Below are 64,669 nucleotides of genomic sequence, written 5' to 3' on the forward strand. Positions count from 1 at the left end.
ATATAATAATTCTTTACACCATATACACTTTAAAACATACAGAGGTTCACATTCACCCCTCGGATGTTCAAGACAATAACCACATACCAACATTTGTAATATACTGAATACAGAAATGTTCTCACATTTCCAGCATAAATGAGTATAACAATTATTAATAACCTTGTAATTATTAATTAAAAGGCCACTTTTCTCCACATTCCAACTTATAAAGCGGCCACCATTTTACAATATTTTATCAATGTTTTCCTATTCACATTTCCACCAGCGGATCCTCCAATATCCCTCCAGTGACTCAAAACACATCCTAACGGGCTTTTCTTTAAAATCCCACCACTCTGTTTTCTTCCCATTTTTCCAGCTTACACTCACAGAACACACTTATCACTTACAGAATTTCTACTTACAAAATGCAACACACAGGTATCTTTTTACAACAACACCAAGAGCTCACTATTATTATCAAAAATATAGCCAAAATCACAGTAACAATTATCAAAGTCAAATTCTACATTCCATAAATCCGGTAACCAAAATAAGCAACACTGCAGCAAATAAGCTTGAAACAATGAATATTCCATTAACGCCTATACATATTCATTACCTGAACCCGCCTACCCTCTCTTCGTATGCTAATTAGCTTATCAGTCTTTCACGCTTGTGCAGATTCTTCCAAAAATTGTGGGCCGGGGTCTTTAGAATATAACAATTATTAATAACCTTGTAATTATTAATTAAAAGGCCACTTTTCTCCACATTCCAGCTTACACTCACAGAACACACTTATCACTTACAGAATTACTACTTACAAAATGCAACACACAGGTATCTTTCTACAGCAACACCAAGAGCTCACTATTATTATAAAAAATATAGCCAAAATCACAGTAACAATTAGGGTACTGCTTCTCTAATCCCCTGAATTACTATAGTTCTCAGGTCCTGCATATGAGTTCTGTGCACCGGATCCTGATTATCCCAATTAGGTCTTTGGAGTGGCCATTTAATATCTGCTTGGGGTCCCTGGGTTTCCTCGGTAGTAAATAATTGACAAAGGATAGATTGCATCTTATCCCAAGTATAAAGGTTTGGTCCCAGAAATTGATCTAATCTTTCTGCCACTCCGAGTGGGTCCTCAATTAAGTTTCCCATCTCGGTCCTTTTAAAATCTCGTAGGTCAGCCGAATTTAGAGGCACAGAAATATATCCGATCACAGGTTGAGGTCCCCCCCCATGGGCTTTTCTCTTAGGGGGTATATTTGAGCTGCCCCTTTTTGACTTCTAGTTACGCGTCTAGGAAGAGGGGGAGAGACCCTTGTTCCGACTCTGGTGGGGGAATGGGCGCTCTGGGGACCTCTGCAGGAGCAGGAGGAGAAATGTAAGGAGGGGGGGGGGTTAGAAGGGTTTCGTCTAACTCTCCCTTCTTTTTCTTTTGTTTAGTTTTTTTTTTTTATTCAGCGGGTAGTCTAGCTCCCGGTTTTTTAGCCACACCTCCACATATTGACTCTCCTCCGGGTTAAGGGTTTTTTTTATTATTAACCCAGAGGTTTAATTGCTGTCTTACCCAATCTTCTTCTGACCCATAGACTGGCCAAAAGACATTTTTAGAAATCCTCTTCCCTCCCCATATCTTAGTACAATATTCTATCATTTTCTGCTTATCTTTCCCTAGGGTTCCAGGGAAATATCTCCAATTGTCCAAGATATATGCCAGAGGGGTATTCTTAGGTACAGTGGGTACCCTTCCCATGGGATTCGAAGGCTTGCTGCCCTTCGCCCCCATCTTCTGGAATATCCACAAACATACACTCACTCGCTCCCCTTGTTCCTGGCCCAGTCCCTCGCGGGAGATGGGAAACGCAGTACTTAAGAGTCCACACTCGCTTGGTTCAGTATATCGAACCTCTCATTCGTTATATTCCAGGAAACCCAATCCCGCCCGAACGGCAAACCTTGTGAACAAATTTGCAATATACTTACGCGTCTTGCGTCTTCGTCCGGACTCCCGTGCACAGAATTTTTATGGGATTTTACCGGTTTCTCCTTTGCTCATTATTCTAGAATTTAGGTTCGTCGGTAAGGTTGGAGTAAGCTGTTGGTCGCGGGGCCGCGAAATGTCGCGGGGCGCCTCCCCGGAGGACCAAAGCCCACTGTTCCTTATCCGAGTCACGGCACCAGAAATTGTTATAAATTGAGACCACAATGGATCATAATCCAATTAAAATTTTATTAATTATAGCAAGTAGAATATGAGCAAAGACAGCGCTGGACGGCAGGGGAGTCTGCGCTCCGCCAACTGCCGCCCTGAGCAGTTTAAACAGTCCTTTTTTATACTTTTTACTTTCGTGTTTATGAAGTAGTGGAGGTGTTAACCCCTTACTCCTATATCTTTATATGGGATTGTCTGTCTTGTTTCTGTCTGGCGGTTATCTTCTCTTTTACAAGCAGCATCCTGGATGTAGTGGAGGTGTTAACCCCTTACTCCTATATCTTTATATGGGGTCGTCTGTCTTGTTTCTGTCTGGCGGTTATCTTCTCTTTTACAAGCAGCATCCTGGACATCTGGCGGTTATCTTATTTTTCACAAGAGGCATCCTGGATATCTGGCGCCTAGTCTTTACATTATGCTTAACATAAATCTTAATAAACAATATCCTAGTCCATAGTTTCTTACATTTATGATCTATGTTTTTTAGCTAGTAGTTCCCAGATGGTCTTTATTAGATACTAATTTCCTAGAAACTATTAATGAGACACTGCTAAATCCCTTAGGTCATGCTGAAAATCTCATTGCAAATAACGGAAAAATCGTTTTGGTTTTATATGTATATATACTGGGAAGAAATAGATACACCTCTAGGGAACATACTACTTCCAATTATTTGAAATTAAATACATTCAAATTACTTTGAAAGTACTCAAAATGATGATTGAAGTTGCTCTTATCTGAAGTAATTTGTCTGCATTTATGGGTTGCTATACTTAATACTGATGACACATTCCAGTTCATTAATAACTTTTGAAAAACGTAGCATCAGATCCAAGCTTTCAATGATAGTGATGAAAGCTGTGGTTTGGAAATTTGGTATTTCTTTAGTTCATTAGAGATTCAGCAGTCTCAGTGCTTGTGAATCGGTAGATGCAGAAGTTTAATAGTTTTTGTTCATTTCTAATTTTTGTAAGATTGTAGAATTTCCAAGCCCATAGAGAGTGTGTACTGTGTAAATGCCATCTTGGCTTTCCTACTCTAGCAACAGCTCATAATCCACCATTTTTCTTCTGGCCCCTAAATGAATTTTTTCTTTAAATAACACAATCTTCAATTTTGCAGCTCTTTGCGAGGGGTTCATCAGGTCAGTGCTGCAAGGAAGGGATCAGTTTCATTCCCTCCCTCCTTTCTTGAGCACTGCCTCCTGGAGAGCTGCACCTGCCATCTGCAGGGGATGGGGTGCAGAGGATGGCTGCATGGTGGGGCAGAGCCACCCTGCCCTGGAGAGTCCTGAGCAGAGGCCTGTGAAGAAGGGGGGATGCAGCTCACACGGGATCCCCCTCCCCTTGGTTAAGCAGGGCCCTCCACAAGTGAAAGGTCCCTTCACTCTCTGAGGACCTCCCTTAGTTACTAAGACCTGAAGCGCTCAAACGAGAAACAAACCCACCAAACCTAAACCAAAAAAATGAAAAAACACTGGTACCAAAAGCCCATGCATTAGCTCTGTATTACTGGTAGTGATTGACAGATAAGTAGGCAACCTCCTTTAGTGTCTTCATTTTCTAACTAGTATAGCTATCAACAGATAAAAGCAGCCTCATTATTTATTTGCCCCTGTTTTGCTATAAAACATTTTTTTTATTATTATTATTTTGGTTGCAAATTTACACCAAACCCATGGCATTCCCCTGACTTCAATGCAGATGTGTACACTATGAGTAGGTGTAAATGATCCCACAAATCCAGAAAAGTGTGATTTTATCTACATGCTTCCATGGAAATGCTTTATGCCTCACCCCCCCACACCCACCCCACCCCCAAACCCCCATTACTCCCCAATAAACCTCACATTTAAATTTCACAAAGAACCCTTTTTACCTTCTTGCAGAACAAATGCAATCACTGTGTCATTCAATACAGCAACAATTGTCAGGAGCTAAGAGGTAATTAGAATTATTGTCTAACTAAATTGCTTACGATAGATCTAGCCCTACCATTTATTAAAATCTTGTTCATTATGCTGTTTTCTTTCTGCCAGGAGAAAATCAGAAAATGGAAAGTGCATTAGATGTGTTTTGCTGTTATTGTGCATAATGCTACCTTTAAATAACTGAAATAATAGTCTTGCTATCAATATCCTTACACTGGAACTGTGTTGGTCACAGCTGCCTGCCTAGTGAAAGTAGGTAAACCTAACTGCTCATTTGCGTATGCTACTGTTTTGGTAAACCACTTAGCTTTTGCTGCCAGCTGCCTCTTACAGCCGGACAAGGTGATTCATTTGGGATGTTTCTCAGCTCTGCCTTGATCTGTGAGCATGCAACTAATTGTTGTTCAAACCACTACCTTTTGATATGACTAAAATGCTTTAAAAAGCTTGGTTTGAAACAACTGAGTGCCAATAAAAGCATCCTCTTTTGTCACAGGAACTATAGGAAACTACACAGATGCCTCCATCCTGCTCACTACAGAAACACTGAAGTAACACAATGTGCCACCATGAGGTAGAAAACTCTTTAGTGTTCTGGGGAATTTCACAAGATGAGCAGATCTGGACTTGCTGTGGTTAAGATTAATTGGCATGCAAGGACTGCTTGCAACAAAAGAGTTGCATTAAAGCCCCTTTTGTGAAGCAGTCAATGAAGGTTGCAGCATTTTCCTGTTCTAGGGAGCCTGAAAGACATTTCTTTCCATGGCACTCTCCACCAGACACAGCCGTCACAAGGAGGACTAGCATCCCAGAAGAAGTATATACCTGTTAAATTCAAACTTTGACCTCACCCTTAAGGCCTTCCACAGCCACTCTCCATTCCCCTGATGCCTTTTCATTTTCATGCGCACAGAAATGCCAGGCACTGAGATGAAGACCTTTATATTTTGACTGTTCTCTAAAAACAGCCCCAGGGCGGAGTTATGTAGCTTTTATTTAACCTGTCTTCATCGCTGTTGGGAAGATGGGGATGTAATTCGACTGCCATTGTAACAGAAGAGGCAGCTGAGAATCAAAAACTTACAGCCTCAGAGAAAAGATGAATGGGGAAAAACATTTTCTGCTGGATTTCCCTAAGTTAACTTTTCTCCCTCTCAACATATGCACACGTGGAGAGCTATTGGGTGACAAGCATAGTAATGCTAGCCTAAATTGGAAATGAAAATTGTCTGAAATGGGAGGTCAAACTGAATGCAGTTAGAGCAGCCTGAACAGAGAGAAACTTACTTAACCTACACTGATTTGTTCCTATCAGGTCTCCCATTGATGGGTAAAATAACGAGTCTGATTGTTACTGTAACCTTGACAAGACTGCTATGCATCCTGTGTACCTCTGCATGGCCCTGCTGCCCTGCAGGGTTCATTTTTTCAAGTGCTTTGCTTCTTCCTGCATGGGAAGCCACGACCTGTAGCATCAGTCTAATTAGAGGAGCATGCAGCCTGCTGTCTTCAGTGGCAAACCATTAGTTTGAAATCGCTGGCTAGAATTCAATGAGAAGAAAAAAGGTGGCTTGGAACAAGGTGGGATATTCCAGGATTTTAACCTTCCACTTTGATAATCCTCTTTTTACACTGGGTCTCTGATGAAGTGCAAAACAAACAGTCTATGTTTGTCTTCCCCCTGCTGTCACTCAAGTTTTTAACTTACAGATTGAATTTTCAACAGTCTTTTGTATGTGGGAAGAGTCCAAAGATTCTACATATTCTCTTAAATTAACAAATCTGGGAGAAGTGTGACAGACCCTAACTCTTCAGAAAAAAAAAAAAAAGAAAAAAAAAAAAAGAAAAAAAAGAAAAAAAGAAAAAAAGAAAAAAAAAAAAAAAGAAAGAAAGAAAGATGATCGTCTCTGTCCTGTCTTGTGTCCTGTTGGAGGAAATCCAGCTTGAAACCTTTCAGCAGCACAGCCTTGTGGCTTGGATCAGTGTGTGTACTCTCAAACAGCTGGTGCATCCCCAGGAGCTACTGGCAAACTGGCAGTGCACCTGTAACGTAACACTGATACCAATATAACAACGCACTGAATGTTATTAGTACCCTAATATGCTTTTAGTTATTTTATAAATGGTTTATTGCATTTTACTGAGAAAGTGAAAAAGAAATTTGATTTTCCTTGGCACAATTTCTAGATTTGCAAAGCCCAACAGTTTCCCACAGGGTCTGGACAATTCTTTTTGCTTCAGGTCTCTTAAAGCCACTTGTACTTAAATGTCCTGCTCTCTTGAGCAGATACCACCTTCTCCACCCCGCTTTTTTTCCTCTTCCTTTCTAAGAACAAAAATAAGCACAAAGATCAAGGAATATAGTGTATTCTTTTTTTTCTCACTCCGGTTGCTTTGTGTAGCTTCACTGAGAAACAGCAACCTGGCCTGAAGAGGCAATACAGGTTGCATGGGGATGGGGGACACATGGAAATTGGTGAGGAAAATCTTTCTGGGATATCAAGGTAATATGAACAGCCTTTCCCTGTATGGATGCTTTTTGTGCTGCCTTTGTGCTCAGCGTTCAGGCTGGCCCACAACAGCAGCAGGAGGAAACCAGGGCCTGTTTAACACGACTCATCTGTATTGACCATGGACCTTGCTGAGGGCAGGTGATACACGGCTGAACGCCTTCTGTAGGAAGCTAAGGAGGAGCCTATGGAATATGTGTATGTGCAGATTCACTTCTCATATCCTGAGTAATTGCATAACGCTTGAAATATCACCAAGAAGCAATTAATCTTGACAAGCTTCTTACAGAATTTCTACTATCTTTCTTTTTTTTTCTTATTAATATTCTCCACCCCACCCCCCACCCCACCCCACCCTTTTAATCTTGGGATTTTCTGCCTTTCATTTCAGGTCATTCTAAATCAAAGCCAGAGCTTTCTTTAGGCACGCTACACTTATACCATGAACCATATTATTCCCTTTTTTGCTTGAACGAGACCGTGGGATGGTTTTACTGAGAGACACTTTATTCCAGAAAAGCAGAATTTTGCTGCTGCTGCTGTAATGGAGAAGATGCCAACATGACTGAACAAGGAGGAGGGTTCAGTGTGCTTTTCTGCAGTGTGATGGCACTGGAAGAATAGTTGTGTAAGACGTTGCTAAACTGGCAGAAGATTCTTGACGTGAATCTTCTGTTGCTTTTCACTCTAAGTGCACTTTTGCAGGGTAAGAAATTAGCCAATACAATGGCTATCAGTTGCTTTGCATACTGAAAGGCAATGGCTTTCAGCCTTGAACATTCATTAAAGACACTTTATGAAAAGCCTCTTTCTCCCAAAGCATTCCTTTTGGCAACACTTCTGTACTTCCCTGGTTTTCTTGATTTCTTTTCACAAACACAGAAGTGTTTCCCTGATTTTGCAAGACTTAGTCACTAAATTGGTATTACATATACTTTGCAGTTTTGCCTTCAAGAGCAACTTGATGTATCTCAGTGATAATATAGCCCTAAAAATTTCTAGTGTCCATTACATGTTCCTCTGGGACCTTGTCTTGACTGTGAAAAAAGCACCAATGCATGCAGAAAAACGGAGTCAACAAAGCAGTTTCAGTTCTGATAGACAGTTTTCCACTGTGAGAACTGCAGGTTTTCAGTCAAAAAGGCTTTTTTATGCTCTTTCAAAAAGAGCATTTTTCATGCTCTGTGGGTTTACTCTAAATCCTGATTCCCTATTTCCTTTGCTTCTTCCTCTAGTACAACATTAACAATTTAGAGTTATGAAGGGCAGCAAAGGTTTTGGTATAGATCCTAATGCTTTTCATATAATCATGATAATGCAATTCCTGTGACTTGCAGTGCAACATTTTTGAATATATGAATTGTTCAGCAGTTGGGCAGTTGTTGGTGTTTATACTTGTATCAAGTATTCTCCAAGATAAGTAAATAGCAAGAATAATCTCAAATTGTTCTACCTTGTGTTGCTGAACTCTTTGAATATCTCAGGACCCATTTCCCTTTATTACTAGCATTGCCTGCTTGATATACGCTGTTCAAGAACACTGTACTGACTATAAAAATGAGAATATATCTCGGGAGACTGTTTGGCTCTGTAATTTCTGCTTCTAGAGAAAATTGAGTGAATGAAGTACCATGACCACAATGTCCATGAATCATCTCCTGTGGAAGGCAGGAAGATGTCTGACCAACATGTGTTCATGCATAGTGAGTATCTTTCCGTGGACTTGGGGGCAGATTTGCAAAGTGCTTTGGGAGAAATATTTTCTCAAGTTTTTAACCACACAGACATCTCCTTGCCTCCTTAAGTTCTTAAATAAACCTATAGGTATGGCACGGGAGGCTACCAGGACTTTTGAGGCAGAAAGACCTCCCTTCTGACTCTTCATTTAGAAGTTTTCAAGGCCAGACTGTCCCATTAAATAATCTATTCTAGCCTCTTGTGCAGAAATATAATATAAGAGGCAGGGTAATTCAGGTTTGTAGGAATGACAAGACAGTACTGTCAGACAGATGATAATTTCTCTTATTTCAAATACTTTGTCCTGGATTCAGCTGAGATAGAGTTAATTTTCTTCCTAGTAGCTGGTGCAGTGCTGTGGTTCGGATTTAGTTTGAGAATAACGTTGATAACACACTGATGTTTTGGTTGTTGCTGAGTAGTGCTTATAAAAGTCAAGAACTTTCAGATTCTCATATTCTGCCAACAAGAAGGCGCACAAGAAGCTGGGAGGGGACACAGCCAGGACAGGTGACCTGAACTAGCCACAGGGATATTCCATACCATAGAATGTCATGTTCAGTATATGAACTGGAGGGAGTTGGCTGGGAGCCACCGATCACTGCTGGGGGACTGGCTGGGCATCGGTCAGTGGCCGGTGAGCAACTGTGTTGCAAATCACTTTGTTTTCTTGGGTTTGATTCCTGTTTCTTTTTCATTATCATCATCATCATCATTATTATTACTGTTGTGATTATTGTTGTTGTTTGTTGTTCTTGTTTTTATTATTACTATTAATACTATTATTATATCTTACTTGGTATTAAACTGTTCTTATCTCAGCACAGAAGCTTCACTTTTTTCCCTATTGTCCTCCCTTGCTCAAAGCAGGGAGCGGGGGAGTGAGCGAGCAGCTGCATGGTACTTGGTTGCTGGCAGGGGTTAAACCACGACATATTTGCATCTCTGTAATTTTCAATTATTGTAGAGTAAAGATTTAGAATGGATTTACAATTAAAAATAATGAAGTGGAAATGAAAACAGGAAATATTGAACAGGAACAGAATTTTCTTCTCAGTATTTGCAACTGAAATGACTCGTGAATAGGACAAGCAGACGTGCAGATGAAATGAGGAAGGGATAATTACAGTTCAAGATGTTAAACTGTGGGATTTTTTCTTTTATTTTATTTTCCTCACTGAGAGTCAAACTCAGTTTGCTGGTAATGCTTCTTATGGCACTTCATAGCTCCAGGCGTAGAAAGAGCAGATCAGTTGTGTTGCAGGGGCCTTTCTGTGCACACTTCAGCAGGACTCCGGTGGGCACCGGTGGGGGTGGCACGGCCGGCCGGCTTTCAGCCAGGGAACAGCGGACTGTGTGCTCAGGTGCCGCGCAAAAGGAGAAAGGCAGAGAAGGGGGAGACATGAGGTGGCAGGTCTCTCCACAGGCTGTGTGCCTTGAAACAGTCAGGACGCTGTAAACAAAGAAGAGGCATTTATGGGTGCTGGGGACAGGTCAGGACAAGCTGCGTGTATGCAGAATTCTTCTGTCCGTAGCGGTGAGAGGGGACCATTCCTTCAATTTAAAATCCTCGTTGGTTCCTATTATATATATTTGCCTCATTTCTTTCTTGGGAAAACAACTACTTAAGGCAATGGGTAGTTATTATACTACACTAATATATTTACATATATATATATATATATATGCACTATACTAATATGTAATCACTATATTCTTATGACATACTAAAATATAATATGATGAGGAGTTACTATACTATATGTACCAGACTTAGAGGATTATTGTTTCTCTGTCTCACCTCACTTAGACTTACATTGTTAAATAATAATAATGACAATTATATTAACAACAACAATAATAAATTTAAAACCATTCTTGGTCTGGATGTAAAAGATTATTTTAGCCTCAAACAATTTTCTGATTTGTCAATTTTTATGTTATCTTGAAAGTGGATTTTTTTCAATCAGAAACAATATGATTTGATTTTACTTCTTTCATCGAGTGTAAGTAATATGGAATTTGACTTAGAAAAGAGAAAGCTGGTACTTTTGGTCCTGCAAACAACATCTGACAGCAGCATTTCCATCTGTAAAGTTATACACCTGCTTTAGAGAATCTGAGATAAGACAACAGAAAGCATGTTTCAATTTCACAAAGTATTGATGCACAGGAAAAAATAAAATAGAAAAAAAAATAAACTCATTTTACCATTGAGTTGCAGTGAAGTTCCCTTCTCACCAGGATAAGCCCATTGGGGAGTGTGTTCCACGCTGCTTTCAGCAGCAGGCTTACACAGGACTGGCCTACGAGAGGTACCCGGCTGTTTTCGCTGAGACGTGCTAACTTTGCTTCCATCTCTGGGTAGCTGCGCTTGAGGTTGCACTGCTTTTCCACCATAAAAATATCTTAGCATACTGCTTTAATTTTTTAATTTTCAACATCATATTCAGTCTCTGTGTGTAATTATCAAAGATGAACATGGGATAATCATGTGAATTGCGTGATTCAGAATGGAGCGCATCATGGCTTCAGACAAAACGATAGCTGCTTTTGGTGAGGTCTCAGAAGTTAAGAAAGGGAGCAAATGTCTGGCTTGTCATGATGGGACAGCTACAGTGGAGGTAGGGAACCGCCAGAAAGAGAATTTTGACCTTTAAGAAGTGCTGACTTGGCTGGTTGTCACTTGGCTGTTAATGGCCCTCAGATGATGACTGTTCAGTGAATCGCTTGGAAGACAGCAGAGAAGTGCCTGCATGTTGTCAGGTCAGTGTTAATATAATCATCTTTTTCTTCTGGACTAAAGGAATGGTTTAGCACAGAGCCTGTAAAGTAGGAAAGATGCTCTTCCCAGGAGTAATAAACCAAAGAATTTTATGATTCCTGCAATTGAGAAAATAAAAAAAAATGGAGAAACATCCAATTCCTCTTTTTAAAAGCTGTCAATAATTATTGGTAATACAAATGTAAAAAGCACGGGAAATGCTAGAAGACAATTCTGAAGCACACATTCCATTTCTCTGCAGACTGGAAGTAAATTAAAATGTGAAACAGCAAACCTAAGGACTTAACAGGGAGAATGTAAAGACTATCCTTAAGTTATTAAAGTTTAATCAGCTATATCCATAAGAGACAAGCAGAAATAGCAGAGCAAGGAAAAAAATCTAGTTCATAGTATATTGAAACAAACAGTGTAATTTGAAGAAAACAAACTGCATACTTGCAGTGTATCATATACCTTTATTAAAAAAAAAGTTGTAGTTGAGCCTGTTTAGAGCACTCAGAACTCAGTGAATAAATCCATTAAAACTAAAGTCATACATGTAAGATTTGAAGGAGGATTAAAGTTAGTACATTTAGAAATCTTAGATAGCTAAACCCAAGGAATTCTTTAAAGACAGCTCATCTAATGGATGCAACAAAACCTTTTTGCAGAATACTCTTTTTCCTGATGCAAGTACCCATTGTCAGTTGATTATCTGCAATTATTGTTTGTGATGGCTGAATTCACTGCAGCTCTTAAGTGGCTGTGAGCTAGGACTTAAGATTATGTTTGGGCGGAGAAATAACATGTGGGTATCTGTGAGTATCAGTTCAGCTAGCAGAGTAATAACCAAAGCTTACATTTGAAAATGAGCGGTTTACAATTTAGCCAAGCATGGGCAGTACTGTTTTATTGCATTACAAAGAAAACAGAAATCCCATTCTTCCTCCGTTCTGGAGTGCTTTGAGTTCTGTGTAATTAGTAAGTCTCATTATTTTCATTTAGATGAGTAAACTGAGTTTTAGAAAATGAAGTCTGTAAGAAGTATATCAACATTTGCGTGGTCATTGCCCTAGTAAAACCAGTAGCTACACTGATGAAGGCCTCTATGGAACCAGATATCAAGTCCTTCTCAGGTCTGGGTACCTGGAGGAACTGGATTCAGCTGTCAGAAAAAAGCTGGTGGGACTTCAGGTTAGCGACAGTTTTGAGATAGATTTGTCTAGATCGTCTCCCCTAGTGAGCTCACCCAAAAGACCACTCCTTGCATACAGATGAGGCATTACTTACAGTTTGCTTTGTGAACAGAGAAGACTCTTCAGTGATTAAGTCAGAACAAACCCAAAAGCTATTTCCACCTCACTGGTACTTGCCCACAGTGTCTTTAGGAGACTCTCTTGCTTCCACATTTGGAGTCAGGCTTGAGAGCTGTAGTAAAGCCTGAGTAATTGACTGCAGTCCAAGGGAGATGGATTTTCCTTCATCTGTGAGGCTTGGTTCCATGTTCATGGTTTCCTGTGTCACAGTGTTATGCTGCACGTCTGGGACCTGCAGGTTCCCAGAGCTGTGGTGACTTTCTCTCCCATGTGACTGCCACATTTTGCGGTATGGTGCTTGCCCTGAACAAGCTCTATTTCTTCCTGAGAAAAATGAAGAAGGTGTATTTATTCTCTTTGTAAAGGGTTCTGCTTTGCTTTCAGGAAGTGGCACAGCCCACAGTGAAAACAAGCAGACTGTATGTATCATCTCTGTCGTGATAAAAAGGAAACCTGAAGAGGCCAAGAGGTCAAAGAGCTATTCATTGGGAAAACTTCAGAGCAGAGCTGTAGTGCTTGTGACCTCTTCTTCTGAGGATTAAGCTGGAGAATCTCATCATGATCTCTAATTTTTAAAGTTTTTAAATGACTTATACTAAAACTCTCAACAGCACATTGTAGATTAGGATGTGCTGAGCAGCAGCTTTGAGAATATAAACATCTTTAATGTTACCAGGGACAGAAAGAATAGGAGAAGGAAATGGTGAGAGAAAAAGAGTAATTTGATAAAACTTGATTGCTGAGCTTCCTCCCCTCCAGCCCCGCCATTATTTTTCTGACATCATGGGACAATCACGAGATGGCAGACGGTGAGATATGTTAAACTAGAGCTAACCTGTTGTTGGGCAAATAGTTCTTGAAAACCTTTTGTAACAAAGCAGACTAGATTCTTCATGAAATGCCACCCAAATGCTTTTCTTTCCAAAAGGTCCTGCTGTGCTGAAAATACGGATCTGGTTTTATTGAGATTCAGCATTCTTAAGCGTAATTCTTTCCTCATTTAATAACTCTCACCTAAAAACTTCCTTTTAAATTCTTGCACCAGCTTTAACTGGTAACACCCCTTCACCTCACTGTATTTACTTGTGTTCCAGGCTTGCCTGAGGTATGCAGATGCCACTTTTGCCCCAGAGCAGTTCTCTGGGGTTTAGTATGAGTCTATCACCAGCAGAACCCACTTCACTTGCACTTGTCTTCTTTTCTCACCTGTGCTGCAAGATGCTCAGCTGCTGGCCGTGCAAATGAGCAGCCACAAGAGTGAAAGAGGGCTACTCTGAAATGGCCCTAATTACTCCAAAACGGCTGAAACTGGCTCCAGATACGTCAGAGCTGGCAGTAGTGCTTTGCTGAAGGAATTATCTTTCTCTGATGGATGAGTGTGCAGTGGCTAGATCTGCCCACTGTTCATTTCTCTGAACGTCCTCAGCAGAAATTCAGAACTAGTATAATTTTTAGGCTTACTTTTAGTGCAGAATTTCCCTTCCTTGATTGTGAGCTTGTATGAATTATCTAGCAGCAGTCTGCACATTGATACAGAATTGACCAGTGTGGTTGGTAGGAGAAGCTACAGCATGTTTATTTTTAAAGCCTTTGTGCTTCTTACTTAATTCTTGTTTGGGGGAATTGTTTTTTCTCCTTCTTCAGCTGCTGATGCCTAATAATCTCTCTGGAGTTTGTCTCAGGCCACACCACAGAACTTTAAAAGGGCATGCTGGCATATTTGAAATCACCTTTTTAGTGACCCTCTGCTTCCTTCTAATTACTCAGTGCGCCGTGAAGTCTATTCCTTTTCAAAACTGGGAGAGGAATGTAGGAAAAGAACAGTAATTAGCTGAGAGCCAGAGGGCATAAAAAGTGAGATTCTTCAAGACTGATACTGTGCTCCCCTTACAGTTAAATTTGTCATATTTCCATAGAAATACAATGTCTTCAGATGCACCTGAAGTTCAGATCATTCATAAGAAAAAGCCAAGTAATTAAAACTCTATGTGATGGGGCACAGGCAATGAGAGGTAAGAATGAAAGACGCCAACGAGCTTAACTTTAATTACACTGATCTTCTGATTGGGTGAATTTGAACCCTTTGGAAGGTAACCATTAGTGCCCTCGTCAGTAATATTTTACCACCTTTTCCTTCTCTAAAAGAAAATAAGGTACGGATCTCCAAAGATAGAAGAGCCGGGGAGTACCTGCTGCATACAGCATGCTTAAATGCAAAGTGTTGGTCAGGATCACCCCAAATCTGTTGTCATTACAGAGAAATTTATAAGACGTCTAGCAGAGAAGACATTTCATAGAGGAAGAGCTAGAGTAAGTTACCAAAAGGAGAGATTTTCGCTTGTTAAGTGAGAGAGTTGTTAACTAACCAAACAAATGCAAAAAGTAACAACTGAACTAAAAGAGACTCCTGAAAGAAAGTGAAAATGTTTCAGGTGATAGGAAAAGACAGGTCATTTCATGAACAGGAAGGAATGACCAAGTTTTGGAAAGGACGATCTGGTCTGTCTCAGCCCTACAAGTCTTCCAAAGGCCAGGTTGGCTGTACAAGCCAGAATGTGCCATAAGAAACAGACTCTCTTTAACATGTAAACAGATTCTCCAGCAAGTACGCTTTAGGAAAAATGATGAGTCAGTCTGCTGGTGCGGGAGGAAGACCACTTCTGGTTTAATTTAACCATAAGTAATTTAAAAGTGCTTTTTCCTTTGTTTCTTCACTTCAGTCTCTAGCTGTTTTCTATACTGAATGTTATGATACTTTTGTTTGTGTTTTACTTTAACCTGGCTTGAATTAAGAAAGATTTCACAGTAAACTGGCTAGCAAGACATTCTTCACACAGCAGCACAGTGAAACTGTGAGCCAGGACACTGGGCCTCTACCTGCCTCTCTGCACATACAGAGTATCCCAGGTGTACCTAGATAATGTCGCAATGGGAGTGAGTTAGCAGCTAGAGCAGTGGCATGAATGTTAAGAGAGTAAGGAGCATCTTCTAATGAGGAAGATTATCCAGGCAAGCTTTCTAGTACTTAACAAAATCACTTGGGAGCGTTCTCTTCTACAAGGATTTTCTCCAGTAGAATTACAATTTTAAGAAGACCCAGGGAAGGGAAGTTTTATGTTGAGTATTCTGGCTCTGGTTGTGTTCTTACAGGAACTCAAATACGGCAAAGCGTAGCTGTACCCCAAGGAGACAGGGAATTGGTGCTGCACAGAGAGGAGGAGACCCTGGTAGAATTGACAGTTCTCTGATAAAGTCAGAGAGCTGATGTACTTTCAGGTCTTGGCTTTTCTCTGGAGCTTTGCTTTTTTTGGTGCTGAAATATTTGGAGAGATTGTATAACTGCTGCTTACGCTTACAACTTTTCTAGCAGTAAGCATAGTTTATAGTCTGTGATCAAGTCAATAGATAGCTGTGGCAGGAGCTAAAGATGACATGCAAGGTAGTTCAATCAGTATCTGCATGCAAACATTCTGGCAGAGGGGAGAATCGCAGGCAGCAGCATATATACTGTCACATAGTTTCAAGGGCAAATTTAAGGGTTGATGCCACATTACTGGGGAAAGTCTCTGCTGGAAAGTGCAAGTGTAAACAGACCTCTGAAACCTACTTGTGATGAAGCACATATTCATACTAGTTACGGCAGCATACAAATCTTCAGATTTAACAGCAGACTTTAGTTCAAAGCCTGTTCCTTCTAAAACTTGGAAGATGTTAGCAGCAGAGTGAGGACAGTCCTTTTTTAATTCCAGAACCCTAGTTAAAAGGACACTATGACATTTGCATGAGATGCACATAAGTTACTTTGGACCACAAACCTTCATTTAAAGAAGTTGCATAGTTTTTAACATGTTTGATGTGACTGTTTGCATGATATTCACACTGCCATCTTACCAGAGAGCATTGCTAGAACTGTGTGATTAAGGAAGGGAGCTTGTTAGACTGACTTTAATCTATGTGAAAGTGAGTTGAAGGTACTGACAACTACACCATCCCCCCTACCCCCGACCTCCCAGTTTTGAAGCTGGAGTCGGTGCATGCAAACATGATGAGGGGAGACTCAAACGGATATCTCTTCTGTATTGAGGGTGTCCAGACAGATGACGACCTTTTCCCAGAGAATGCCCAAGGCCTGATGGCTAATAACTGGGGTTGCAGAGTTCTGGGCTCGTTGCTAATTTGTATTCACAATATGCAAAATAGGCCAGTAATGAAAGAGAAACTGAGAGCATCTCGTCTCTGGATTTTCAATAATCATTGATTTGACTAGGTATATTAGATTCAGAATAGCCAGCTTTGAATTCTTTTGCATAAGGAGACTTGAAACTGAATCTTACATAAAGGATTCATTCTTTATCATAGATGGCAGATGTCTTCTGATGCACAGTGTGGGTCAGGTCAGTAATCTGCAGCATATAGCTTCTAAACAGGCTAAAATACTTTCATTTTTGTTCAGGTTGCATAAAATTTTAATTTTGGCTCTCCCACACCCCCCCCCCCAAAAAAAAAAAAAAAAATCCCTGTCATATTGGACATGACTGTAATGAAAATATCATTAAAGGTTGTTTACATGTTCTTCCCTCATGTATTTTTTTTATTTCACTTAGAGATGCTACAGCTGGTGTGCTGTTTCTTAAGATTTCCACCAAAAGTTTTCGACTCTCCTATCATTATTATCTGTTTGGAGTCCTCGGTTTACCTAAACCAGAGAACGTGGCTTCCTTGAGTCAAAACGAAGGCCTACTCTCTCAGTGACCCAGTTTGTCCCTTTCTTTATTCAGTCTCATATGGTTCTTAATGTGTCACTGAGTTTTTAAAATGCAGGTATAATGTAAGCATCACAAAATTCTTTAACATAATTTAACGGTGTCTTTAAATTACTGTTTGAGGTCACATTTTCATTCAGTGAAAGGAAGTCTGGGCTGTGATGCCATCTAGTGACATTTAAAGGAGAGAGCACGTCAAGCTGGTCTTCAGAGCACTGACATTGTTTCAGTGCTAGTATGCATTAAAAAAAAATAATAAACACAAACATTTCATTCATTTTGGAAAAAAGCTAACAAAAAAAACCCCAAAGCCCAGCAGTGTTTTTTCTTCCTGATACCTTTATTGTTACAATGAAGAGGATAATGAAATAGAAACTTCTGGGTGAAAGAGAGTTTTTTCACACTCAGTTACAATCATTGTTATTCCTGGATCGACTGATGCATCATAGATATCAAATGCTTTAAATTCAAATGGCTTCAATCCCTGATTTAACAACTGATGCATCATAGATATCAAATGCTTTAAATTCAAATGGCTTCAATCCCTGATTTAACAACCATGTTTCTAGTTTCAGGCTTTTTGTATTTTCAGGCTTTTGCAAACCTGAGAAATACAACTTCATGTTCCTTCAACACTATGGGAACACTGGACTTCACCATGAAGATTGACTTGTTTTACACCTAAACAGCCAGCTTAGTAGTGTGAGAAAAAAATCAGTGTAAAGTTTTCCTGATGTAGTACATAGGGTAAACATTAGGGCCGTTGGCTGTAAACCTACTTAATGTTCTCAATAGTCATGTTTTCACTTTAAAAAAGGGCTTGGACATTCCAAATGTGTTCAGATGCTATGTAGCCCCATTCTCCTCAAGGCATTGAGACCTGCCTTCCAGCTGCTTCTTCACCCAGCGCACCATGGACCCACTTAGCCCGCAGCTGGACAACTGCTCCAGAAGGATGCTGTGAGGGACAGCACCAAAAGCCTGCCTGCAGTCCAGAAGAACTACACCCACCACCTTCCTTTCATCCACTGGGCGGGTGACCTTATCATATAAGGACATCCAACTAGTTAGGCGAGACTTTCCCTTTGCAAACCCATGCTGACTGTGCCTGATCACAGAATCACAGAAAATCCCGAAGAGGAGGGCCTCAGCCTGTGGGCCTCGCTGGCCAACAAGAGGCCATGGCACTGGTAATACTGGGCTTTCCCCAAAGCCGGTGAAACCAGGGCCGGCCCAACGCCTCAGGCGTGCGCAGGCCCCCTAGGGACTTTGATGTTCCTCTTTTTAACCTAATTATGAAAGCAGAAAATAAAATCTTAAAACTGCAGGATGAGTCTTTGCCTCTCATGACAAGCACTGCAGCTGGCATTGACGTGGCTGCCACCAGTGGTGCTGCCTCCTCCCTCCCTTGGTGCTCTGCAGACCTTCCCCCTCATGGCTCTGCTACGACTTCTGCAACACTGTCTATCAGGGCTTGTCCTGAAGCCCCGATCCAGCAGTCACAGAGTGTATTTCTTTCAGGTTCTTCAGGAGATTACATTCCTTTAGCTACTGCCATCTCAAGTCTTACTTTCAAGGTGTCTCACTTTATTACCAAATAGTGAATTCCAAGCAAATAGTATGTTCCTTTGTACTGCTGTTTAATTTTAGCTTATTTTATCATCCTATGTGATCCTGTAATAATGATCAATTAAAATTAGTTTTGTCAGTTAAATATCTTTTCAAACTTAGTCTAAGACTTTTCCCCTTTTTGAATTTTTTCTTGGTTTTTTTGTATAGACATCCTTTGAGTATACAGACTTCATTTTTTTCTGTGGAGGTATTAACATATTAGCAACCCTCCAGAACCAGCTTTTCCCTTTTTTTCGAAACTAAGGAATAATAGTAGGATGTTTGCAATGGAGCTTTTATTCAACAAAACAGCAGTCATTTTGGAAATAAGTGGTCCTGAGCCTTGGTTGACTACAGGTGGACAGACCAAAGGAAGGTGGCTGCACTCTGCCTCAGCTGGAGGGATGTTTCCCTGAAGAACTGCACCTCTGTCCAGCTTCCAGCTTTCTTCACCTGTAATTTGCACGTGCCAGTCCCAGAGGGTTGATGTGTGTGGCAGCAGGAGGCAACTGGGGCACAGCAAGGAGAGCCTAAGCTGGGGCTGGACACTGTGCCTTGGAAACTGACACGAGTGGTCTTCCAGAAACCTGGTCCACAGGTGAAAAACTGGCTCTTTGTGGAAAAACATCAGTATGGCATGACCACTTTTTTCCATGGGATTTCTTTCCTGTCCTGGGAATCATGCAGTGTGGCTGCCTCTTCATGACAAACAGCCAAGGCCATCACCCTGTGGTGAAGGTCACTGTGTGCCTGCAGAGCTTGAGGGTGGGGTGGGTGATGAAGGGATCCAGCTTCTCTGCTGAAATGAACGTCAAAACACCTAGTACTTCAGCCGTGGAGGACTGCACCTGTAGTCTGTGGTTTCACAGTGAAATCCCTGGACAAGCTAAGCATGCACAGGGGTGTTCACAGGTCCTCAGCGTGAAATTTAAAAATACACATACAGAATTTCACTAGTAATTTTTGGTTTAATTTCTCTTCCTTATTTTTTCCCCACAGGTTCACATGCGGACTTTTTGTACCCTTTCTTATTATGTTAAAACTGCAGCATCATTCCCGGTTGTTTTGTTTGTGCTACTGAGAATTACCTCAGTGGTCTGTGTAGAAGGTTTGATTTTTTTTGACAATCTTTTTCTTTAATAAATACATTTTGCACTAGTGTACTTAAGGTAATAACAGCACTTGTAATAAGACTGCATTTCGTTATCAAATCCTATTTCCCCTTCTAGATACATTGAACATCTGTTTGGGATTTATTATTTTGGTTTCCATTCTCTGCCCTCCTGCTAAGGAATAAAGCATTTACCAGATTTACTTGGCTCTGAAAAGTGAAAGGCAGCGTGGTCTCGTTGAAGTAACAGGACTAGAGGCCAAGGTCTGCCACTTCCTTCTGCTCACTTTGCAACCGAATCACTGGAAAAAGTTTGCCAGGCTTTGAGAGGTACTCACCAGCCAACTATTCCTGTTAATGACAATGATATTTGGAGTGCTGGGCACATTTTAAAGCTATGATTTTCTATTTAGCTTGTATTCAAATGAAGTCAGACCATTGCTTTACATTGGTGATGGAACGGGCAGGTTGTGCTTGCAGCAGGTTTTAAAGCTGGTGAGTCCTTCCATTGCTTGTATCTGTCCCCTGGATACAGTTATCCCACCACCTTTCTTTCCTGCTTCCTTAAATGAGGTTTTTCTCTTCTATTATTCCTTTGCTGTTCTGCCTCTTGTTATAGTAGAGGGGTTCTTTTGTATTTCCAGAGAGCTCTTTCACTCTCCAGATTCCTAACCCCGATGTCACTTTCAGCTTGGACACATCCTGCAGCTTTTCATGTTGTCTCAGCAGAGCAGCCATGGGATGGGCTGGATTATGTTGGTTTGATGCTCCTGTCAGTCTCTGCAAGCTCCACTTAAACCCACCTGAAGTCCCTGCAAACACAGACGGCCTGTGTGTAGCCTTAAGCAGGCATAACACAGGTGTTGTCTCCCTTCCCAATCTGTTTAAAAGCACGGTATTGGTGACTTGCCCGAAAGACAGACCTGTGTCAACTGACTCTGCTTATGTGAAGTTCCCTTTGTACTATTGTTGTTCTCAATATTTTTAAGGCTTTTTAAATTGTACATTTATTATATAGATAGTCTTACAGAAATTCCAGAGCAGCACAGGCTCTTGTTTAAGACTTCTGGATCTAGATTCTCCATACCTTGTTTTTTCTGCTGTCTCAGTACATTATTGACATTGAATAGTATTCACTTTCCAGCAGGTGTTCTTGGAATAATCTAGCAGTATGCTAACAAGGCGTTTAGAAATCGTTATAAGAACTCATTTTTCAGATCCCAAACCCGTCATATTTACTCTTCCAGAACACTGATTTCAGTGATATTTTCCATCGTTCTGTTTAGCCAAGCGGTGCTAAGGAGAAAAAGACTGTGAGATTAGTTTCTGATGCTCTCCTGGACTCAGACTCACGGAGGTTGACAAGGGGTAGAAGGATGGGATGTGGAAGGAATCTGAAGCTGAAACAGATCATAGTGTACAGAGCTAAGGTGGTGTATCCAGAGCAACTCAAATCTGTAGTTAGCATTAGGTCTTCTGAGTCCCAGTCCAAAACTTCAACTAGAAAATTAATCTTTGCATGTTCAGTGAATGCAACATTTATAGAGACAAAGAAATTATGAGAAATAAACTCTGTTTTTATCCCCCTCAAAGTTATTTTGGTGTTTATATCAATTCTGCAGAATAAATGAATGAGATTAATACAAATATAACAATCAAGTTGGGGGGAGTGGGGGTTTTTTGGGTTTTTTTGTGGTTTTGGGATTTTTTTTCCTAACATGGTTTGGTTAAAATAATTATTTTTGTTCAAGAACTTAAAGGATATTAAAAAAATCAGTGTCTTTTGGATTATCAAAGTGTGGGAATGGAGCTGCTTTTACATCCAGAGCTGTTTAAGGGTTTACCTTTACCTGGCAACATAACGAGTATTTGCATAAGGCTTTGATCTAGGTGTCCGAATAGGAGACCGTGGTAGTGTGCTAAGAATCACAGAAAGACGGCATAGTCGGTGTTGGAAGTCACCTCTGGAGATCACCCCCTCCAACCCCCTGCTAAAGCAGGTCCACCTAGAGCAGGTTGCACAGAATCGCATCCAGGCAGGTTCTGAATGTCTCCGGAGAAGGAGGCTCCTCCAGCTCTCTGGGCAGCACGTGCCAGTGATCTACCACCCTCAAGGTAAAGACGTTTTTCCTCACATTCAGATGAAACTCGCTGGGTTCCAGTTTGTACCCATTCATCCTCGTCCTGTCACTGGGCACCACTGAAAAAGAGCCTGGCCCCATCCTTTTGACACATGCCCTTAGGATATTTGCAGTCATGGACAAGATCCCCTCTCACAGGCACAGCTCTCCTAGCCTGTCCTCATAAGGGAGATGCTACGGTCCCCTCATCAGCTTCGTACCCCTCCGCTGGACCCTCTCCAGTAGTTCCCTGTCTCTCTTGAACTGGGCAGCCCAGAACTGGGCACAGTACTCACATTAGTATCAAGTGTTCTGAATTTCTTCTCTCAGCTGCTTACTTTGCATTGTAACACGCTGCTATTTCATACGATTTTCATTGCCCAGGCAGACACTGGCACAGGTGAACCCTGCCTGCAAGTATCACTGAGCAAAGGGTTCTGAAAGCCAAACCAAAAAATTATTTACTGCTTTCTATACAACTCTATTTGCACACTTTTTTGCAAATCAGTTTCCTTATGCCACCAACTCTGCCAAATAATGTGTCAAGAGGTCTGCACCAATCCCAGGATATGACGATTTTTCAGTAGGGAGCTACTGTGGAAGTTTTCTTTTAGCAGCTTCCCCGAGTTCCCTGCAGACTCTATCGCCCAGCCATCTAGCAGCGTACAGACAGAAATGATTATTCCTTAAGGAAGCAAAAGGTATTAGCCAATTACAGGAACATCAGGCAAGTTACTGCATTCAAAGTCACCTTTGTGCTGCTTCTTCTGAGTGCTGGGAGGTGTGTGGAGGGCTTGGTAATAAATGTGAGGCTCTTTCAAGGCAATTACTCTCAATAAAAAATATTCTTGGCAGCAGAATACTTTCAAGGAGAAAATGTATACCTACCTCATACAAGAAGTGAGATGCCAGAAACAGACACAGCAAATTGTGACAAATTGAGAGTCATGAGATGAAATGAGTGATGAAATTAGTAAATTTCCTCCATTGGCTGGCCTATTTAGGAAGGATACACCTCAGTAAAAAATAAACTGCCAAGCCACAGTAACGTAAAAATGTGAACACCTGTGCCAGAGATGTGTGTCATCTTACGCCAAATTAGATGCAAGAACAGTAAGTAGGGGAGAGGCAGTTTAGCAGAACAGGCAGAGAAAGCAGCTGTAATTTCCCTTTTTGACATGGTAAAAAAAAAATATAAATTAAATTGGAAGGCACATATTGCATACGATAGCAGGTGAAAAGTACAGTGTAATACAAACATACACTGCAAAAGTGAAACCTAGCCACAAATAATTAAGACATCTAATTACTTTTTTTTTTTTTCATTTTTGGATGACACTTCTTTGCAGCATTTTGCTCTTTCAAGGGAAATAAAAAAGCAATTAGAGTAGAGCTGAAGGGAAATGTTGATTCTGATTTTCCGACAAAGGGCTTTCCAAAGCCCTTAGCTGTTACCCAACATCTTTCTGATGCCAGTAGTGGTGGGTGCTACCTGTCTGTGAGTTACCTATGGCGAGCAGAAGTTTGAATGAGGATTAATCAGAATAGTAATGTGCCACAAAGGAGGATCTTTTGAAGGCAATTGCCCATGAAAGAGAGAAGTAGAACACACAGGGAGCAATGGGAAACAGGCAGGGCAGGTCATATGCAGTTACTTCCTAGCCTCAGGTCTGAGTTTTTATAAAACCAGAAATGCTTTTGCTTATTTGCAAAGAACGTGTGGAGAAAAAGCAAAAGCCTTTGCTTGGCTGCAGGTTGGGAAAACTGCCTGTGAAGGTAATTCTTAGTATTTCAGCCATTACTGGCCAAGTGGATGAAGGGGAGTCCTGAGGCAAGGCTACGGCAGTAGGCAAAGGGATCTTTGTTCTCTGGCTAGATCTAGCCAAACAAGTTGTTGCAGTCTTCCCCACTACCTTACATCTCCCAGTGCCTCAGTCTCTTAAAGGAGAACAGTGTTAACAGTGAAGAGCAGGTGAGATCTACATAGCGTCATTGCAGCACCCTTAGCCCGTATTGTAGGAAACAACAGCATTTCAGGTTGTGGCTGTACTGCCTCTTAGCTGGCGGTTTGACTCCGTGTCTCAGCTCCACTCCACTCCTTACACTTTGCTTTAGCAGAGTCTAGCCCAGGCAGCTGCCTTCAGGCCTGAGTTTTGTCTTGCATTTCAGCTGCACAGAGAGGGTGAAAGCATGGCTGCTGATAGTCAGTCCAAGGGCAGGTGTTCTTTTCAAATGCTCCTCTCACAATGAGCTTTGGAGGAATGAGCTTCCATCAAGCCAAATATCTTAAACTTCAGAAAACACAGAGAGGTCTTTGAAGTGGAAGTCCCACTAACCTGGCAAACGAGTGTTGTTACTTCCACATTGCTGGCTGCTGAGTGTAAAAACTCAGAAATAGTTGTGGTCCTGCTTTGGAAGGGAAGAAGATGCTTTATGAGATTACAGTTAGGCAGCAGTGGCTGTGTATCCAAAAGGTAGCCATGCAAACCTTCAGTCTGTCAGCAAGAGAGCAACACCTGCGTGTAGTTCATTGAGATGTGGTGGCAGTCCTGATTTCAACAAGTCACTTTGCCTTTCTCAGAGTGGATTCTTTTTTTAATTCCTGCAGCCCTACCTAATTTGTCACATGCATGATTGCAAACAATTGAAATAGCTAATGAACTTAAGTCAATTAATGACAATGCTTCCAAATAGAAGTGGTTAGCTTAGCTTCTTTATACCTGCCATTTACAGCAGATGCTGCAATGGATGGTGATCCTAACAATCACTTTTCGGAAAGAGTGGGGCTGCCCTATCCAGCCTGCTCAACATTCATCCTCCAGGTAGCTCCCACTGTCGCAGCTGGAGGCATGGGCTCCCTCACCAGGACAGTGCATTAGCAAGGGCATTAGAAACAGCACACTGCAACAGCTGATATTTTCCCAGGTTTGATAACACAAACATGAATTAACCTTAATCGTCACAAGCTGTCCTAGCTCCCTAAGGACTGTTCTGTAGCCGTGAATTTCCCCTCAGTAATGACAGGCTTGAGCTTTACATGTTCCATGCAAACCACAGGGTACTTCTGGAAAGTACAGCCTGCACGTGGAGACAGTTTCAGTTGATAGTTGCAGCGTGCTGGTGGCTAAGAGCTTTCTAGTTTGAGGGCTCTGTGTGTGACCATGTTTTCTCAAGTAGAGGACATGTAGGACAAGGATGGGTAAAACTTTGTAAGTTTGCTCCATTTGAGGTGCTCCATCAGTGGCCACCATCGTTGCTTAAATTTCTATTAAACGCCTGCCAGTGCTTCATCCCTGCCTGCTGGCCTGAACTCTTTGGGGGCACCTCAGCAGCAGGGCCAGGCTGGCAGCCCTGGAAAAGAGCAGGAGAAAGAAGGTTTGTGTGCTGTATGGCTGGGTTTGATCAAAAGGAACAAGATCTCTTTGCGCCTGACGCTGAAATCCCAGAGAAGGGTCCCCTTGCTTGGCATGCTGCCTGGGATGGAACGAAGAGGAAAAATAGGCTGGGTGCTGAAGGATTTTTTGTCTGCGGCAGGCAGGGAGTGTCTTGTCTTGAGGAGAGTGGTCTCAATGTCATCTAATCTTTGCCAGAACTGCTGGTTCGGAGAAAGGACCATTTTTACTTCTTGCCAGTAAGGCTGGCATTCAGGGCTGTTCATAATCTGTACACCAATTATTCCAGCGAGGCTCCAGCTCAGGAAGGAGAAGTCGCCTTCGCTGTGCCCGCGAGGAGCTGTGGTGCAGCGGACAGTGCAAGGGCGGGAGCTGGGAGAGCTGCGTTTTGCCTCCAGCTGCAGCAATGGCCTGAGCTGCTGAATCTCGCTTCCACCAGTGCCTCATTTTCCTCTCCTAAAAACCTCGGAGAGTCATGTGGCCTCGAGGACTTTGGGATTTATGGAGACCCAGGTGGGACTTTGCTATTGAGCGTTGGTGGACCTGTGGGATCACAGGAATTCCAGTTGGCACTGAGAGATTTGCAGGGAGGACTTCCGATCCCAGGACTGAAGGCTCCAAAGCAAAGTTCCCCTGGTAAGATGTAAAGCATTATTTCTGGTCTATGATACCTGCCCATCAGTCAAGATAAAAACCCTGCTGGGTTGGGTTATTGAGGGCTCTCCTGGAAACAATCTGTCTGGTAAAATTTCTGTCTGACATACTCGAGTATATATATATATTTATATATATATGTATGTATGTATGTATGTATGTGTATGCATTTCTGTCTGGTATAGTGCACTCTGAATATCTGAATATATTTATATACATGTCTATTGTTATAAAATTTTAAGCACTCTGAAAGAAAATGGGCACTGGTAGTCTAAAGGGGGTATTTTAAAGAAATCTCTGTTGGAATGTATTTTGGGACACTGGAAACAAATAGGGGGTGGTTCTGGGGGAAATGTAACTAAAGGCAACCTAGCTAAAAACTGTAATCTGTGGTGGCCATTGTATAAACTGGATGATGCAGGAAAATGGCCAATGAACAGCACTTTGAATTATACGATGTTACAGCTGATGTTTTCTTTAAGGCAAGAAATGGGACAAAGTTTGATATACTGATATGTTTTCCACTGTAAAGAACCAACCTGAATGGCAAAGAGAGTGTGGTATAAATTTACCTCCCAGTGGTGCTTTTGTCTTGGCTTTGGAAAAGGAGAACAGGTGCTGCTCTGCTTGTAGTATAGGACAGAGATGTTTAAATTGTATGAACAAAAGAAAGATGATGATATAGAAATAATGGTTGCTCCTTGGCAGAGACTATGAGAGAGTTCTGAAGAGGATGTTAGTGATGTGAGCAGGATAATAGAAAGTGGTGGCAGGTGAGCAGATGAGGCTGGTGGCAGGGCAAGTGGCTGTGGACAGGGAGAGCAATTTAGGGGGCAGAAGGTTTTAGCTCAGTAGCAGGGTGGGCGTGGGCCAAATGAAATGAAGGACACATGAGAGTGAGAGTCCTGTTTTCAATAACAGGCTTCAGTAATTGGAAAGCAACTGCTGGAAATTACAGGGATGACCCCGAGAAGGTGGGTGGTGCTTTTGAAATTATAGTCGTTGAAACACCAAGATCCAGACTGGAAGGATATAGAGGCAATAATGCAGGTTTTGTTTGATAGCACTGAGGAGATGACTCTTTGAGCAGCTGAATACATGTGAAAGCTCAGGTTAAGTCAGGAACTTTACAAGGAACTGTGGAGCGTCATTTCCTCTCTGTTGATCCGAATTGGGACCTGAATATTAACGCACACAGGATATTTTATAACTCAGTATCAGAAATGGATTTTGTTTGGCATTCAAAATGCTGTGCCTAAGGCAATAAACATGTCTAAATTGCAGAGGTTAGGCAAGACAGAGTCCCCCCACAGATTTCCTGAATAGAATGAAGGAAGTATCCCACAAATATACAAATATTAACCCTGAATCAGAAGAAGGACAAGATCAATTAGCCTCTCTATTTGTGGACCAATCCTCAGATAATATTAGAAGAAAATTATAAAGTGCAAGGAAATGATGCTTGAGATTGGGGAAAGTTGTTAGTTGTTGACTGGATTGCATACAGAAATAGAGAGAGTCAAAAGGAAAGAGTAAACAGCAGACTGGTGGTGGTATCAGAGGACAATACTATGATCTGGAGAAGGGTCTGAGGATGGGGTGGACCCTCAAGAGAGGGACTCTAGCCTGGGCCTTGGTTGCGTGATAATCAGTGTGCACAGTGCAAAAGGGATGGATACTGGGAACAAGAGTGTCTGCTTAAGAATTGGACCCCCTCTGCCCCCTTGCTCCCAGTAACCAAGGAACGAGGGGGAGCGGAGGAGTCTCTCCCAGCAGAACCTCTGGCTAAAGCAGGGCTTGGAAATGACAAGTTGAATTTTCAGTAGATACTTGGGCTACTTACTCTGTTCTGAACACTTTAAGGTGGGAAGTGAGCAATAAGAATATAAGTATTGCTGGTATTACAGGGACTCGTGAAACTCAGCCATTTTTTAAACCTTTAACAACGAAGCTGTGAAAACAGTGGGTTACTTATCAGTTTTTATATTTGCTGAATTCTCCAAAACCATTATTAGGGAGAGATGTACTCGAAAAATTGGAAGCAGAAATTTGAAAAATGTGGAAATAGAAATTTTAATTTTGGAAACTAAATATGTCAGGGCAGCAGCTTTGTTATTATAGGATATGATCTCTTGAAAGGAAGAAGATATTTCCAGAGGTCGAAGATGCTGTGATTCCTATTGTATGGGCTAGAGAGGTTCCAAGAAAATCCAAAAGGTCAAAGCCAGTAAGGACTGACTTAAAGCCAGGATCATCCATGGTAAGAATTAAACAATATCCCCTAAAGCTGGAAGCTAGGAATGGGCTGGTACCAATAATTTAGAAATTCTTGGAAGTACAAACTGTTGGTGGAGTATGAGTCAAAACCCAACACCTGTATTTTGTCATTTAAAAAGGCCAAGGCTGAAGATTACTGATTGCTGCAGGATTTAAGATCAATAAATCAAATAACTTGAGATATTTAACCTGTAGTAGCAAATCCGTATACATAATAAATAATCCTTCCAGGGAACAGGGATGGTGTACAGTTTTCCATTTAAAGGATGCCTTTTTCTGTATTCCCCTGGGCACTGACAGTCAGGAGCTTTTTGCTTTCAAATAGGAAAACCCAAAAATAGGACAGAAAACACAAAGCTTTAAAAATAGTCTGACAATCCTTGGAAATCAGTTGGCAAAGGAGTTAGAAATTTGGAGAACAGAAAATTATCGGGGACCATTTCTACAGTATGCAGATGATATTCTGATCACAGCAGAGACTAGAGAACTGTGTCTTTCCCTGACTATAAGCCTTCTCAATTTCTTGGGAATTAGCGGATATCAAGTATCAAAGTATAAGGCTCAAGTTATCCAGGAGTGAGTTACGTATTTGGGGGTTGAAATCCTGAAAGGCCAGAGACAATTGGGATCTAAACAGAAAGAGGCTGTTTGCCACCTCCCAGAGCCTAAAACTCTCAAGGGATGATGGGCATTTCTCAGAATGATCAGATGCTGTTGGCTTTGAAGAGCCAACTATGGATGATTCATGAAACCTTGGTATGAGCTACTGAAAACTTCCTGCAATGGGTCTATTGATGGGACAGAAGAGGGTAAAGCTGCTTTGAGGTGGCTGAAGCAAACCTGTGGAGGCCCCCACACTGGGAATCCCGACGTAACAAAGACCTTTGAACTTTTTACTCCTCAGAGAAAAGGTATTGCTTTAGGAGTTCTGGCACAATTTTTAGGGCCTCAGCGGCAGGCTGGAGCTTACTTCTCCAAACAGCTGGGTCATGTGAGCTCAGGGTGGCCTGGATGCCTTAAAGAAGCAGCAGCAGCAGCAGCACCTGTGCTACTGATGCAGGAGGCCCGTAGGTTCACCGTGGGGCAGAAGGTAACCGTCTCTGTACCACACGTGGTCATCATGGTACTAGAACGAAAAGGAGGACATCGGTTGGCCCCCTGCAGAATGTTAAACAAACGGGTGGTATTAGTAGAATGAAGTGACTTATGTCTTAGAACTACTTCAGTTATTAACCCTGCTGTGTTTGTTTCTCTATTATAAAATGTCCTTCAAACCAACATCTTCATTCAGACAAGCTTTCCTTTTGATTAAAAGGCGCTTTCTGAAGGAAAATGTTCTAAGAAAACATAAACTGATTGGAAAATGTGACCAGCTGTCATTGCTACTGTGTGCCAAGAGTATGCCAACATGTCCCTTTCTTGGAGGGCAGCAGGAAAAGGGAAGTTGCCTGAACTTTTTTTTATCTAACAATTCAACAGGTCACTGGCTGCTCAAAGGTTACTGGTAAGAATTCACAGGCAAGGCTCCAGAAATGGTCAAATGACCTAATTAATCAAATGAAATAATAAAGAGGAAAAAGCCTCTACGTTGCCCCAAGGGTGATTTGGATTGGATATTAGGAAAACATGCTTCCCCGAAAGGGCTGTTAAACATTGGAACAGGCTGCCCAGGGAAGTGGTTGAGTTACCATTGCCGGAAGGATTTAAAAGACATGTAGATGTGGCACTTAGGGACATGGCTTAATGGTGAACTTGGTGGTCCTGCATTAACAGTTGGATCTGATGACCTTAAGGGTCTTTTCCAATCTAAACAATTTTATGATTCTATGAAAATTTGTGGGATCATCCTTCCCACAGGGATGCTGATAGACTTTTGCCTTAACCACACATACCAGAAGATCCTGAGGGAAGAGAATGGCGCAGTAGTTGATATTCTTTTTTTTGTCAGTGGTGGACCACCGAGAACTGGAATAAAAGTTTTGCTCCCACGCCTAATGTACACAGGGTGGTTGTATCTGCCATCCAGGGGATGGAGTGGGGCACACAACAGCTGGTGGGGTCCCAGAGACCTGCCATGAGGTTTGGCTACAGGTAACCCAGGGGACAGGATACTGGCTCTAGGATGCTTCTCATCACGCCCAGACTGGCAGGTTAGCATCTGTAGCTGATATTCACTGTTCCTCAAAAGGACTTGGGAGCAGGAGGGAAATGCCCTTTTTATTGTGCCATGGACTGAGGAATTGGCACCTTCCATGAGAGCAAGAGCATTGCACAGCTGGGGAACAGCCTGCAATCTGCAGCCAACCCAAATGATGACACAGCTAAAGAAGGGAGGGAGGGATTGTGCAGAGCCAGACCTTCACTCTGGGAGACAAGGGGAGAATTTTCTACCAATTCCTAAGGACTGTAAAGACCTGCTGCAACACAGAAAGCTGTTGAATGGAGGCCAAAAGGAAGAGAAAGGTCTTGCCCTACAAAGACATTTGGAATGAGGGTGATTCTTCTACAGACCATTTTATTTTAATGTCACATGTGAGATTTTCTTGTTTGACCAGCCCACCTCTGCTAGTCACAGCTAGGGGCACCCCCCAAAACTGCTCGTTATGGCCCAAGGAGGTGGCTGAGCACAATGTTGTATGACTGTATCCATGCTTTAGAGACCCCTGAGAGAGCTCCTTTGAGCTCTGGTGGCTTGCTGACTATCCAGCAGTATTTTTGCATGCATGCTACTTCCTTTCTGACAGTGTAGCAGCTGTACTTGATGTTCTTCCTGTTCTCCAGGATGGCTCACTTCCTTGAAAAGGCTGTAATTCTGTTACAGCTGTTATGTTGCTCATAATCAAAGCAATTAAGTAATAATTCAAGTTGCCACTTGATGAACCTGTTTTTGAAGTAAAATCTATATAAGGTGCTGCAAGCCCATCTCTGCTCAGTTAATCACTGCTGTGTCAAGCACTTTTCAGGAAAGCTTTCCATGAGACCCACTGCTGCAAGCCAGGGTCCATCAATGGTCTGCACTCCCTCTGCTTGGCAGAGCAATGCAGGAAACACAAGGATAATCATGCAGCAAGCACAAAGCACTGAGGCTGAAAGCATGTCCTTCGAGGAGAAGCAAGCCTGTGACCCCCATGGCATGCCCCCCAGCAGAGACTTTCCACAGGGCAGACAGCATTTCTGAACTAACTGCCAGAAGACGCATGAAAGTGAAACCTCTGGATACCCTTTGTTCATTAATACTTACCAAATGATAACAGTCATGAAGACAACCATGATACTTGTGAAAGCTCAGACAAACAAACCATTGTCCCCAAAATACAGGTATTTCAATCAGACCTCATGTTTACATTTGAGGCACTTAAATGCCAAGTGATTCCCAGCTTCACAACAGCGCGCAGATTGTAGTCAATTGGTTTTGCTTATAATCTACCTCAGTTTCATACTAAATTGAGTGAGCATTAGATAACACTTGATTCCCTGGCTATGCATTCAAGCTGAAGTTCATGCCTGTGCAGCAGTCCAGAACAAGGTCAACAAGAGACTTAAATACCACGTAAGTCATTTAAAACACACTGATTCTTGGCACACTTTTCCTGTCTCTGAATTATAGCACCAATCATTTGCAATTCATCTGCCTGTCTAAATATGTCTGAGTTCTACTGTGAATAATTATTAAAACATTAGAAAAATTGAAACAATCTACACCCCTCCATCAACTGCATGCACCTGTGTGAGCAGCAGATTTATTCCCACAGCCCTTTGCCACTTAGGGCATACCTCTGCGAGTGCTGGTTTAGGTCACCACTCATTTACTGCAGAGCCAAAGCCGAATTCCTGGCACCCAAAAGCAGCTGAACTCTATCCCAGGACCATGCTCTCTATTTGTTTATCTTCTATGTCATTTCAGCTCCCTGCCAGGTCATCTCTACACAGGGGTGAACCCCCCCTGACAACTTTACGTCAATGAAGAGCACTCAGCCAAGCACTGACACATCTTTCGAAATGGGCATTAACTTAATGAGCTGTGCAGAGGTGCTGGACTGAATTTGTTTTCAGGCTGATCTCTGAACCCGGATAGAATGTTTCATTAGGTGGGAGCTGCTTGCACCTGCTGGACATTCAGTATCCAGCTGATAGCAGGGGGTTGTTCTTTCTTTATGGTGAGAAATGGCCACTCCAAGGTGAGTGTCTCCAGGTGGGATGGATGTGCCGTGCAGAGACATATGCCTTTACAGTGAGCTGGGGAAAACCAGCTCCTTGCCAGGGAGATGCACCACACATCCCAGGGACAGCTCGGCACTTGCATGCTGCCTGGCATGCATTCAACCTGCTCCACCCCTCGGCAGTAGCCGATGCCATCAGAGGTGTTCCTTGGGTGATGGCACTTGACGATGCGGTGGGCCATCTGCCTGTGGGCCATCTGCCTGTGGGCCAGGTTGATCTCCAGCTCATGCTGGGCTGCTCTGTTGGACCCTCAACACACAAACAACAGCCAGGGGTGGGGATGTACAGGGGGGAACTTTTTCCTCCCCATTCCACTTCCCCATGGGCAGCCAAGTGCTCCCAGGAGCATCACTGCCCACTTCTCAGGGACCCTACACAGGTTTTACACCTGCAGCATGCGGGTAGAGGTAGGGGCTCAACTGGGGGTTCCCGTTACAGCTGCCAACACACATCAGCCCTGCAGCATGAGAGAAGGAGCTCCTCCTTACATGAGCTGGGCTGCCACCCTATCCAGGCACCACTGCATCCTCTCCTGGCTGGACCCAATGACATCCACTTCCTGGGGAAAGGCAAAGCACGATCCCACCAGTGTCTGTGCTCAGTCCTCCTGGTCACACTCATCCCCTTGGGTCTCTCCAACCTTGCACCCAGCAAGAATGCACCTGCCTGTTTTTCTTGCCAAAGCAGACAGGCAGGGAGTGGAGAAAGTGCCCCCCAACCCCAGCACACTCGCTTGTGTAGCTGAGCCTGCCTGCAGTGACTGGGAGGGGATAAGAAGGTGCTGTGGCTGTGGCCTCTGATTCACTTTCGGGGTGGGTGGCCAAGTGTTTTTTCAGCTTAACATCAATGTCAAGTGCTGCTTAGTTCCACTACAGGGAGACAGGGACAGATCCTTACCTGATATGAAGAGGTGTAGTGGTTCCCTGGACCAGCGGTGCTATATATCCCCATCTCCAACCACCACCTGCCCTTTTTACTCCCAAAATGTTTTCTTCCCCATGAGAAATCCCACCCATACTGGACAAGAGGAGATGGACTTGACTTTGGTGAAAATCCCCAGTCATTTCTAAGAAACATTCAGCTCCACAGGAGGAAGGCATGTGTTGCTCTCAGCTCACTTGACTGCAGCACACATCTATTGAATTTGTGAAGCTGCAGCTACTGGAGGGAGGTGCTTAGTGCTCCAAAACTAGTAATTTTTAAGCCCTCCTGTCTGCACGTGCCAGCTGAAAAGCACAGCCTAAATGTGTCCCAAACACTTAAAATCCAAAATGCCATTATGGTGATATGAGGTCTGATTATTTTCCAAAAATCTCATGACTTTTAAATTCAATCTTTTAATTATTTTATGGCCTGACTCAGAAGAAAAAAAAACTAATGGAGCAGTGGCTTCACAGCCCTAGGGGCTTTAATTTTCTTCCCAGTTTCATGATGCCCTTGCAGTGATTGTATTTTGCTGTACCATGCATTAGGATCTCATATCTTGTGCCAACTCTCATCATGTTCACTTCTTCTTCATAATTTAAAGCAGACTATATAAAGACAGGCAGGAGTGCACATTTTTATGATTTCTATAAAATACACTGCCGAAGGGTCTAGAGAACAAGTCCTGTGACATGTGGCTGAGGGAACTGGGGGTGTTAAGCCTGGAGAAAAGGAGGCTCAGGGGGCACCTTCTCATTCTCTTTGACTACCTGACAGGGGCTGCAGGCAGCTGGGGGTTGGTCTCTTCTCCCAAGTAACAAGCAACAGGACAAGAGGAAACGGGCTGAAGTTGTGGCAGGGGAGGTTCAGATTGGATATAAGGAAAAATTTCTTCATGGAAAGAGCTGTCAAGCATTGGAGCAGACTGCCCAGAGAAGTGGTTGAGTCACCATCCCTGGAGGTACTTAGAAGACATGTAGATGTGGCGTTTAGGGACATGGTTTAGTGGTGGGCTTAGCAATGCTGGGTTAATGGTTGGACTTGATGATCTTAAAGGTCTTTTCCAACCTGAACGATTCTGTGATTCTAAGCACACATAGCTGCGGTCCTACTGTGGCCACACTGCTCTGAGCAAAGCAAAGCTGGGGGTAGATGTAATATCTTTTATTAGACCAATGCATAGAGTGGGGAAAACCAGACAAGCTGTCGGGCATGCGCTGCTTTCTCCATATCTGTATGTGCATATGTGTGTAATACATAGATAGAGATAAATGTATGTGATACAGATACATGTCTGTGACATAGATACATATAGAACCTGTTCTGGCAGGACTCTGAAAGGCAGGACAATGTCTCACAAACTCCTTGAAGAGGGACAGAGGACCCTGATATGCTACACAAACACACAGCTGGTTTTCAGCTATTCCTTCCTCTATAAGGGCAAGTCTTACCCACACCATGTGGGCATGCTGCTGTGTGGGGAACGCCATCCCCTGGTCCAGCAGGTTTTCTGGGCTGGAAGAGTTCAGCACCTCACCAGCACTAAGGAATCAGTGAGGGAACAGGGCTGCAAAATCCGTCTGGGGAGGTTTAGGTAACACATGATATGTGTTGCCAAACCTACTGTGAAGAGCTGTTTCTCCATGTTATCATGGACTAGGTTGATGCCCATCCTCTTCTCCCAGTGATGCAAGCACTCCCAAGTAACCTGTTGGGAACTTGTCATCACTGCTGGCTACTGGGGCAGTGTTCCCTACAGGGATGCTCCCCATGTCCAGTGATGTAAGAAAAGAAATTACAGGTGGGCACAGAAGTGACAGCACAGGACCCAGGTTTAGCTGACAAGGAGCAGCTGAGCTGCAACATCAGCATTAAATCCACATGAAGGAGCACACGTGTCTGTGGTGCCACCACAGCTGAATGCAGGGACCTGTGTCAGGCTGGATGCTGACCTTGCCAGAGCCTCACAGTAAGACATGGGCTTTTGTCTCACAAACCAGGATTTTGGATATACCACTTATAAAAATACTTGGTTAAGCAAATACTGTTCTGATGTGCTTAGGATGTGCTGACAGGGGATGCAGCAGATGGCAAGGGATTTGCTTACTGCTAACTTAACTCATGGTCTCTTAATAAAAACTTTATAGATGTCACGGAGCTGTAATGGAACTTCATTAGATGTTTGAAAGGCTGCAGATGTCTCAGCAGGAGGCTACAGCCTGCAGCCCACCGGACAGGGTGCTACCTGGAGAGGGGCCTCCATCTCAGCCAGGGCTCTCTCCTGTCGGTTCTTCATGTCTGTGAGTGTGTTGCTCTCCCCAGTCATTTCATCCAGCTCATGGCACAGTTCTGACTTCCAAAATCATTGACACATTCTCCCAGGTTTCTGGTGCTTTTTGCTTGGGTTTTCTTTGTTTGCTGATATTTATTCTGAATCATGCGGGAGGTTTCAACTCTCAGATGCTCTGCACTGTGCCAGGAAGTCTCTAACTCTTTGTTGTTGGTCAGGTTGGAGCTGTACCAGTCATCGGGGGTGTACCGGGTGAAGAGGGCTGCTCTGTCAGAAATCAAAAGCAGCGCTTTGCTGGGAGCTAAGCCCTGGGAGCTTTTGGAAAAGGGAGCCAAAGCTGGGTTGATGGCAGCTGCTTGATAGTAGGTGTGGGACATCCAGAGGAGGCTGAAGCTCTGAGGCAAGGGATTGTAAGGAAAACAGTTCTTACACCTTGAAGCCATGGTGCTGATGGCAGGTAGGAACCTGGTAGGGCTTGATCTTTGATGAGTGTACATTGCTGTCAAGGGAGAGCCAACCAGCTCTATTCCTGAGCACTGCTATTCAGGTATGTGTCCTGCACAGAGGAGGTAGGAGACAATGTCACTGAGCTGCTGCAGTTGTGTTACATCTTACAGCAACACATGCAACTTATAATACAAGCAGTGATGCACACAGCACCCACACAATACCTGTCCAGGCCTAAACCTCTTGAAAACAAATCCCTTCTGACAGCAGCCCAAGCATTTGTATAGAGAAGATTCTGACTTTGTGGTTAGTATCTAGCATCAGGTCTTGAAATGCAGAGAGAAACAAATATGGCTGCTAAGGAGAACAACAGATATTATGCCTTCCTTTTCCTTAAATCTGCCAGTCCAATCAAACTTGAGTTGATAATTCTCTGCTGTCCATTTGTTTCTTTTGGCTGGCATACTTGCTGATCTTAAAAGTACTTCAGATGAAATTTCCTCTTTAAAAGTTCCATTATCAGCCCCAATAGCTCTGGGCACACAGCTGCTACCTACCCAGCATGATTTGTGGGCAAGCGACTTCATCCTCATCATTTCTATCTTCACTTGCATTAAATGCTTGAGTGAGGAGTCTGCAGGTGAGCTGAGCTTTGCAGGACTATATCCCAATTCGAAAAATCCCCACCTATGTCAACCTAAAAAGAACAGCCACATCTTGACTTGCAAAAGAAGAAAAATGTCTTTGGCTCACCTGATGTAAAATTAATGTGCTTGGAAAGGAGATACCCCACAACGTCTTTTCAGAACAGCTCGTAAACCCCAACCTTACAGTAACCCTAGGAGGAATGGCCACACAGGGAAGTTTTGCTACCAGTAACTGCAGGCAACACTGTGGGTGCTATTGCTCTTTTCAGATTGAGGTAATTCGTCAACGATTACCAGAAATATAATGCAGAATGCCACCAAAGGTACCCAGCACACCTAGTCTGAGGATGAATGTTCAGGAGAGCATGTTGTACACAGTATGAAGTTCTTGTGTGGTTACAGGTGTCACCCACTGGCAGAATAAGTCTCCATGGCTGTTGTCACCACCTGCCATGTTGCACAGATGAGTCCTTCCTCTAACACCATCCTATCCTCACTGCTCCCAGCCTGGCTCAAAGCCCCAGTGAAAGATGAGGACACTGGCATACTACAAGATCCCTGGATGGGAGTGGGGTTTGACACAAAGCATGTGCTAAATCCTATTTGTTACAGTATGAAATCAACATTATGCCTTTAAAAATGGGATGTTTGCATGAAATAAACTCACTTCTATTCTAGAACAAAGCATCCACAGAAGCAGTCCCTTGACTAGAGGTGTAATTGTTCCTCCTGGGTTAACCTGATCACTTTGCATGTGCAGGTGAGCTGAGAGAGACTGGCTTTTTTTTAAAATCATAAAAAACCTTGGGAAAGACAGATGCCTTCATTTTAGTCACCTCTGCCATGAAGAATGCCTCTTTCTGCACAAGGGTAGGATCAAGGACTCAGGCTTTCCTACTGGAAAGCTTAACAGGCAATAGATGGGAGACACACAGAGAGAGGCAGCTCTGCCTGTGAGCTGCTGTGACTGTACACCAACGGTAACCCTCTTGAATGCCAGGGTCTCAAAATGCAGCTATTAAACAGCAAATGCAGGAGAGTAACAGGTCCTTTAGCTAGGGCAAGTTGGACAAAAATAGGGATGAGTCAGAGGGGAGAGTGCACAGCCTGCCACTAGGAAATGAACTTTCAGGACTGTAGTTCCAAGCCTTGCCCAAGTTTGGCCATGCTGGCATGGGCTGCCCCAGTACCTGACTTGAAAGCAGCACAGCTGTGGGCACCGGATAGGCAGCAAATGTAGCAAAAAGACTTTCACAGACATGACCCTCTAAGCCAGTTTGGAAGAACTGAGGATGAAATATCTGTGCTTAGGTCCAACAAAAACCACTGTGCATGCTGGTTCCACAAACCAGTCACTTCAGCCCTTTTGTCCCTGCCAGGGATAAATGACTGCACTTTCCCTAGCTCCCTATTTATACTTGAGCAACAGCATTCAGAGAATGGGAGATGACTTCCCTGGCTCCCACCCCTGCCAATAAATTACTCCCTTTCAGATATTGGCAGGCACATTTCAGAAAGAGAGGTAAAAACCTTGGGAATGGACTGGAGTTACTTTTCCCTACATTTCCAGCTGAAATAAATGCCCCTGCATGCCCCTCGGGATAAACCATCCCAGGGTGACGCTTACTTCTTACCACCCCTGCACACAGACACACTTGTGGAGCCACTGATCACCTCATTTGGGTACATTTGGATGATATAAGAGATATTGGGGGGGAATTAGAAGAAATACTGGCTTTTTTAGTCCTCCCCTCCCTGTTAAAGCACATGCTCACCCTTAGCTGCCTGGGTGTAGGGTGTGCTCCAGGGTTTTGGGGGTGTCCAGCGTGCAGGGGTGTCTACTCACCACTGTGCCGTCAGGCTCGGTGGCAGCACCGCCAGGCATTGCAGCATCCCCAGTGCAGTTGGTGACACAGGACCAGGGGAGCACTGCCACGGGCACAGGTCGCTCAGTGACCAGGCTCTTCCTGGGCAACATCCTGCAGCCATTACAACAACCTGATGCAGCAACTTGACGGAGCCACCCCTGGGCAAGAAAATACCCTCACATTGACATCCTAGTTCCTGCCCCGGACAACCTACTTCCCTCACTAGGCAACTTTGTGCAGTCCCGGGGCAACCAGGTTGGATAGGTGTTGAGCAGCTGAACAATGGTCTTTTTGGATTTAGTCATGGTCATTTGAATGGTCATTTGATTTAGTTTTAGGTAGTCCTGCAAGGAGCAGGGAGTTGGACTCTATGGTGCTTATGGGTCCCTTCCAGTCTGAGATATTCTATGATCCCATGAACTTGGTGCCCTCAGTGGGCAACCCGGGGCCACTACCCCTGCACAACTCAGCACAAACTCTGCAACCTAGTGCCTTTGCTGGGCAACTTGATCCCATCCCTGGACAACCCTGGTGCCATCAGCAGGCAACCCGCTACAGCCCCTGGGCAACCAGGTGCCACCTGTGGGCAAACCAGTGCCCTCACTACATAGCCCAGTGCCAGCACTGGTGCTCCTGGGCAAGCGGAGGCCTTGCTGGGGCAGGAGGGTGCAGCAGGCTGGGAGTGCTTGCACCCCAGATGAGGAGATGCGCAGCGCCCCCAGGAGCCCCACTGCAGCACAGCCTCACACAGCACCAGGGCAGTATTCAGGGGCACCCGGTGTCATCAGGACTACTTCCTGGGAGAGGGCCCTTCCCCAGTTATTTCAGGCTTTAGCTTGAGAAAAGGCATTGAAACAGGAGGAGCCGTATAGTGCCAGTGGGGGCTAGCACAGCTGCTCCGGCTAACCCAAGGGGGTTTCTCTCCAATTTTTTTAAAACACCCCATCAGGTCTGCTGTGAGGATCTCTGTGTCCCACTTCATCCAGAGGAAACCTTTTCATTTGCTTCATTTTACCACTTTAGATTAACTGTGAGCTACGTGGATGGCTCATCCAGGCTGATCCATCTGTCTTAGAGTCATCTTCAGTTTCCTTCCATTTTCCCAGCTATTGCAGCTGCAGGCTGAGATTGTACCAATGTGTTCTACAGCCTGTCCTGAGTGCAGTGACACCCTGCCCCACTGCTCCTCCTCTCGGTGCACATGCACACCCAGAGCTGCCCCCATGAGAAAGCCATGCCTCAACTGGCAAAGATCTGACATAAAAAATAACTCCAACTGCTTTGTGTATACAAAGTCTGGCACACTTTGTTTTTCCTTTAAACATGTGTCCTGCTTTAGCTGGGTGAAGAATCAACTTAGTCAAACTGCAATAAAAAGTTCAGCACACAAGTTGCTTTTTTATAGCTAAACCAGATAAAATAATTTCAATTAAAGCAAGGCAACACACACACCCTTGGACCAGTCTTGCTCTCTGGTCCTTGCATGCTCCCAGCATCCATCTACACTACTCTTACTCCCTGGCTGGAGCTAATTTTGTTTAGATTAATCACTACACAACAAGGGACACCACCCTGTGGTAGGCAACCATGCATTTTTTGAAGTATCTACTACATTAAGCAAAATGTATGACCCTTTGGTCCCAGCAAAGTCTGGGGTGGCTTTTCAAGTGAAGGGCTTGTGACATACCTAAAAGCTACAAAGACGAGGAGAACTGGCATGGGTAAAGCAGTCACATTCACAAGCTGAGTGACTCTCAAGCAAGAAGTTATCAACTGCATGCAGTAAATGGTCCCCAAATCCCTCATGCTCTGGGTACCACACTGAATGAACCAGACTATTCACATCACCTCCATTCATTCAAGTAATGAAGCTCAGTTCCTTAATTGTGACTACAACTCCATGACAGCAAATACACCAAGATGCCTAAGTACAAAATCTACCGCCAAAAAGTGTCAATCTTTCTGTCACAGCTCTACATTCTTGCTATCTATTACTATAGCATTACACTGGATCATAAGCTGCCCTTCTGAAAACACCCAGATCCAGATCTTTTATAGCATCCACCATGAGTCTACATGAACCCGTAACATCACTCAGTCGCGGTTTTATGCCACTTTTGAATATTGCTGTCTCTCCTACAAACACTGTACCTTCCTGAAAGGGATCAACTGTCTATTCAGTACCAGAATAATTTTCAAAAGTCACATTAATTCCTAGAGGCTTCAAAAAAAATTGAACTGTGTGTGGTGCATCCCATGCTGTCACACTTGAAGCACCAGGATGCTCACAGGCAGTGCATGCTGCCATCTGGCCTAGGGCTACTTCAGGGAGTCAAACAGGCTTCAAGATTTTATCTATTTATGAAAGCAAGGCTGGCTCCTAGGGACCAGCTGCACACAGAGCTGCAGCCATGGGCATGGTCCTGCAGCAGGCTCCATCTGACTGGGAAACACATGAGACTTTCTAGGGTTTTACTGGGTTTCCCACATTCTGGTGAAAACGATGAGTTGGCCATGAAACACTGAGGGCCAAGGACTCTCAAGGTGAGGCTTGGGCTGCTTTGATCTCTTCATGTAGCTGATGGAAAAAGATAGCTCTGACCCCTTGCTGCCACAGCAGAGGTTGGGACTCGCAGGAGGAGGGCTGCAGACCAAACCTAGAGGAGAGGAAGAGGAGGCTGGGCACGCTGGTAAGGAGAAAGAGCCAGCTTTGGAGAGGGGCAGCCACTGGAGATCATCTGGGCCTCTCCCCTTCTCCATCAACAACCCCTCAAAAACCTTTGTCATTTAGAGAAGCTCAGGAATTTGTGCTGGCTCCTCCAGAGCCCTGTGCAGCACCTGAAAGTGCCACCGTCCTGCTGGTTGGGCTTCTTAGAAAAGCCAGCTCCCCAGTCTGCTGGCACTGATCTGTGCTCTGCAGGCAGAGCTCCAGCAGGGTAAATATCCATGTATAAATAAGAGGCAATGCCAAATTCCAATTTGCCATTAATTCCAACTCATTTGAGTCACTCTCTTGATATCCTTAAATAGCTACAAAAATGCAGTCCATTAACAGGTTGCCCCAGAAGGACCCATCTCCTCTCCCTTGCTCTGGTTTAAGGTGGGATTACCTCTGTGATGTACATGAGCCTGTACTGGAGTAAATATAGCATAAGGTGAGGAAGAATCAGCCTACAGTTCATGCTGCAGTGCAGCCAAGACTGTCTGCATGTGCTGGTGAAGGCTGGAGAAACCATCTCGCATTGTCAGCACATCAGTACGTGCAGTCCTGTCCTGTGCTCTGTTCTGACACAGGAGCTTTTCATACAAAAACTGTGAAAAATGCTTGCTGTGAAACCTTGTCTTTCTCTGAGGTGGAAGCGCGCTTTATGTATCCTGTTGCCCTGAAACAGCGGTGAGCAACAGTCCAAATATTCTGCACAAATCAGTGACAGTTACCTAAGTGAATCATTCCTTATGTATGTATTTCATGTGCATTTGTGTTTTTTTTTAAAATTGTTGAGGGGGTTAGTGATTGTTTTCCCAGAACCTGCATTTTCTGCCAAAGTTCACATCTCCTTCCCCACCCTGACTTTTCTATTTATAAACTGAGGGGATATGTTTGAACCAACTGCAAGAGGACAAGGGCAGGCTGCAGCAAGGGGAGGCAAAGCAAAACTTCCCTGTCCTGCCCACACCCTCATTTCCCTGGTGCAATGGCAGGGCTGTCCATTCCCACCCCTCTCATACCCTCGTCCTGATGGAGCGAGCACGTCCCACCTCCAGCCCTGCCTGAGAACTGAGGGAGAGGCTGTTGTCTACAGGGCAACATTTCACCAAATTTCTCAAAGGCACTGGGAAAAAGATGTAGTCAAACCTGCGAGACCTCCTGTGTGGAGACGCAAATGCAATTTGACACTGACATACCTCTCTGTCCCCACACAAAATTGCCCTGGAGCTCAGGAGCTACATACGACATGTGAGAGAAGCCCAGCTGCCCCAGGTTGGCCCATGAGGACACACTGAATGGGAGCTACCTCACCAAAGTTTAGACACTGCAATCTAAGTAATTTTTCTTTATAGTCAGTAGGAAGAAACAGGTCTTTCCAGAGGCCATTATCTGAACTATCTTAGGTGCTGGTTTTAGCATTAGGCAAATTGTGCAAAGGAAAGTGCATTTCTTCCATGTCCCATAAAAGATGCACAGAGCGATACCCAGACTTCGACATCTAACCGACCATCAAGGGCAGATGAATGCTGACTCTCCCAAAAACACCCTCAGTCCTTCAGCAAGGCCAGACCTACTGAAAATCTACCTCTGAAGTTTTGGGTTCCAAAGATACCAGGCATGGAAAATTGGCTCTAGACGAAGATAATCCTCACCTCCAAACTTGAAGGTCTTAAAGAAGAGAGAAACCAATAAAGAGATCAAAAAGTAGACTAGTAGATGAATTATTCAAGCTAACAATAGTAGCGTTTGGTTGAGCTTTCCAAACAATAAACATGGCATGAATAAATCCCTCCTTGAGCTCTCATAATGAGTCACAACCTCAAAATCACAGATGCTCAGAGCAGGCTGCTCTGCCCATCCACAAGGTTAAGACACAGATAACTGATGTAATCACAGCAATCATGATCTCAGAAAACGTAGTAATTTCCTGGTGATGTTCTCAGCAGTGCCCAAGGAAGTATAGGAAATAAAACCCAGTGACTCTGGAGAAAGTCTCCCTGTAGCCACTTCAACACACCATGGGCTTGTGGGTGGGGTCCTGGATTTTGCTCTCTGTGTTGGCCTCACCACAAAGTCCAAGGCTGTGGGACAGTCATACTTTAAATTGCATCCAACAAGCAGAGGGGTTGCTCACACCATAAAGTTCAACCAACTCTACACACAGAGAGGCATACAAGCAAGTAGGAGACAGTCCTATGCAAACCCACTGATTCATAGTCATATAATAGGCCTAGACATCAGCATGAACAAAGATGAATGCATGCCCAGAGCAGAGGATGAAGAGCACCACACCACATCTCTGGTTCCCTGGACCTGCCAGGAGCCTCACGGGAGTTTTGTTCTTCCAACCAAGTGCACACAAGGTCACATTTTGGGGTCACCTCCTTGGCACACAGGAAAGGCCTTATGAAACCATTCCCAGCTACTTCTCGTTTGTATATCCCAACTTGCTGGTGAGATAGGCCCTTGATTTACCAAAGCTGCAACCTGCCAACCACCACAGGGGCTGACTTCTTTTCAAGGAGAAGGCCAGGCAAAAACTCTTCAGAGCTGACAGCACTGCGGTCCAACAACTGATGGAGGGGGCAGAAGAGAAATGAAAACAGTTTATATTTGCCTTGAAATGCCCTACCCGAGAAAGCATTTAACCACATGCTGTTTAACACTACAACCAGCCTCATTATTTCTGTGCAATTCAAACACAAACTTGAAATTGTGTATCTGAGATCTGCCGAGTAGAAATAGATGGCTTGCATAATTGATGCTATGCACATGCTTTTGTGCGTAGCTGAAGCGAGTTATTAGTGGCCCCTCCATGGTTGTGTGCACTCTTATTTCAGAGCAAGATGTGAAAGCAATTAGCACAATGGGAAGACTATCTTTAAGGCTGTGGGGCTTTTTACAGGATAGTATCTGTTTTTGGACCTATTTTCTTGAGGTGAATTTTGGCAGGCCACTCATGGACTGGCTTATGTCATGGATGGCTATTGTTTATAAAGTTTTTTACTGCTTTGACAAGGGCTTGGCTTGGAAAGGGGAGTAGGGTTATGATATTTATTTTTTCCCCTGTCATTATATTCAGGCTACTATTTCACAGAGAGCAAAAGGATCACAAAATCTGCAGAGCTGATCAAAACGACCTTGTCTTCTGCCTCCTCAGGAAACAGTGAGAGCTGAATGCAGTCCTGTTGTGGAAGTGCCCAGAAAACTTGTCTGGAAAAAACCCCAGCCTTCATGGAAAATGCTTCTAAAAAGAAAGAAAAAGAACCTCTCTCCCCCTGTCTCTCCTCACTCTTCAGCTCCCCTTGCAGCACTGCCAAGGTGTTCTTTCCACACTCATTTAAACATTCTTCACCACAGCAGCAAACGTTTGCAAAGAAGGGCTGAGCTTCTGCACTGTCCTGTGGCACAAACCCTTACTTGTCTTTTGCTGCTGCTCAGAAGCACACGACTGGAAAGGAGCCTTTGCTGCAGAAAAGCCCCTGATTCCTGGCCTGTAGCGCTTGCCTAGATGAGGAAATAATACCAAACAATCCCAACAGACCGGCTACTCCAAACACTGCTGGAGCCCCAGAAGAGAAAGGTCCGTGTAGCACTTCCACCAGTAGAGCATGGTGCTAGCTAGGTCTGCAGTACCCTTCCCCACTGCTATCATACTGGTCCAGCTCAGGGGGAAGAAAAAGATTTCCTAGTGCATAGTTACCTCCATAAATGCTCAGCAGATGCAGCAAATGTTCCTTACGGCAATGGTTGCCACGAACCTGCTGGGCACAGCATTGGGAGCTACTTGATGTTGTATTTAAGCTGCTGGAATGCATCCGTTCTATTTCTGCAGCAGCAATGCCCCACAGCTGAGCTGTGAGCAAGGCTCTGCTGGGATGCATATGGTACACCCAGGTCAGGAAATACGCAGCCAGCTCAGAGAAAAAATACTCTTGATAAACAAGTGAGACATGGGGGGGTGCTGACCTAACTCCTCCCAGGTCAGAGGAAGTTGGCCAGTGCTCACTGCAGCCTTTCTCCCATGCTTCCTCCCTCCCTGGGCTTAGGATACAGCCCACTCTTCAGGCTTGAGTACGCAGCTGAGAAAAAGTGGAGGGAACACCTACTCTGCTCCGGCCCCATATATCTGCCCAGGGGACCTCAGAGGGCTGCAGCCACAACACAGTAATTTAGAGACTAGTTACTTTTATTAGAACTTTCCAAGATACAGGTGGCCTTGGCTGCTCCCTCCCTAACATACACACAAAACGCACAGAGTGCTTGTGCCTACAGTTTGTTTTAAAACACCACCCAGACTGTGCTTGACTGATTTTAATACCTCTGCAAGGAGATAACCTACAGAGTTACTTCTGCTAAAAATGAAGCAATAATTCCATATGTCACTATCACTTATTATTCAGGATTACTCAAGGGGTTTTCTAACTCTGGACAAGATTTCCTTTTATCAGATTTGGCCACTGAAAGCTCTGATAAGCATAAAGCGTGTGTATTTACAAGCCATTTTGATAGGCAGCTTAAACTCCAACTACATTTAGTGGTTGGATAACACAAACAGAGCAGCCTACCTCGTTTGGCCAAATGTTAGGCTGGAATCACAGCCTGAATCTGAACTGTCTTTTCCTTTCACGAAATTTTACTTTCTTACCACATTTGTGACTGGCCCTTAGAGCTGTCCCAGAACAAGCCAGGATGCCAGAGAAGGATCACCAGTGAGATGAATCTCAATCTGCTCCCAGCTGCAGCCTGTGATGCTCAGGGCCCTTGGTGGTTTAGGTCAGCATCACGCTCTGGTTTCCGTACACCAGCAGCTGCTGGGGTTTGAGGGTTACTGAGGGTGTTTACTACAAAACAAAGGGAAACCATTTCCATGTAAAGTTGATAAATAATTAAGACCACTGAGGTCAGATTAGATCCTGTAAATTACTTGATAGCATTTGGCAGATTTTTTTGCTAGAAAGGGCAGATGAAATTTCCTAATAAAGACTCCTTTTTTTCCTACTCCTGTGAGTGTCTTTCATCATGCATCTGTCCCCCTGCTGACAAGCCAGCACGAGCAGTGTTTCTTTTCTGCCAAGCCCTGCCACGGGCCTTTAGAACTATCATTAAGAATTCATCCCATCAGTATTTTTCCTGATACTTTATCTCATATTACATGTAATTTTTATCCTTGGAACACTGTGGTCCGCTTAGCCAGATGGAGTATGTGGCACGTGCTAAAGATAATGTAAAAGCAGGGTTGAATCAATGGGTTTATTCCCTTGCGAGCAACCAGTATTTTCAAGCAAAAAGTGTTTTCTGATTGTACCTCCTGAAAAAGGTTAATTCTGGCATGTTTTGGAGAGATGAATATTGCTCAGAGAAATTGGTAAGAAGATGAAAGTCACTGAGGTCTCTGCACACTCAACCCTCATAAAAGTCTGCTCCAAAAGGCACCTACAGGCCATTTTGGTTTGGGGTTTGAGTTGACAGCTGATATTTTCACCTGCAACCCCCAAAGGGATGTGCCAGCCTCTCATTTTTCCTCTAAATCCATGGCTTCTTCCTGATTCTTGCCTTACACAGTTATAATAAAAGGCACAAGCACTCTTCAGGACTCCTGGGACGGAGTGGGGTGCAGAGCAGTTGAGGAATGAGCAACCCACCCAGAGACACAGCCCATGTACTTTACACACAGGTACCACCAACCCGACGGCAGGACTCCTTATTGCCACAGATTTCCCAAAGCCACCTCTCTGTTGATCTATGGGTGCACAGTAGGATTTGTTCTGCTGCAGCTGCAGGGAGCTCTGCAAAATCCATTCCCAGGGGTTTGCCCAGGAAGAAATTCTTTTGGACAACTAGCTGGTGCATGAAAAAAATCTACAGGGACCCCAAAGCCCCTTCTGCCAGATACCTCCCCAAGGCAGATGGGGGAAGCCATGCCAGGTATCTGCATACCACAGGGGAATCACGAGCATATCCTCATGGAGACAGGCTCTAGTTCTGGTGCTGAAGCCTCAGCAGCGTACCTGCAGCACAGGTCCTTCAGTTCTTGCTGCTCAAGGACTGCATAGATACTTGCAACTGGGGACTCCCCCTTACCCAATACAGACTGGCTGTATGGCGGACATCACCCATTTTGTTCTTCAACCATATTTTTTTTCTTAACCTGTGTTAAAAAAGCTGGCCAAAAATGCTTTCTGCCTGGTACCACACAGCACTAACAGAGATACAAGTCTCTCTGAGTAGCAAGATGTGGATAAACAATATTAACAAGAGCATCCCCTTGCTTGCTGTTTTGTGCCCACTCCACAGCAGGAAAGCCACACAGGCTGGGCTTTCCCAGTGTCACCAACAGTCCTTGGGAAGAAAAACAGTTGGACAAAGATGTCCTGCACCCAGAAACTCATCACACAAATAAATCTGAGAGTGGGCAGGAGGGGCCTTGCTGCTGGTGGGTCTGAGCCAGAACACAATCTACCTTCACCCATCAGCTCTACAAAGCAAAATAAAACATCCTGATTTCACCTTAGAACAATGACAATAGATAAAACCATATAAAGATAATGAAGCAAAAAATAACTAGATGTGAAATATATAATGAAAGCTAGAAAAATATGCCAGGAAATTTGCATTTTTCCACCCTTTGCTGAGAAACGGTTCTGTGATGTGCTTGCCCTGACTGTCTGCAATCACTAACAACTAGAGCAGCCAGAGCACCTATAAAGATCAGCGACACCTGAGAAACCAGTAACAAAACTCTGGGCTTTCAGTGGGACCACCACTCACCTAAGCACAGCAAGGTTTCTCAGTGACGTCTGTTTAGCAGCAGTATCTGCCTAGGCTAGAGCTACGGGCAGTGACTCCTTAAAAAGAGTTACCCACTAGAGTGAAACAAATATTTACCCTGAGCCAAGTAACTACAAAAATCCAGCACAGGAGTGTCGGGGCATGTGCCTTGCTATGGAGAAGCCCTTTGAGCCCACTTTCAGAGACAAAATATAGGGAATGGAGGTGTAAAAACTGGGAATAATTAGCTGGGAGAGAAGACTGAGAGAGGCTCTTATCAATGTCTACAAATACCTTAAGGGCAAATGTCAAGAGGACAGAGCCCGGCTCTTTTCAGTGGTGCCTAGTGACGGAACAAGGGGCAATGGCCACAAACTGCAACACAGGAAGTGATCTGGGCAATCTGCAAGGGAGACGTATGGAGGTCAATCTGACCAATCTCCTAGAGATGATTCTAAAAAAGCAGAAAAGAAGATGGGGGGAAAAAGGTCAAAGGAGACAACTTGGCATTTTTATGTACTTGTCGTTTGGCAGCTGGGTCTGAAAACAAGGGCAGGAGCATCATGTGAATCAAAAACTTTTGGCTTCCTCAAGGACAGTCCATATTCCTTTGGCACACTAAACTCCAGTGTGCATCACCCTCACCACCGGCATCCTGAACAGGGATGCCCCGAAGGGCCATCTGTGTCACTCAGTTGAGACCATTGCAGCCACATGGAGGGGAGAGCTGCAGCCCTGGACCCAGCAATGCAAGTTTTCATACATGAATTTCAAGCTGAAGACAGGACTGGTAAAGCATACAAGATACTGAGACCACACAAAGACTTGCAACAAGAGCTGGATGATTAACAGAACAAATCACTGCTTGAAAGAATGTGCAGTAGAAGGAAGGAGTTGAAGTTACTGTTTTGTAGGGCAGTAAAACATGGAGCAACACATCGAGACAGCAAAGGATTAGCCAGAGACAAACTACCCAGCTGCATGGTTTGTGGCCAAGAGCATGACGTGTTGTTCCAGGCTGTGACTGTTGAGGCTAGTCACACAGCTTCTGAGAACTACCTGAAGCAATGTTACCCAGCAGTATTCAAGAGTGAAATCAAGTCAGCCCATCTGAACCTCACCCCCTTTAAATACATGGGGTGGGGGAAAAAACCCTAAGCCAAAACTGTGCTACTTACCTCTGAGTTAATAAATGCTTTGCCTCGAATCAGCTCTGGTGCTGCATAAACTGGGCTTCCACAGCACATGTTCAGAAGATATTCAAGGCCACCCTAGAATAACACAGAAAATTGATCACACAGAAGCATTAGCTTTAACACAGCTTAAGGCTCCTTTGGCATATTAAAGGCCTCAGAGGATTCATCTTGCTCTGCCGTGCTTATACATTCACCTTATATTTTGCTTTGGTGTAATACAGGGCTTCGCTAGGCAAAAATTGTGTGAGGTCATGAATATCCTCTAAATGTTCAGATCCCAAGTTGCTCATTCATCCATTATCCTAGCAGTCCTTCCCACAGCACCTCCTCCAATAAGAATACTTGCCTTTGCGACCACAGAGAGATGGAAAGAAGTGATCCAAGAACTGCTGGCAGGCAGCTAGCTGGTTATTTATGCAAATATTTAGTGCAAGAACTTTGTGAAGAACCACTAGAAATGCTTCCTTATTAAAACCACGTTAGTACTTTTCCCAGGCTTTGTTCTAAGATCAGAGTAAGATGACATTATACCATCAAGATGACTAATAGTCTTGATTGCCTGCAAGATGTTCTTTCTAACACAAGTCAAATAAAGTGATCTGAGGACAAGTAGCTGTCTTTGGATCAGTAAGACCTCTTTCCCATTAGCTTGTTTATTAATAGCACCCACCTAGCAGTTAAGCTGAAAAATAGAAAGGGCTCCCAGGAACTAATTTTAAAAACAGGAAAGAAATCAGTACAAGCATACAGAACCAGAGGATTTATAAATGGAACAGGAATAAACTATTTGATTCTATCTACAATATACACATACATACAAGTCTTTTTTGAAGAAATGCGCACCAGCATAAGCTTTGTATTACAAGCCTTTATATGTGGCAGCAGGTGATACACATATAAGATTATCTCTGCCTTAGATTTTGGTAAAAGATGAAGTGTAAGAGAAGTAAACGATCCAACAGTCTGGTCATTACATGCAGTTAACTGCTCTCTCATGCATTTAAGGCCTTACAAAGTAATTAGCAACCAGATGACAGCTTGGATGCAAACACCCTGAATTTAGGGTCTGTGGGCAAGTCTCTGCATTGCACTCAAGTCAAACATGCACTTCGTATGTGTGTACAGCAGCTGATTTAGCTCTGCTCTGGAAAGCAACCAATACTCTTACCTTTGGTTTTGCATGAAGTGCAAAGTCTACCAGCTTCAAATTATGTTCCTCACCAACCAGCAGATTTTCCTGGTAAGACAGAAAGTGGTAATGAATGCTTCTATAACCTACGTGTCCAAGAAACTATGCTTTCTTTCCCCTTATTTCTTCTTGTCATTAGCAGCTAGAATCTACCTAAAGCTCTCCTCTGGAGTTTGATTGGTTGCGAATGAGTACACCCCATATTCCAGATGGGGAATACTAGTTCCTGTCTGCTGAGAGGGGCCTGGCAGGGGCAGAGGGTTGATAGACAGCAAGCTGAAAAAGAGGCAGCAGTTTGCTCTGGCAGAAGAGGTGGCCAGCAGTATCAAGGCCTGTATGAGAAAGAGCACAGCTGGGAGACTAGGGAAAGTTATTCTAGTTCTGTGCTCGGCACAGCTAGTTTCTGTCCCCTAGTACAGGAAAGAAACTGAAGTAAGCTCAGTGGATGGCTACCCATCTGCTCAGGATGCTGGAGCACTTGCTCAATGAGGAGAGGCTGAGGGAAAGATGTTTGTTCAGCCTTTAGATGAGAAAGCTTCAGTGGAGACCTCGTGGCAGCCTTTTAATATCTACAAGGAGGGGAGGAAGACTGAATTAATCTCTTCACAGCAGCGCACAGTGGGATAATCACAGACAACAGACATTCAAGCAACACTCAGCTGGGAAATCAGGAAAAGTCCTTCTCCTTATAAGGACAGTGAAGAGCAGAACAGGTTGCACTGCCTCATCCTTGGGATAGTTCAAAGATGTGACTGGATAAAGCCCCAGGAAGCTTTAGCAGGAGGTTCAAGCAGAAGCCTCTAGAAGTCACTTCCCACCCAAGTTCTTACATGATCCTAGGAATCTGCCAGCTCTCCAGCTACAAGCCAACTCCTTCCACAAGGTACATACAATGCTTCATGCAGGGAGTCCTTTGGAGACAAAGGTTTCATGAGCTGCCTAGGAAAACGCTTGTGCACTAAGAATTTGCTTTTCTTAGAGTGTCAGCATCTCTAAAAATGCTAATTCCTAACCCCTTCAAGCAGAAGTGCACTCAAGTCTTTCACCCCCTAAACCTACACTTAAATTCTGCAATGACAGCAAAGCCCCAGCCTGGGTCCTGTAGCATGTATCTCCCCCCTACACCCTTTGTCTAGCCATCGCTTGTTTAAGCCTTCAGTGTCACTTCTTCCTTTGGGGATGAAAACAGAATGGTTTGCACAACAAGGTGGCACCATAAAGACTCTCTCCAGGTACAAGCTGGAATAAAGGGGATAACAAAAACACCTAAGCAACATTTAAAGTCAGATCCATGTCTCTGCTCCACTCCCAGCTGGAGCATGTTGTTCTGTTTCTCTTTCAGAGGAAGCTCCTTCCTCCATTATAGCCACATCCAGCTCAGCTGAGGAATACAATAGCACATAGAAATAACGCTCTTCCAGAAGACATTTGTTAGATAAAGAGGTCTAAGCACAAGTGAATGGAGAAGGTATGACTTACTCTGGCTTCTAAAGAAATAAGAGTGGCTGTTCATTATTATTTATGCAACTCTGACTCCTAGTCACACTTACTGGTTTGGGATCTCTGTGGACATATCCCTGACTGTGAACATAAGCAACTGCTGGCTGAAACAATCTGCCAAAAAAACACACAAGCTTCCTCTTCTGAAAGATGGTCCTCAGAGACTATGTAATCAAACAGCTCTCTGCCAGGACAGTACTGCATGAAGACAGGGGAAAAAAAGACTGTATTTAGAATACAGCAATGAAATCTAAACGACAGCAGCTCTGGACAGCAACTAGAGGATACTATTCCACTCCCTCTGCTTTATTGCAGTAGTGCCCAAGCATGCCCTGGGTCAGCACTGCAGCACACCAAACAAGCTGAGAAGTCAGACTCTTGCCTGACATGTTGCAACAGATGCATCATGCTATCATCACAGGCAATACAAATTGCCAAGGAGGTGACAAACACACAGGAGTTCTGGGGTCCTGCTTGTGCTATTTTAAAACAACTGAAGCCCAAGGTAGGAGTTAGAGTTATCCCACTCACTGTAAAACAGTGAGGAGTGGGTTTTAGAAGAAGAGAAAGCATAGAACATACTACCAGCTTCATTTCTAGACTAAAGTATCTTGAACATACTCATCATTGAGATAAATTTTAAGAATGGTTTCATTTAATTGTTATCATCTACCACTACAGCTAAACCCAGGAACCTTCACCATGGTAGAAACACCATTTCTTACCTCTGAGATCACAAATATTTCCTTGGATGTCTCTATCACATGATACAACCGGCAAATAGGCTGGTGACTTAAGCTTCTCATGGCATCAACTTCTAGTTTAACATGAGGCAAGTCATCCTAAAAGACCACAACAGCAAGCTATGAAATGGCCAACTCTAGACAGCCTGTACTTCACAGTAAACAGACTATAGCGCAACACACAGCTTCACAGCATGCAGCTGAGAGCATACAGCTCAACTGCTCAAATTCAATCCAGCAACAGCTCCACCATTACTCCCCTACAATATTGGCACATCAATCAGTGAAACCAGAGGGGCAGACACAAAATAGCTAGTATTCTCATCAGCGTTATCTTTGAATTCCTGTCATAATCTTTAGCTTTCTCAATTTCACAGCCAGCAAGCGTCACCCTCTCTATAAAAGGGCACAAGATTTGTGGTATTCTGTTGAAATTCTTTCAAGTCTACAGCATTCATCAATAGCCAAGCAGACAAGGAAGCAGCACTTTGACCTGCCACATCTGTGCATTGCTGCCACAGGAACAACAAAAGATTCTACCAACCTTTAAGTATCTCCCAGCTTACTCCTAGAGCAAGCTTGTCCATGACCTTTATCGCAACTTGTTCATCACGGAAGCGTTGTACAAGTTTTACCTTTGCAAACCCACCTAGAATTTAAAAAAAAAAAAAAAAAAAAAAAGATGCTTACAGCTCAGAGTGATGACATGCTTTCACGCCTTTAATAGCACGGTTATGCTGGACTACATAGCACGTACACTGTGCAGAGTCTTCACTAGAGGAAGAAGTGATGGCCGCCCAACTTCCCACTGCATTTTCAGAATTCTGTCCCCCAAAACACATGCAACATGACCTACAGATTTTGCAGTAACGGTTATTCTAGAGAGGCTCTGAGAAACGCTGAAGCAGTTAGATTGCACACACGCATTCGTAGATTATGCCTACCTGTTCCAATTGTTTCATGTAATTCATAGTACGGGAGAATTTCCTCATAGGAGAAAGCGTAGCCAGTGCCCACACTCCTCCACTCCGAGCAGACCCACAGAAACTGAAAGCACCGTTGTTGCAGCTCCGGTGCTGCACACCCAGCAATAAAATCACCGGGCAAGTAAGCCCGGACGCCGCAGGCTGACGGCACAAGGCGCTGGCCTCTTTCAGGGGCTCCTCGCTAACGCCTGGGAGGGACAGCGGGCAGCTGCTCTGCAAAAGCAGCGGTAACGGCCCCGCCACAGCCTCCTCCGCAGGGCAGCGACCGGGACCCCAGAGGACGCTGCAGCGGCCGCCTCCTCCTGCAGTCTGCGCCTGGGAGGCAGCGCCGGGAAGAGGCGGCTCAGAGCGCTGCGCTCACGACGACAGCGGCCCAGCTCTGCTGCGGGCCGGGGGCCTCTCGGGCTCCCCAGGGCCCTGCCGCCAGAGCACCGGCGAGAGGCCACCCGGGCGGGACGGCAACCGGAGGCGAGGGGAGCAGCCACCAGAGGGCAGTGCTGACCGAGCCGGCCGCTGCCGTTCAGCTCTCGTTGCCACGGCCCCCGCTTCCGGCCGGGGCGGCCCAGCGGCCAATCACCGCGCAGCGCTTCACCGGAGCAGGCGGAAGCGCGCAGTGCATGACGGGAGGGAGGTGGGGGCGGAGCTGGGCGAGTGGGCGCCGCCATGGCGGGAGGGTCTCCGCTGCCGTCTCGTTGCCACGGCCCGTCCCGACAGAGACGGGAACCAGCGCGCGCTCCCGTCGGGAAGGCTGCCGCCTCCTCCAGCCGGCGGGCAGCGGCGCGGGACGGGCGCCGCCGCGTCTGCCGCCGCGCACAAGGTGGCCGCCCGGCTCGCCGCGCTGGGGAGACTACGCTTCCCAGCATGCTCCGCGGCCCCTCCGTGCCGTGCGGCCCCTCCGCCCGGCCCGAGACCGCCCTGCCCCGGGCACCGCGGCCGCTCCGCTTTGGAGCAGGCTGGGGCGGGGGGGAGGCCCTCAGAGGTGCAGGGTTTGCTGTGTTACGGTGGGGATAACGCGCCACAAGCAAACAAAGAGGGGGACACACACCCCAGCTTTGGTGTAGCATCTTGGTTTTATAAACTGCTTCTCCTCTGGAACCCTCTCTGACAGGTTAAAGCTGTTCGGAACGAAGAGAAAGACCCACATTCCCAAGAGTAAAGTTCAGGTCTCTCCAGAATAATAAAAAAAAGGAGTGTTTCAGAGAGAGACAACAGTTCCCTTTGGGCAAAGCAAATGTGTTTTGCTTTGTGGAGATGTCTCTTCCAGGTGGGGTGCCGCCAGTTAACGGCTCCTTGTGTCCTTTTGTCCCGATTACTACCGTCTCCTGTTACAAAACCCATGGATTAATTTCAGTGCCACGTTCTCAGCCATTCCCTGCGGGACTCACACACTAAAGACAAGGAATGAAAGGGTTGGAGTGCAGCTCATCACTGATATGGACGAAAACAAGGCAGGATACCATGGTGCTGAGGCTTAACCCCGGGCAAGCTGCAAAGCTACACACAGCTGCTTGTTTGGGTTGGGGAAAGAAAAAAGGGAGAGTAAAAGTGAGCAGCTTGGTGACTCAAGATGAAAATTGTTTCATCACAGGCAAAGGGGAAGTGGAAGAAGACAAAAACAAATTTATTTTTTTTTATTATTGGGTGAATAAATAAAAACAAAGCAAGCAATCTGAAGGCAAAGGGCAAGCACCTACCACCACCCAAGGGTAGATTTATGCCCAACCAACTGCCAAGCAAAAGCAGGCTAACCTCTGGAACCTTCAACTTACCCATCAGCGACCCGGATGAAGGCACTGAGCGAGCACACCGCCAGCAAGTTTGCTGATGATACAAAATGGGGAGAAGCAGCCGACATGGCATGCCGAATCAGACTCCAGAGTCTTATCAGATTGTAGAGTAGGTATGTTTATTCAGCGCTGGGCAGCACCAGGGGTAGTCCCACCAGTCATGTGTGCCAAGGGCAACAACTTGCCTCAATGTATATAATCAAATGCTGCATATACGTAAGATTTCCAAATACGCCTATACATATTCATAACCTAGCCCCACTTCATATTAAAATTAGTTCCAAGAAGTCATTTCCATAAGTTCCTCCCAACTGCACTTGCATAGTGCATCTTGGTGGGGGTCGTGGAGATGAAGGCTTGGTAGTCTCCCTTGCTCTGAACTTTTAATCTTCTCTCTTCCGCAGACTCAGTTGTTCCTTGGTCTTTGTCCAAATAGAGTTGGTTTTAGCTAGTTCTCATCACAAACTGTCCTTCAGGAGGAACTGTACCCTCCCTGCTTCAGGTAATTTACACAATAGTAAAAGAAAGCATCATTTATCAACAACAATCTAGGTAACAGTTAAGCAATTAGATCTACTAAAATTTCTTTGACCCCATCCCTCAGACACACTAGACAGCTGTACTGCCCTTCAGCCAGACCTGGGCAGGCTGGATGGTTGGGTGCAGAGGAACCTTGTGAAGCTCAGCCAAGGCAAGTGTAGGTCCTGCACCTGGGGAGGAACAGCCCCACGCACCAGCACAGGCTGGGGCTGATGGGCAGGGAGGCAGCTCTGTGGAGAGGGACCTGGGAGTGCTGGTGGGCAGCAAGATGCCCATGGGCCAGCAGTGTGACCTCGGGGCCAGCTGTCTCGCTCTCAGTTGTTCCTGCTACTCACTGTGTGTTTCCCCTCCTGGCCAGGCCGCCAGGCAGAATGTGAAGATACAGAGCTACCAGTGGAGAGGGAAATTGCAAGGACCTGGTAGCCCAAGGAGCCCACTGATGAGGCAGTGGTAATGAGCACCTCCCTGGCTGGGAGTCTTGGCCATGGGATTGGCAGAGAGACTGGCATGAACCAGTGCATCAGCCATCACAGGGATGGCACAGACTCACAGTGATCAGGGTGCTGCGGCTCAAGGGCCTCCTTCCAGATCCTGCCTGCAACTGCGGTGCTACTGGCTCTGGAGGGCGAGGGTGAGGAGGACCCCTGCCCTGGGAAACTGCTGGCTGTGCTGCTGGAGCTCTGTGCAGAGCTGATGTGTGATGCTCTGCACACTGGCACCACCTGAGCAGCCAGACCTGCCTCCTTGCCCTGCAGGACACACCTAACCCTGCATCGTGGCCCCAAGGCGCCAGCTGCTCTGCTGGGCTGCAAAACCAAGAGGAAAGGTGCAGGAAAGATTTTGCCTGCACTGCCCTCTCCAGGGACATCCCAGATTGAATGTGTGTGTGCTTTCTGCAGCGCTTCAGTTTCCTGGGGCAGGGGATGGGCAGGCCGTGGCCCACAGCTCCAGTGGGTGTACTGCCTGTGAGGCCTGAAGCAGCAGCCAAGTGCTGTGTCAGGGCAGTGAGAGGAACGCTTGGGATGGCAGCCCAGAAGGAACCGGGCATCCTGCAGGCCAGCAGCAGAGGCCTTGGCACAGCTGGCCTGCCCGTGTCTCCCTGCCATTGATAAGACGACTGTGGAACTTCACGTGCATTTGAGCTCTTCATCTCCCTTCTGCCTGGCCCTGCTGCCCCCAGTCCCCCAGCAGAGTTCTGCTGGGCCCCCCATGCACCCCTGCAGAGCCTTGCCACCCCCCCAGACAGCTGTAGGGACCACATCAGGTCCTGCATGTGCCCCTGGAAAGCCCTGCTGTCCACTAGGGCCCCCAGACACTAGGCCCCCGACAAGGACCCCAGACACGACCCTGTGGAGCCTTGCTGTTCCGCAGACAGCTGGAGAGGCTCCACCCGGCCACACATGGAGCCCCGAGTGTGACAGTGCATTTCCCACCCTGGGCCACTCTGCAGCCTCAGGGATCCGTGTTAGGCCTTGGCCTCTGTGTAATGAGTTGGGCAGTAAAGCATCCCTTGACCATACCAGCAACTCTTGCATGGCTGGAGGAGAGGAAACTCTGCTGGCTGTACCAGAAACATCCTTTATCTGCACACCACCACCTGCTGGCCTCGGGGCAGCCCTTATCTGGAACAGGACATACAACATGCCTTAGAACCCTGTTACGACTTTTTTTTTTGGTTATGAACACTGTTATGAACCTTTACACCATTGTCAGCTCTTGAAATTAATGGCAGGCCACCAAAATAGGAACATAAAAGTTTGGAAAGGCTAACTATTGCATATGTTGCTCTCCTGCCAAACATGGTTTCTTTAACAAGGTTTCTTGAAAGGTGAGTGGAGGCCAGTGTTTTAGTGTATTAGCATTAACATGAGAAATGCAATGGGAGGAGTCCAGACCAAGCTGCATCAGTAAAAAAGGTTCCTTAAAAGTCATTAAGATAGAATAAATATAGTTTCATACAGGTTAGAATACAGCAACCTTTGTGATAAATTGTGTATTCAAATTCAGAAATTATTCTCTCTTTTTTACGCCCAGTGGTTTGGCAACCTTGTTACTATGGAGTGGTGGGATGATCTGTACTTAAATGAAGGGTTTGTGACCTTTATGGTGTATGTGTCAGTCAATGTTACCCATCCAGAACTGAGTGCTGTAAGCAGCCCCTACTGTATTGTAACTGCCTTCTAAATCCACTAATTAGTAAGGACAAACATGGAGCAGATTTGTGCTGGGAACCATTTCTAAATTTCTGTTTGAGAGGATTATCTGTTATGAACGCTGAAGGGTAGGAATGTTGATTTAACTATATGTAAATATTTTCAGGAATTTATGATGGAAATTAATGATTGCAGTGAAAGTGTATTTTTTTAAAAGGCATTTAGGCTTCCAAAAATGTAAAGAAATTATTTTATCTTATTTCACAGACCTGAAAACACTAAAACCTTTCCTAGTTTTAGCAGAGGTCTGATATAAGAAATTTTCTACCAAAGTGAGATGAACAATGCATCTGAGCAGTATTTAGCCATAGCACTACAGTGGCATGGTAATACGGAAATTCACCTTTTTGGTTGGATTTTTTCTTAAGATCTATTTTATGGCAACTGACTGGTCTGTCATCAAACCGTTGGAATGTGTGGGTGTCTTTTTGGAGTTATTTTTAAGTCTTACTAGCCTGACTGTTTTAAGAGTCATAGAATAGATCACTGAACAGTTTGGGTTGACCTTTTGTCCTGGTTTCAGCTGGGATAGAGTTAATTTTCTTCTTAGCTGGTGCAGTGCTGTGCTTTGGATTTGGTGTGAGAACAATGTCCATAGGACACTGATGGTTTTAGTTTTTCCTGGGTGATGTTTATACTAAATCAAGGACTTCTCAGTTTCCTAGGCCCTGCCAGCCAGAGGGCTGTGGGGGCACGGGAAATAGGGAGGGCACACAGCCAGGGCAGGTGACCCAAGCTAGCCGAAGAGGTATTCCATACCATATGATGTCATGCTGTGTGTATAAACTGGGGGAAGAAGAAGGAAGGAGGGGACATTCGGCATTATGCCATTTGTCTTCCTGAGTAACTGTTATGCTTGACGCAACCCTGCTTCCCTGGGGATGGCCAAACACCTGCCCGCCCATGGGAAGTGGCGAATGAATTCCTTGCTTTGTTTTGCTTATGTGTGCAGCTTTTGCTTTACCTATTAAATTGTTCTCATCTCAACCCTTGAGTTTTACATTCCTTTCCAATTCTTTTCCCTGTCCCTCTGGGAGAGGGGGAGAGAGCGAGTGGCTGTGCAGTTGCCGGCCGGGATTAAACCATGACACTTTTAAAGGTCATCTAGTCCAACCCCCCTGCAATGAGCAGAGACATCTTCAACTACATCAACTGTTGAAGTTACTTCTAACTCATTTGGCTGTATATTACATACTTTTTTTATTGGTTTTTTTTTTTAATATGCTCTGGAATAAAAAGGAAGATCTTTTGCTTTCTTTCAGTCCATGTGGATTGGACTGAAAATTGAATGAATAGGGACCCGGTGGTCACTGAGAACAATATAGTAGTAATACTTGTTTTTGCCTCCTGTTAGGAAAACTGTTTCTTAAGGAGATGTTTTAATGGCAGTGAATGCATTAAATTCATCACATCCTGTATCTACTCCTGTGGAAGATCCAGCTCAAATTTTAGAAATGTTTGATAGTGTTTCTTGTCAGAAGGTAAAATATGTAATTGCTATTGATTTCAGTTGTACTGCTTGTACAATTGTATTTTACTGATTTCATCCCTACATATAAGACATCCCTGACACATGGTGTTAATGGTTTTATGACTGGAATAGTTTCTTGTCCAAAACATCTGAGCGGATTAAAGTGGCGGTTGCTTCCATTTGTAAAATGTTTCCTCTGTATGAATGTAGTCTTAAACCATTTTGGGGGTTCTTAAACCATGGAACATTTTTCACTGGAGCATTATATGGTGCTGCCCTGTGTAGTAATTAAAAAAAATAATTAAAACAAATATCGTAACTTACTCAATCAAGACCAGTGATCACCAAAAAACAACGTACTGTTTCAATACACACAGAACCTGACTTTTTTTAATCAGAGAGACATACAAAAGTGAAGTGTTATGTAGATCAGTGGCATGCTGAAAATCTTCTGAAACAAGCATCTTGCCAGCTAATGAGTGATTTTGTAGAAACTTTTGTCACTCTTTGTTCAGGGATCCTGTATATTAAATATGCTGAAGCACTACCTGACTGATGTGTTTAAAGCTCAAGTTGTGCAGTATTTGCAAATGAAGATTTGTGGAACAGCACGACAACTGCAAGTATTCCTTATTGTCTTGGGTTTTTTTCCAATTTAATAACTTCTCATGAATAAGATGTCTCTCTAACATATAGTACTGAAGACTGTGACCAGTACTATTGATTATGACATCAAAGAGAGATGACCAGAATTATTTTTTTTTTCCTTTCAGATTTGCCCTACAGTACTGACAAGAATAAACTAAAAGGGGATGTGGGTTTTGCAGAGGAAGCCAAAAATCATCTTCAAATGCAGTAAGCATCTAGTTTTTTACCCATCAGTATTTAGGAGTTTGACATGAATCTTTGCCCTCCCGTGTTGCTGTTTTGTGCTGTGGCATTGATATGTGCACCTTCCAAAACCATTACCTGCCACCTGAGCATGGTTCTAGCAAAAGTGTAAGTTTCTTCAGTTCTATTGGAAATTTGTTTTTTCCAAGACTGGACACAAATCCTACTCCTGTGCCTAGGGCTGACTGAAAAACAGCAATACTTTAAGAGATGTCATTAACTATATGGAATTGTCTACAAGAAAACCTGCTGGAGATGTTGTGATATCCATCCAGCTAAACATACCTATGTTCAGCAGCTTGTACAGAGTTTTTACATACCTATTTCTTGTTTCACTGTCAGAGAACTCCCATCTTCTACTCTTCTTATGTTTCCTCTTTCTCCCTCGCTAAAACCCAGCACTTGACTGAACAAGAGACTCTTGATGTGAGGGCACTGATGGACACTTGGACGCAAAAAGGTTCTCCCCTGGTAACTGATCCAGTGAGAGGGAAGAATGTCCACCTGCAGCAGGAATGCTATATGAAGGGAGCAGATTCTTCTTCATCCACAGGGTAAACAAAATGGGGGAAATCCCAGCACACAAGCCAAAACACTCTCCACTGGCACACCGTGATGTACAGTAAGAGCTTTTACTGTTTCATAAGGAATGCTGCCTGAGTTGTTCGGTTGTGAGTGTTTCCCTGTGTAGCTCAGAATCAGTAGTACTTACAGGCATCACTGGACCCTGTGTGCCTGTCTGAGGTGCCAGGACCTGCAGAGCTGCGGTGACTGGGCGTCAGGGTGAGCTGGGTACACCTGTGCTGGAGACATGCTAGTGGAACTGGACTGGAAACTCTGTATTGTTGTGGCTTCAGTGTTAGTGATCCCCGGAGCAAACTAAATGACAGCTAGCTAGGCTCTGCACTGAAGTCAGAGGTGTGAGCACAGCCCGTTGCTGTTACAGTGCAGGCAAAAGATATTACTGCTCAGTGGTTAGGCTGTGACAAGTTGGAGAAGCTTTTGCAAAGTTCTTTCATTAAACAATGCACTTCTGTTTTGCAATAGGTACTTGAGGCACATTCCCCTAACCTACATTACCAGTAAATCTGACACTTGTTCAGAGATTTTTGATGACAACTAAAGCAGGTAATTTCTATGACTAATTAGGCAATTATTTATTCAAAATTTGTTTGCAAACCTTTTAGTTTTGCAGGGTTTTTTTAAGAATGGGGAAATGGAACTACTGGTACCAGAGAACCAAATTTTTGTCAGCTCAGTAATATCGCTATCACAATATCTTAATATATTCAGACACCATGTTACTCTGTTCTTTAAGTCAGTGAAATGAGAGTAATGTTATTATTGGGTATAGTACTAGGATGTGTTTCAATCACTAAGAAAAAAATGTTGAGTTACATTTTTGTTTCCATATGACATTATCCTTCCAGAAGAGGTGGAGTGGATTAAATTCAACGTGGACATTAATAAGTTTTACATTGTGCACTACAAAGATGATGGATGGGGTCATCTGACTAATCTTTTGAAAGAGAACCATACACTGATCAGCAGCAATGACAGAGCAAGTCTCATTAACAACGTATTCCAGCTTGCGATGTAAGGCCTTCTGTCCAAGTCTTAAAAAAATACAAACTCTATTTATGAGTATGTATCACTGAGGAAGGAACTGTTGATAATGTATGCAGTACGCACTAAATCTGTTAAACAGACTCAGAGCATATTCTTTTCTTGCTTACAGCAGTGTAAACCCTGGATTTCTCTTGACTGCAGTGGATTTATCTAAGCCTATTTAGTGAAACATGTCATGTTCAATAAAAACATGCTAACGGAAGGATGCTAATGTGAAGTTATGGACTAGTATAATGTTTTTTGCACATGGAAAGATACCGGTGCCATTTGCCAGTTAGAAACCAGGCTGTTACAGTCATAAATATGTGATGCAATGCTGGTCATGATTAGTCTTAGTTCTGTGGATGCCTTAGAAAAGGCTGCATCTTAGAGGTGCTTTGTATACCGTCGTGCATAGCCTGGCGCAGAGAGCTAAAATGACAGAAGTAACTACTTGTCTGAGTGTATGGTGTTCAAGAAATAGGGTAGTGGGGAGAGCTGGAAGATAATTAAGACCTTACAAATTTGAGGTGGCAGCTCACAAGGTGATGCCAGCAGGGCTTGTCAGGATTTTCATTTGGACAGCAGAAAAAAGGTCTTTCTAGTTTGAAAAGAGGAGAGTGAAGAGATTGTTCAGCATGTTCAAGGAGCTTAGAGAGGAAAGGAAGAAGGGACAATTAAAGACAGAAACTGGGTCAAGCAGGGTGCATTTTATGATGCGTGAGTAGAACATGTATTTTGAGGCTGAAGAGACAGGTGAATAAGGACAAAATGAGTATCTGTGCGGAGAGCTGAACAGAAACATGGAAAGGAAGCAGAAAAAAAGTTTTGCAGGAGAATGAAAAAATGGACAGGGAGAGTGAGAAAAGAGATCTGGCATTTTCTCTTGGAAGAAATCACTGAGATGAATATCCTGGCAGAGGTAGAAGACAGTTTGCAAAGTCAGGTAAAGATAGTGAAGAAGCAGCTGGGATTTTAGCTTTGAGGTTTACTGCAGGCTAAGTATCTGCATGTCATGCTAGAAGAGTGTTGCCAAGAAAGTGATCTCAGTCATTGGGCTCCTTCTGTGGTTTGTAGAGCAAAAGCAGTAGCAGAGAGGGAGAGACTGTACTTGATAACCTTAGCATACGAGGCATGGGAGAAAAAAAGTTGATCTTTCTACATCATTCTCATACAATCCATTTCTTAGTTCAAAGATTAAATATTAGTTTTCATAGCTCAGCCACATTTCACTTCAAAAAGCAAAGTTAAAAGGAATTTGGCAATACCTTTATGGCTTTCCTATTTGTATAGTTTTCAGAAAAACATTTAGCTTGGATTTTGTTTTCAAGTTTACCTGTGAAGCTTAATTATGACTTCTTTTATCCCCTCTTCTACTTCCTTAGAATAAAAAACCCCATCAATTTGCAAAGCTTTAGATTTAACTTTGTAGCTGAAATGTGAAAGAGAAATCTTGCCTGTACTCCAAGGTATGAATGAGCTGATACTTACATACAGGCTTGTGAAGTGGAGGGATATGGATGGTACAGAGAAACAGTTAAAGGTAAAACATTTTAAGTACCTAGAACTTTCTAATGCTGCTTGTACCCTGTAAAACACACTTTAAAATACATCTTTATTGTTACCTTATTTTAGGGGTATGTAATCAGCCTATTTAAAGACCTGATTGACAGGCAGTCTTGGAGCGATGAATGCTCAGTGTCTGAGCAATTGCTTAGGAACTTGCTCCTACTGTTTGCATGAGTGCACAGGTACCAGCTATGCCTAGACAAAGTGAGAGAATATTGCACCGAATGGCAGAAATCCAATGGAACATTGAGGTCTGTGCTAACTATTACTATTGTTTCTGATACTCGGTTTAATTACACTAGAGTTAATTTATGAAAAGAGCTAAACTCAGTCCATTCTGCAATCTGAACCTTCTTAGTTTTTGTATCTTATACTTCAGCTTCCCAGTGTGTTCACTGTTTGGTGCATAACGTGCCCAAACTACCCGTACATCATGTGGTTCTCCACAGCTTGGGTTGTTAAAGATGTTCTGAAAAGTGAATATCACATGTATTCCTTCATTTATATATCTGAAGACTGACCTATAACCACTGTAAAAATAGGTAATTACTGTTCATGAACTTCACCTAATTTTTGTTTCTTGCTATGATGTAAGAATTCCCTAAAACACCCTCCAAAATGTCTTTGAGAGATTGTTCTGGACAGGCCAGACAGCCATTATCAGTATGTGATGGGTGTAGCCAAGAAAGAAATATATATAAAAA

At 44.1% G+C, this 64,669-nt stretch overlaps 2 protein-coding genes across 2 annotated transcripts; both read right to left on the reverse strand.

Annotated features, from left to right (window-relative positions):
* Positions 1-23,746: 23,746 nt before the first annotated feature.
* On the reverse strand, positions 23,747-54,551 carry LOC308056785 (uncharacterized protein; the record flags this gene model as incomplete). The annotated part of the gene is given in 10 exon segments (XM_080372622.1): positions 23,747-26,096; positions 49,451-49,543; positions 50,637-50,705; positions 52,208-52,258; positions 52,260-52,355; positions 52,883-52,999; positions 53,292-53,296; positions 53,445-53,549; positions 53,845-54,067; positions 54,153-54,551. Coding segments are annotated over 10 exon segments (1,335 nt in total). The 3' UTR covers positions 23,747-25,919.
* On the reverse strand, positions 35,582-46,123 carry LOC308056140 (tektin-3-like). Its single transcript, XM_080371061.1, is given in 4 exon segments — positions 35,582-35,903; positions 35,906-36,385; positions 36,834-36,973; positions 38,770-46,123. Coding segments are annotated over 2 exon segments (573 nt in total). The 5' UTR covers positions 36,327-36,385; positions 36,834-36,973; positions 38,770-46,123; the 3' UTR covers positions 35,582-35,751.
* Positions 54,552-64,669: the final 10,118 nt, after the last annotated feature.

This window comes from Falco punctatus (assembly GCF_963210335.1).
Source record: "Falco punctatus genome assembly, chromosome: Z".
Classification (NCBI taxonomy): Eukaryota; Metazoa; Chordata; class Aves; order Falconiformes; family Falconidae; genus Falco; species Falco punctatus.